The sequence below is a fragment of the Euprymna scolopes genome, chromosome 46 (genome assembly GCF_053919585.1).
Source record: "Euprymna scolopes isolate OS-2025 chromosome 46, ASM5391958v1, whole genome shotgun sequence".
In the NCBI taxonomy this organism is placed as follows: domain Eukaryota; kingdom Metazoa; phylum Mollusca; class Cephalopoda; order Sepiida; family Sepiolidae; genus Euprymna; species Euprymna scolopes.
The window spans coordinates 48,824,450-48,896,538 of record NC_136527.1 but is presented as its reverse complement, the minus strand read 5'-3'; the positions used below and the strand labels follow the sequence as shown (position 1 = coordinate 48,896,538).

Genomic DNA, 72,089 nt, shown 5'->3' with positions numbered 1-72,089 from the left:
ATAGAGTTCATGAAAATGTTCAAGCATAAAAAAACTGTCACTGAAATTCAGTCAACATCATATGTAGATGAGACCGTTGCAGAAGCGACAGGAATCCTGAAATATTTGAACGATGAAAATTTCATATTTTGGTTTGAGCTATTTCATAAAATTATGTCTCATGTTGAAATTATTTCTCGGGAAATTAGCATATATAAAGTCAATGAATACGTAACAAATTTCAAAACTGCTATTTTAGAGATAAGAAACACCAAATACTGTGAAAATTCTTCACAAACACTCAAGGGCGAAGCTAAAGAACTGTGTGACTATATATCTGTTGATATAACAGACAGATATTCTTCAACTAAACATTTAATACTTGCTAAATTGTTTTACAAGATAATCTTTGCTAGTTTTAAGAAAAAAAAACTACCTACAGAAGAGATATCCTTGACAACTGAAGCATATCCCATGATTGACAAAGAAAAGTTTGAAACTGAGCTAGAAATATTTTATAGTAGGTCAGATATCAATGAGTATTGCAAAGTAATTGATCTCCTGAAATTTATTTTGGAAAACAATTTAAACGATGTTCTTAGAGAAATCACAAAACCCATAAAAATTATCTTGACAATTCCCATGACTACATAAGAGATAGAACGTTGTTTTTCAACTCTGAAAAGAATAAAAACTTTTCTAAGGAACACCATGGGTTGCGAAAGACTAAATGCACTTGCAGTGCTTTCAATTGATAAAAAAGGTTCTTTAGCAGTCATTCAGAAGTTAAGGAGAAAATTATCAATCTTTTCTCACAAATTAAAACAAGAAGAATGGAGTTTACTTTCAAATGAATGTAATAAGTAAAATATTTAAAATATTTACATCTATTTAGGATTCTTTTAAGTTATTGTATTTTTATACGTGTGCATACGTATAAATTATGTATAATTTTATGTTTGTTTTATTTTTACACAATATTAAAAAAAAATAGGTGTTTTCTTTATAACAGCACCCCCACTAATCTTAGGCACGAGCCACCACTGCTCTTCTACCTACCTGGATAAGTTACATATTTTAATGCTTTTATTCGGTTCGATAAGTTACTCTTCTACCTACCTGAATAAGTTATGTATTTTAATGCTTTTATTTGAAACATGCGGAAAAGTATATTTTCAATAGCGTGAAAATTTTATTTTATCCATTATAAAGCCTCGATAGTTCGAACTGAGTTTTCTTCTCATTTATTAAATGTATAATAGATGTTCGGGTACTTGTACAGCACAATCAACATATTAAAAAAATGAAAATATAAAAAAAAAGTTTAAATTGTACGTATCCGTTATGGAATGAAATGAACATCCCCGAAAAAAAAATTCACTTAATTTCATGAAGTTTTTTTTTAAATTTTATTTATTTTTTTTACAGTGAAAAATGTAAACCAATTTGTTATGATACCGAGCAAAAGCTTCGATTTTCGGAAGAAAAGCTAGTATTAAAGATAGGGATGGAGTGTCGGCATTTTGAATTGAGTTATCTCCCCGATGTTCGTTTTCAGCACAACCGAAAACACCTAGAAAACAAGTTTTTAAAGGTTTTGTCTACCAGATCACAATTACCAAATACCTCCCTAAAAAATATTACCAGACCCACCCCCTTTCAAAAAATGGTGGCCATAAAGTGGGTGCTCATTGTACGTTATATGAATATAGAAAAATGATCAGCTATATTTTGAAACTATAATTTCTTCATACTTTAGAAACTATTTGTTTCCTGGAATTTAAAAATTATTTTGATTTTCAGTGCAACCAAAAACTTAAGTAAAAATTTAAATAATTTTTTTAGGGTGGAAGATACTGCACTTTTACCTCATTTCATTTTTTTATTTTTTCTCAGAGATTTATTATTGAAATAAAACCAAACAGCTTTATCCATTTTTATTTTGATGGATCTCCGAAACCAATAAATAGCGCTATCTTTGCTCCCCTCCAAGTGAAGATACAGAAAAAAAATAATTTAAAAAAATGGAAGAAGTTTATTTTTGTGGCAGCCTCTTGTGCTCAGGTCAGCAATTGGCATATAACCTTATCGAAACTGTTGGTCGTGATCGTCTATCTTCAGGAATGTCTTCACATAATTTCTAATCATCTCAGGTTTCGTGGCGATTTTTCTGAAAAGCAAAAGCAAAGCTTTCATGTACGTCGAGAAAGAAGAGAGACATTCAGAGTTTTCTAGCTATGAAAAGTGAATTTCACAAAAGTTACAGGTTGATTTTACATATTAATTTATTTTTATTTCAGACTATTATTCTTATCTTTATTAGTTGTTGTTTTCATCTTTATTGGTTGTTGTTTTTCAGGTGGTAACCGCGACGGATAGGAACTTTGAATCTCCTAACTGCATTCTCAGCAATCACTCCCATCCGTAGTTGTTGTCGTCTCACCACGTTTTGGCCAAGTAAACCTCTGCCACGCTTTGGATAGGAAACCACTATCTTCAGACAATGTCCATCTGGAACCATAGAGATTCAACGTCTCTATCAACTGTGCCATGGGTCCCGAAGGGCGATCAAGGTTGGATTTTTTATCTTATAAATCCACGTTTATTTATTATCTGATCTTCTATAGTCCGTGATTTTACATGTGTACATCACTAGGTGTGTCAGAAACTGATCATAAGAATGTGTGAAAGAATATTGAATAATTTGACCTCTCATTTTTCCAAGCTTATAACTATTTGAAAAATATACTTCAAACTCTAATTTTTTCAATTAAAGGAGCAGAGCCACAATTTAAAAAGAAAATAACAGGTTTAATAGCAAATTATGCAATATTTGTTTTTTTTAATGTTTTCTTTGAAAAAGATTTGAATAAAATCAACGAAATTTTACTTACGTCGATTATAAAAAATCGATACAAATTAAAAAAAAATCACTTACCTATAAAAATTACTAATCAATGTGTAGTTCCATTCTTCATTGTTAAGAATTTAACCATATTTATATTTTAAATTCCATTTATTTTTAAATAAAATAATTTTGTAAATGTTTATTTGAAAAAGGGGCCATGATGCAAACATTTTACGTTGTTATAAAAAAAAACGAAAGTAGTTTTTTTATTGTTGTGAACTACGGATCGACAGAAGGCAGTAAAAACTATACGTTTGCGTTAGTCGTCTAGCCTTGTCCGTGAAGAAATGTGTTCCCATAGTTTAAAACTAGGCAAATTTTACTCATAAGATTTTGCCTTTAAAAAAAGATAATCGAAGAATCTTTTCTTTTCTCAAAGAAATACATAAATATTTGATTTAATATATTTTAGTTTATCGAGTGATTTTTTTTAAATATCTACAAAAGAAAACATTGAATGAAATAGAAAAAATTGTCGTCAGCATCCAATACTTACTCTACAATATAAGCAGAACATAGGCTTCCAATTTAAAAAAAAATCAACGTGGTTTTTTAAAAGAAATGTTTTACACTTTCGACTTTACAGGTAAATTTCCAAAAAACACTTCTTTTTTTTGTTTTAATTTACAATATATTATTTATTGATCTTTTCTCTTCAATTTGTGATATACAAAAAATTTGGTGAGTAAATTAATCATTAAAAATTTGATAGACATTTCAAAATCCTTTGTCTAAAATATTATATTCGATTCATTGAAAAAACATAAAATTTCACTTTTCACTGAAAATATCGTAAAAATTTAAGCAATAGAAAAATGTTGATAGATTTTTAAAGTTTAAAAATTGAAAAAAAAAATAACTCGTAAAATTCAATTGATTTCATTACGTAAAATATGGCTGCATCAAAGCGCGCTGTCACTTTGTAAACACTGTTGTTTTTTTTTTTTAATAAAAAAGTAATATTTCTATTATTTTTATACAACTTTAATAGTTTATTTCGAAGTATATTCCATAAAGAAAAAAAACAACCCACTTTTAGAAGAGAAATTACGAGTTTTTTTTTAATATTTTATTCGCAGTTGCGTGTTAGAGGTGTCAAAAATTCCCCCAACATGCTGATACACCTAATACATCGCCAAAACATTTTAAGTCTCACAAATCTTTTTTTCAGTTTTTTCGCGATCGACTTATTTTCTCAAATGTGTATCACGCATGGTTTTTTTCTACCGTCCTTGAATTTTTTTCTTTATCTTTTTCTCTGTCTGTCTCTCTCTATTATTAAATTTTTTTCTGTGTTCGTCGTTGTACATTTTCTATGGCAAATCGATCACAGCCTCAGGGTCACTATCCTGGAATCACGGATACCCAATGTGGCAAGCTCCCGTGTTCAGGTCAGCAATTGGCCTCTGACCTCATCGAAACTGTTTGGTCGTGATCGTTAGGGTAAATGGAGGGGGGATCTCGGCCGTTCTGGGAGCGTGTTTTTTTTCTCGAGAATTCAGCTTCAATCTGCTGCCAACCGTCTGGGCGCTTTTTTAAATATTTAAATATTCAGTGACGAGGTGGGTATGGCAATTTGCCAGACCAACCAAAATCCAACACGTTATGAGCGGACCCCCCCCCAGCCATTTTGTGTGTGTGCAATTCAGCAAACCGCCTGCAGTTCTGAAAATCTGAGACCAAAATTGAAATCTTTTCACACGACTCTAAGGGGTCAAATGCTGCCATCCAGAAAGTTATAATCTAAACAGCTGTTCTCCAGGCCAACAAGTACAAATCTCTTTAAACAATAAACTTTATGTCTGTTTTTCTCAAGTGCAAGTTCATCACTTTTGACAGGTCACCCGCCGCTGTCCAGGATTAAATTAACGTTCAACAGACAATCTCAGCATATTTACCGGCCTCCCTCAGGGTGTAGGGGGTCTCAACCTCCCCAATGGTGAACAACATCGCTCCCTTAAGACGGTGACGTCACATTTTCGTTTACAAAGAAACTTGTCAGTATTACCTGATACAAAATACTCTTGAAAAATAAATACTAGTTTTCTGTGACTATTTCAGAGATTATTAGTAAAAAAGGGTAATATTGCAAGGTTTCTTATTTATAGTTTGTCTCTAAGTTGCATCAAGAAACGGAACTTCATGTAAGAACGAAAACATGAAAGCATATCCCACAGAAACGAAACAAATATTTTTTTTAAATTACTGCAATTAGTTTTAGGTAGGCAGAAGAGTAACTTATCTTGCTTTGTCACTTTTTTGTTGACTTCTCTTAACAGAACTCTCCAAAACGGTGAATTTTTATTTTTTTAGTTATTTTGATGTTTTTTACAAAGGGGTCACAACTTATCAAGGCCCATAGGTTACTCGAGGGTAAGGGTTAATGAGAGCACAGTGATCAAGAACATGTCTAGGTGTGTCAGAATTTTGGAGGAATTTTTGACTCCCTTAACACAAAACAAAATATAGATATAAAATATACAAAATTCGTAATCTTTTTTTTTAAGTGGGCTGTTTAATTTCTTTATAGAATATACTTCCAAAATAAACTATTAAAGTTTTTTAAAAAATAATATTTCTATTATTTTTTATTAAAAAAAGTATTAACAAAGTGCATGCACGCGTTCAGGCAGCCATTTTTTCTACGTAATAAAATGAATTGATTTTTACGATTTAAATCTTTTTCAATTAAAAAATCTATCAGAATTTTTCTAATTGGTTCAATTTTTTTAGATATTTTCAGGTTCAATGTGAAATTTGATGCTCTTTCCAATAAACTGAATATAATATTCTAGACAAACGTTTTTTAATCCCCCTGCCAACATTTTGAAATGTCTATTAAAAAGTAAATTACTAATTTTCTCATTTAAGGTTTATTTATATATCACAAATTAAATATAAAAGATCAATAAATAAAATACTCTAATTTAAAACAAAAGAATAGTTATGTGCAAATTTACCTGTAAACTCAAAAGTTTAAAACCTTAAAAAACACATTGATATTTTTTTAGGTTAAACCTCACATTCTGAAATAATCATCCTGCAAATATTGGACAGCTACATTAATTTTTTCTATTTCATTCAATGTTGTTGTTTTTTTTAGATTAAAAAAATCATTGCATAAAAAAGAAAAATATATTTTAAATGAAAACTCATATAATTCTTAAAGAGAATTTTAAAAAATGGGAAAATTTTCCGCGTTTTTTTTAAATAAAATTTGATGAGTGAAATGTGATCATTTTTCAATTACGATTTACTAATTTGATTGTGGACAGTAACCACATGTAAGAAATTCAAAGGGGAGATAAGACAGATATCATCACTATAAATGTTTGTTTCTTTATATAGTTACTACCGGGAAATATATTTGGTCTAATGTGTTGTTGTTTTTTTTTCGTTCTTGAAATAATTAATTATGGCGCTTTTCAGCCTCCGTATTTGTTAAGTGGAAGAAAGGGAAATATATTTGGTCTAATGTGTTGTTTTTTTTTTTCGTTTTTGAAATAAATAATTATGGCGCTTTTCAGCCTCCGTATTTGTTAAGTGGAAGAAAGGGAAATATATTTGGTCTAATGTGTTGTTTTTTCGTTTTTGAAATAATTAATTATGGCGCTTTTCAGCCTCCGTATTTGTTAAGTGGAAGAAAGGGAGGCAACTCCACTCTGTGACCACATGTTAATATATTTGAAAATCGCGTTCTTTCCGAATTGTTGTTTAAAAAATGTTCTTTTTATTTAAAACATACATGGAATATAAAACAAAAATATGGACAAATTCTTATAAACGAAGAATGAAAAAAAACCCATTGATTAGTATTTTTATAGGTAAGTTAGTTTTTTTGCAATTTATATATATTTATGAAGAGCTCAATTCTGAAAATGAATTAATCATGTGTCTAACTTATGCCGTAGAAAGCTTATGAAAAATCAGACTTTTTCAATAGTATTTCAATGCAGTGTTTGTTCTGTCCCAGAAGGATCTGATGGAGGTAAAACCTCTTGCTTTCACAGGGCGAATGTGTGTTTCTTCTATCACAGTAGTTGTTCCGTTTTTAGAAAACTCGATTCCGATTATTAATAACTTAGCATAGTACCTACGTATATGTACAAATGTAGATTTTAGAATAGAATTTAATTATTGTATGTTGTTTGTTCAGAAGGTTTTTACTATATATTAGCTATATACGATAACGCAAATTCCACTACAAAATTATTAGCAAGAAATTTCTTCAGCTAATTAAATTTCTTTTGTGTGTATGAATGGATGTGCTATATTTAAGGATTGCAAAATAAACTTAGTATAGTACCTACGTATACTTTGTATATATTTAAGGATTGCAAAATAAACTTAGTATAGTACCTACGTATACTTTGTATATATTTAAGGGTTGCAAAATAAAGTTAGTATAGTACCTACGTATACTTTGTATATATTTAAGGATTGCAAAATAAACTTAGTATAGTACCTACGTATACTTTGTATATATTTAAGGATTGCAAAATAAACTTAGTATAGTACCTACGTATACTTTGTATATATTTAAGGATTGCAAAATAAACTTAGTATAGTACCTACGTATATTTTTTAGTGGTGATTAATTCCAAAACAAGTAGGTTCTCACAAGATCATGTTGTCTCAAAATATTTCGACCATTAAATAATTGTATTAAACTGGGGAAAATAACATTCTTAATGCTATATATGGGGACCGTCCGCCTATGACAATTTTGGCAATTCATATGAATTTGGGCAGGGGTTAGAGTATTACATTTAAGGATAACTTGTCGGCAAATTGAAATATACTGTGCTGCAGGTGGCGCAAGTGTCACATGATATGGCAAAGAAGGAAGTTAGAATTGAGAAGCATTACATGCAAGATGCAAGAAGCATGACATGCAAGATGTTAAAATAAATTCAAGTCCAATGTTAACAAATTCCTAATGAACCGCCCCCTTAAGTAAACACTTCATCAAATCTCCACACTAACGTAATGTACTTGCAATAACCCTTATCCCTGAGTGGCTTCCGGGCCTTGATAAGTGGTGATCACTGTGTAAAAAAAGGCGGCAAAGAGGCAAAAAGGAATCTTTAATAACTCACATACATGCCTTCATGTAATGCAGATATTCTTATACATTAGGGGAGTCTGGAGACCAGAAATTAATTGCTACACACAGCTATAGAAAAACAGAACAAGGTAAACTAACACACATACACAGTATCATTCACGCATATTTAAAAAAAAACTTTTTAAATCAATTTTCCTCCCAAACAAGGCACAGTTCCTCTTTGGCGATTCGTATGAATTTTGGCGAGGATTGGAGTATTACATCTAAGGATAACGTGTCGGCAAGTGTCACATGATATGGCAAAGAAAGAAGTTTAAATTGATGCGAGATGCGTGTGAAAATGTAGAGAAAATCTAAGCCACTGTGACGTATATGTCTGTCCAGCTGCATCTCTCCATTCCCATCGTTAAGAAAAACTGATTAGTTAATTAGATAAAGGTCTTTCCTCCCATAAACAATTTTTCATTAAATAAAAATTTGAATCCTCATTATTTTTTACTACATCTGTAATTCTTTTTCGTTAAAGTTTATTAAAGTGTATGGGCTTTTGTTGAACATTAAAATGTTACATTAAGTCAAATTAACAAATCCTGTATAACTAATGCCTTAGGTAATAAAATCAGATTTCTTTATCTAATGCAGATATTCTTATACATTAGGGGAGCCTGGGGAACAGAAATTAATTGCTACACACAGCTATAGACACAGTAAACAGAACAAGGTAAACCAACACACATACACAGTAGCATGCACGCATATTTAAAACAAAACTTTTTTTAAATCAATTTTCATCCCAAACAAGGCACAGTTCCTTTCAAGTAGGGGGTTACCTATGAATTTCGGTGACATAGGTTGCAGGGGCATAATGAAGGGAGATAAGTAGCAACATGTTTGTTCACATTACTCTTGAACTTCTGCATGTCGTTACATATACATATTTTACTTACATGTGCATATTATTCACACTATGAATATATTGACACACACATCTACAAAGCTTTGTGCTTACTTACTTTGCTTTCAGTACCAAACACGACTTTTGATAAAGAACCTTAATGATTGACATTAACTATTATATCCTTATAAAATTGTAAATATAAACATGTTTTCTTATAAAATTTCGTTTTCCTCAATCTTTTATTCAAAAAATTATACTCAACTAATCCAGCAATAGTCCATGGAAATCGATATCCTGATGCTGCAACAGTAAATGATAATCGGATGTTGTTCAACACTCTTGCTTTATTGTATGATTTGGAAGGAGAAAATGTCACTAAAATGTTCGTTAATAAATATAAAATTGTTGACAGGCGTTCAGTACGTAATGCCTTGGTCTAATTTTTCATATAAGTAGAACAACGAAAATTGTCATAGTTATTAGTTTGTTTTCTAGATAAGAACATCATAGAGTTACACATTTCTCGCATCTTTTAAATCAGAATTCAAGCTGCATCATCTGGCAAAGGCGTTCATTTCAAAAACAATTTTAAGGATTCAAAATGTGAAAATCAGATGGTGCAAGGCGAGGCAAAGTGTATGGCAGAGGATTTCATAGACATCTGCACTTCTGATCTCGAACAATGTGTTGTGGATTGGAGTCATATCTTGCAGGGGGGATATTTCGTGAGCTGGCGCTGATTCTGGATTTTGATAACTTTAATATATTTTCTTAACATTGAAGCGTAATATGTTCCTGTAAATTGTGGATACCAGTTTAAGACACCTTAATACTTCTTCAGTAGAGTATGGTAATTAATGCGGTTTTGCTTTTGGAAAATTATCAGAAACCTATGAATCCATCATAAGCTTTTTAGCGATCTGACAGATAGTCAAGCATGGATCTTAAAAAAAAGGTTCACAATAGCTAACAGTTGTCTCATTAATGACAGATGAAAGGCAATAAGACCAAGGTGATGCTGTTACAGATTTTCATATTGGAAATCACAATTTCAACGTTTTACAAGAATATGATGTGATATCGTTTCTTTTAATTTCATAAAGTTTTCTATAGTGTGTTCTGTGGTGTGCTTGATTGCAAAGAGTACTGATCACTGCATGACACTTGACATGCTCCATTTTACACTTAACTAATTTCAAACACTTCTAAATCAGGAGAAACTAGTTCAGAATTGTAGTTTGCCATATGTGACAAAGTACAACTCTGAACAGAGATATAAATCATTGCATATGCAACATTTCTATTAGATCAGAGAAACGGAAGTGGGTCAGGCTCATTACTTATTGAATGTGAATCGTATTTTAAAAAAATTTCACAATAAAGATTTTTATGAAAATAACAATGATAAAAGTTTAAAACATGAATTAGATATTTATACATGAAAACTTGATATAAAATAGACGTTTTATTGAAATATATTAAATTTAAAAATAAAAGTAAAAAACTGTTCAGACATGACCTCAGTTCTTTTGGGTGGTTTTAAAGATGTACATGAGAATAAAACTTTGTTTTTAAAAGAAAATTATTAACAAAATCAAAGTATCATATTTGTTTCTCATGTTTTTTTGCGTGAGAGAATAACACGTTTTTTAACACAAGAATACAAACACACATAACAAGAATATGGTTGTTAGTTTTTTTCAACATTTTACATTTTAGTTCTCGCTGTGGATGAACGTGTAAGAAGAAGGCATGCTACATACGTAGTCGTGTGCAACTTAACTTGAAAGAGTGTTGAGTTTATAAGTTTGAAGTTTGGAAACAAGTATCGAGTTTTGGAATTGGAAATTTTGGCAACAAAGTGTCGAATTCTCCTGATAAATAGTTAGTATACCCATACATGTTAGTTAGTGTGAAGAGATCCTCCTGTAACTTACACATAATTTAATTAGAATATATAGATATTTATAGACAGTTATTTATAGTTATATATGTTATCGCTTCATTGCAAACGTTTGCTTTTCTACAAATACTGTGTAAATATTCCTTAGGATTTTTCATTAAACCAGTGTGTGTATTTCATACACTGTTTTCTTTTGTTTCAATTTTCATCAGTCAAAGTATGGGTCTCACATTTAACTCTATATGAAATGCATAGATATTGAATGTTCTATTAAAATTCTTTTGTCTTCCATATGTTTTTGCATATAACACAACAAATGTTCCTTCTATGCAAAGAACCACATACGTCAAAGGAATGTGGTTTGTCTCTTTTTTAATTTAATTATTTTGTTTAAGCTGGTGATGGCGCATTCTACCGGATGCTAGGCAGTCACCTTTATCCCATATATTTCCACCGAAAAATCATTTTAAGAGTCTAATGTCTCTTTTTGATCAATTATTTGAATCTCTCTTGCACTTGGTTACTGAAATATAGATTGTTGAAAAATTCCACTGTGTTTAATGTCGTACATAAACCTGGTATTTTTTTTAATTTTTACTCTGACTCTTTTAACCCAGTGTTATTGAAGACATTAACTTCTAAGGTTGTGACTTCTTGTCTCATCTAATTATGTGAGGTTTAACAGCTCCGTTTCAAGGCATGTAGCTTTAGGAATTATAGTCATAGCGGATTGTGTATAACATGTCCAACTGCTGTTCCCATGACTTTCTGTAGCATTCAATATCCAACATGTTATAGATCGTCATGTGGATATATTTACACATTCCATTAAATTCCACTGTATATTCCTCTTGAAGAACCTAACAGCTCAATATCAACTGGCTCATGATCGCTATTTCTGTGTATTTCAAACTTATATAGTCCTTAAACCTGTATAGTCCTGGGTTAATGCATCCAGAAAATACTTGTCACAATATTGTTTGACCCATTTTCCCAATTTTGTGGAATGGAGTATTTTTAACAACTTTTCCTTTGGATGATTTTAATAGGAAACTTGTTTTCTAATTCTCTCATATTTGTAAAACAATCTTCATTAAAATGGTTGGCCACTTGTTTGATAGAGGTTGTTCTGCTGATTCATTTCATGAGGTTGGAATACAATGTTGATATATGGATATTGGAAGATCATCAGATACTGTTTCTTGTGTGTTTTCATATAATGCATCAAATCTCACATCTGTGCAAAAATTTGTTAATTTTCTTATCTTTTTAGCATCCAGGCTATACATTTTACCTCCCTTCAAAAGAAGAACCATATATTTAACAAGAATGTGTTTTTTCTGTTTTAATTTTCTTATCACTTTGCTTTTGATGGGGATGGAGCATTCTACTGGATGCCAAACATTCTCCTATTAATTAAGTTGCTCCATGCGACACATCTTTTTTAAGATTTTAACCTCCCTTCAAGTGCTATTGTTTGTATTTATTTTGCACGTGGTTCACTGAGTATATTCGTCAGATATTTTTTGAAAATTTTTCATTAGCCTGGGGGATTTTATAATGAGAGGTATTACTGCCACATTCGTAAGATTCCAGTTTCTTTTTATTTCGTACATAAGTTTGTGGTATTTTGTTATTTTCTACCTCTCTTCTGTGTAAAGGCCAACATCATTAGGAATGTTGACTTCAACTAGGCTTGCCACATTCTCCTTCTTGTCCCATATGACTATGTCAGGCTTACTAGCTACATTTTCTAGGTATGTAGCTGTAGGAAATTCATAGTAATAGTGTTCTTTCTGGTACGGGTACACAAGATTTGCTACTACATTGGATATGAAGGATTTTACAGTTTTTAAAGTGGAGATATTTTTGTCCCATATGTGTATTCATATGATTCAACAAAATGTGTTTTCACATGACGCAACAAAGCTGACTTCCATGCAAAAGAAGAACCACATACTTCACAAGAATGTGGTTTCTCTCCTGTATGTGTTTTCATATGACTCAACAAATATGACTTCTGTACAAAAAAGAACCACATACTTCACAAGAGTGTGGTTTCTCTCCAGTATGTATTTTCATATGGTTCAACAAAGTTGACCTCTGTGCAAATGTAGAACCACATACTTCACAAGAATGTGGTTTCTCTCCTGTATGTCTTTTTATATGACGCAACAAAGCTGACTCCCATGCAAAACAAGAACCACATACTTCACAAGAATATGGTTTCTCTCCTGTATGTGTTTTCATATGACTCAACAAATATGACTTCTGTGCAAAACAAGAACCACATACTTCACAATAATGTTGTTTCTCTCCTGTATGTGTTTTCATATGACTCAACAAAGTTGACTTCTTTGCAAAAGAGGAACCACATACTTCACAAGAATGTGGTTTCTCTCCCGTATGTCTTGTCATATGACTTAACAAATATGACCTCTGTGCAAAAGAAGAACCACATAGTTCACAAGAATGTGGTTTCTCTCCCGTATGTGTTTTCATATGACTCAACAAATTTGACTTCCATGCAAATGTAGACCCACATAATTCACAAGAATGTGGTTTCTTTCCTGTATGTGTTTTCAGATGATACAACAAATATGACTTCCGTGCAAAAGTAGAATAACATACTTCACAAGAATGTGGTTTTAATCCTGTATGTGTTGTCATATGATTCAACAAAGTTGACTTCTGTGCAAAAGAAGAACCACATACTTCACATGAATGTGGTTTCTCTCCCGTATGTGTTTTCATATGATTCAACAAAGTTGACTTCTGTGCAAAAGAGGAACCACATACTTCACAAGAATGTGGTTTGTCAGCCATGTTAGATATATTCCACAATATATATAATGTAGTGTATGGTTATAACCAGGCTAGTATATCTTAACTTTAGAAAATTTATGTAAAGAAATGTATAATTATTTTAAACCTTTTTAAATCACCAATGAAGATCGCTCTTTCTTATCAATCAATCAATTTCTTTTCATTGTTGAAAATTCTGAAAATATAAAATAAATTTTAAAAATTATATTTCATTTGAAGTTCTCAAGTTTATTCTTATTATTTTCACAACGTTTGTATCTTACTTCCGATCTTACTTAGGTGTATTTTGTCATACCTGGGAACCTTTCTTTTGAACTAAGAAATATGTACAGAATTCTCAACAGAACCCTTTATGTAGTACATGAGTGTAGCCTGCTCGAGTCTTGGACTTCTGTTTCGTTGACATTCATGGCTCTTGTGGGCTTCGACGTTGTTTGGCTGTGGAATTTATATATATATATATATATATATATATATATATATATATATATATATATGCATAAAATAGTTTGCGCTTATTTTTTCAAATGCTGCAAATTTAAGCTACATTGAATGTAACAGTTGAAAAAATCAATACCTCATTTGAGTAATCTTTTATTCCTCTATAATTTTACCTGTTCATATTTGACTTTTAATATCCTATTGTTCATATTAATTTACCAAATTGACTTCAAATTGAGAAGGCATAAAGAAACTCTGCACTATGGAAAATTTTATTTTAATATAATTTTTGAACATTACTGTAACACAAATACAACATGAACACAATGAACTAATTAATATTTAGTAGTATAACACTTCTGCAATTTGACAACGTGCAATATTTTGGGCATTCCTTGAATTAGTTTTTTGGGCTTCAGCAGAAACTCTGGTTAAAGGGCATCACATTTCACTTTCATTTTTGTCCAAAATTCTTCACGATTTGAAATTTTGTCATTGTGTAACTGTAGCTTGATGTAATGTCATATGTTTTTGATAAAATTGAGGCCTGGAGATTGTGCAGGCCAATTCAAACATGGAATATAATGCCCTTCAAGTAACCTCTTGATGCTGTCAGGTGCGTGAATGGAAGCATTATCCCACATAAAGATTGGATTATCATCCAAATTTCGGCCAAAGCACGGTAGAAAATAATCAGTCAACAATTAATGTAATTGGTTGAATGAATTTGACTTTGCAAGCGAACTATAGGCACTAATACTGAACCGCAACCATTCTTCGTCCTCCCTTCGACTGACGTAGTGCCTGCAATTAGTGCCTTGGATATTGGATTTTCGTTCATTGCTAAAAATCACTATCGAGTGATATGAAGTGTCATGATCTTCAATGCATCTGACAGAAGCCAACGGCACTTTCTGTTCTTTACAGTAATTATTTCTTTCTGTTTGGTTTAAAGAGCATTTGTTTCCTTAAGACATTAATTACTTTTCACTGTTCTTTGCAATCTATAATTATTTACGTCATCCTATATGGGTTAATGGTTTCAAACAAACTATTATATTGTTTACATTATATAGATTGTGAGAATTGACTGGCTACATATTTAAAGATATTAAGAAATATGTGGATGTTATAAAAGTCTTTTAATGATGTTAACCACACATGGCATCACATGACTTGGAAATTAAAAAAAAACTAATTCCCTGATATAGCGTGAAGATGCACACATGAAACGCACGCATTACAGTGGAGGGTGAGCACAAAAGCAGGTCGTTTGTATAGCCAATGACAGCGGAACATACATTTCATTTGCTGCAGTTTTTGACCAGTTATTGTAACAAATTTAAGGGAGCCTGGACGAATTGTAAACATACGACAAAGAAGAAAACAATAAATAAGACAATTCCATTTGTTAACCCTCCTCTATCTGCTCGAAAACAACATATATTAAAAAATATACATATATGTGATGCACATAAGATAAAAAAAACAATACCAACCAGTCACTTTGACAACAGGTTCCCAAATAGCTAAGTGTAGAGTGGCTTGTAACATTACTGTGATTATTATGCTTGATTAACAAAAGAATTAAATCCCCAAGACGGTAGACACTCGGGTTAAGAATGAAGCACACAGATATAGTTATACTGGCTTATCCCAATCCTAAGAAAGACAATGGACTGTACACAGATCAGATGGCGCATAGAGGTTGAAAAAACAATTTACTTCTTATCCCTTAAACTTAGTGAAATGCAGACAAGATGATCGACTATAGAAAAAGATACACTTAATGATTACACGATACACTATGCTCTTAATAAGGTGAATGAATATTTCCATAGTATGAAGGTCACCATTAATAAAAATCACATACCTCTAGAATATTTAATGTATATTAATATTAAACTCGTCTATTCAATAGAGTTGTGTCATATAAGAAGGTTAAAGGCTCATCAGTATCACACAAATATCTATGTTATTAATAATAAACTTGCTTATTCAGAATAATAATATCTCTTGTAATGCACAGTGGATTCCCCTGATAGAAATAGACGGTAGGAATTACTCAGTAGGTGCGATAAACTCAGATCATTTTGCTTCAATAGAGTTTGTGTCATATAAAAGGTAAAATGCTCATCAGTATCGCACGAACATCCTACATTATTATTGGGTTTTGATATTATTAGACAAGGAAGTTTTTAGATTTAAAGATGCAGATGAAGAACGGTAAATCGTATAAAATGGAACCAAAACGTTCATAGTGATGGACGAGATAGTGTATTATTGCAATCTGGTGATGCACATTTGTGAATGTTATATGTACCGCAGCATATGGCCACAATATATATATATATATATATATATATATATGTATATATATATATATATATATATATATATAGAGAGAGAGAGAGAGAGAGAGAGAGAGAGAGAGAGTAGTGGCTTCCTTCGGCCTTGACGGCTCTCCTGAGTCGACATTGTTAAATACCAGTGGCAAGTGGAGGTTCAGGATGACTGAAAACAATGCAGAGATGAGTGGAAAGCACATACGGCGTCTAGAAATCTCAAATACTCACCCCTCTGGTACTAGCCAGGCTCAATGTTGCTTAACTTCAGTGAGCTAATGAGAACCGTTGCATCAACATGATAATGCCGTATATATAACTTGATTTCATGATGATTATTTTTTAATTTAGTCAAAGTTATTTGTAAGGTTTGTTGAATGCATTTTTGAAAAAGCTTAAAAATACAACACAAAATGTTTCTTTAATTATCAGCATTCTTTAAACAAACGAACAGAAAATTTGATAATTGCATTTCCAAATCAATTAACAGAAAACTCTTTGGTATACTTATGTGTGTACATACATTGATCCCTCATATTAAACCAATCGTGTGTAAACAGTTTCTAATACATCGATCCCTAATAAACGATGAGAATTCAAAGATTTAATTAATTAATTAATTAATTAAATAAAGGGGAAAACAATTAAATATCATAAAAGTAAAAAAATTAAGCTAAATTCTCAAAATTGGCTGAAAAAGTAAATTTACTAGAACTTTGTAGTATAAACTATCAAATATATTGAAATTTTTTTGATTTCAAATTCTTTTTTTTCATTGTAAACTATAAAGAAGTTGTAGTGTTCAATGTCTAGAATCTTTCAACCTCCCCCTCCTACAAAACACTTTCTTTACGGTTACTACTTTACAAGTTTCGGGGGTGCTGAAAACGAATATGCTTTAACAGTGGCGCAGAGAAATAGTTTCCATGATATGAATTATAAATGTAACGTAAAATGAGCATACACTTTATGGCAACCTAGTGAGTGAGGCTAAAAGCAAAGGTTTTTTTTTTCAATTTCATCTTTCAATAAAACCCGAGGACATTAAAGAACAGAAAAAAGAGAAAAATCTTTATACAGATACATGTCATTCCTAATGTTATTAGTGATGGCCATTTCTATATGTGCAAGCATACGCATATTTTTGCCGCAAAGTACTTTTCTGATTATTAAGCAGTGTAAGTCCTTATGTTATCAGTGGTGGCCAATTTTTACACTGTGTAATATTTGGAAAATGACTTGTTTGCGACAAAGTTTAATGGGATATTCGTTTACAGCATACAAAAATCTATAGAAATCGTCATGTTAAAGGTGATTGTTAAGTTCGAAAGTAAGTAACCAAACGGTTTTCAGGCAGCATCCCATCCAAAAAATTATCATCGTGTAGCCTGAAAGTGGGTGCTCATTTGGTGCTGGTGCACTTATTGATCCACGCTATTTTTTAAATAGTTTTTTCAAGTTTAATGATATCTGCTTTTATTAAATTATAAGGTGAAAGCAAAGAATAGGTACAAAACACCCTCCTCTTTCCATTGAAAGAGTAGTTTTCTAAAAATAACATTATTATTTCAGCATGGATCAATAAGTGCACTAGTACCGCTCATTTTACATTAAATTTATATAAAAAACTGATTCCTACTTTTGGAAAAAATAATTTCCTCATATCATGAAATCTAATTTCTTGCGCCACATTTGAAGTATATATTCGTTTTCAGCACACCCGAAAAACTATAAAAGTTTTCATTGTACAGATGTTTTTTTTTTTACTTTACGTCAAATTCTAGACATTGATCGTTGTTTTTTATGTGTAAGTATTGAAAATAAAATAATAAATTAATGATAATAATCCACTTAAAAAATTGAAAAAGATGAAAACATTAAACAATGAAAAACATTTAAGATTTATAGTTTTTTGTTTTTTTTTGTTTTTTTGTTTGTTTTTTTTACAAAAAAACATTAGTTAAAAAAATGAAAAAAATTATAAAATTAGTTTTTCCTTTGGTAAGCGATAACGAAGTATTTTGTTATGAAGTAATTTTTTATGTGAAAGTCAATATTGAAAACTAAACACAATCAACATTGAAAATTTTCAAACAATAAATCAACATTTTCATTAGGATTATTCACTTAGTAAATGTAGTTATCTCCCTTGCATTTTTAACTTATTCTGCAAATACGCAAAAATCGATACTAAATTCATGTAGTAATACTTACGTTTTTGTTTTATAATCTGCTTTCGATTAACTTTATCTGTTTTTATAAAGGAAACGATTTTTCAAATGTGACTGACTTTACAAACTCAAGTTAATATTCAAGATGACGAACGGAAGAGCAAGTTCGCAGAAAACAAAATTGAAAAGGAAAAATAAAAAATAAATTATTTCGAAATAGAGCCGATCTATTTGGTGAATATCACGGATAAAATTAGTATTAATTAATTCATCATTTTAATATTTATATGAGAGAGAACAGCTTACAAGTTTCATCTTTATTAATTCTCTAATTCGTTGCACGTACAATTTAATGGCGGAAACTGATAGTTTATAAAGCCGCCTTTTCGTATTTTAATTAATTAATTTATTTATTTTAGATTCCTGATTATTTTTTTATTCATTTGTTTGTTTGTTTCCTGATTATTTATCCATTGTTTGGTTTGTTTCCTGATTAATTTTGATTGTGTTTGAAAGATGAAAGCCTAAAATTAATCTGGTGCTTGAGCAGTTTACCAAACACATTTAGGAGCAAGTTCGCAGAAAACAAAATTGAAGAGAAAAATAAAAAATAAATCATTTCGAAATAGAGCCAATCTATTTAGTGAATATATCGGATAAAATTAGTAATATCTTATTTAACATGTTAATATTTACATGAGAGAGAACAGTTTACAAGTTTCATCTTTATTAATTCTCTAATTAGTTGCGGGTTTGTATTACTGTACACATAGATTCGAAAAAGTGGTCAAAAAATAAAATATACAACAAAGAAATATTAACAGCAGCTATAAAAGTTACTTTGCAACCTACCTGAATCATTTATTAGTGTTTTTAAGTAGTTTTAAATGCTCTTTATTTCATACCAAATATTAACTTTTTACGAGTCATAAGAATTCAAGATGGCCAAAATTACTACCCCCCTTCTTCTTCGAAGAGAGAAGCCTCGTTTTCAAATTATAGTTCGCGCATATTTTTGGGGGAGGAGCTTGCCTCGTTTTCAGCACGTGTCTCTGCGGACATATGTCTCTGCGGACATTTTGCGTTTACATGTCTCTGCGGACATTTTGTGTTTCCATTTTTTTTGTTTACATTTTTTAGAAGTTCCGTCCTCATAATGAAAGTATTTGTAAACATTACATTTAATTTAGATATTTATTGCGCACAAATACTTTTTAGTTTTTTTCTTGGGGGGGGGGGATAACATATAAAGTGGTCAAAACGGTAAATATTTTTTTAAGTTTACATTTTTAAGAAGTTTTGGTACTAGTGCAGAGAGTGACCTGGACGTAAATAATAACGTTATTATTTAAAAAGCCATTCTTAACATGGGGAGGGGAGGGTGTTTTGTACCTATTCTATGCTTTAACCTTACAATTGAATAAAAAAACCACACCATAAAACTTTAATTAAACTTGGAAATACGATTTGACACGGTAAGTTTGGGAAAAGGAATTATAAATAAAAAACTAGACAAAATACGGTTAAAAACTCGCTCAATATATGTTTCCGTGACATAGGTTGACATGTATTCAGTGGGTTTTTAACAGTATTTTGCATATTTTTTTATTTTCAACTCCTTTTCCCAAACTTACCGTGTTAAAGAGAGAGTAGGTCGCCATTCTTAATTTTCCAATACATCGATAAACATTGTATGTTTTTCGAGCTGAATAAACATGTTACATTAAATAAAAACACTAAAAACATATCCAGTTAGGTAGAAAAGTAACTTATCTTGGCTTTGATAACATTTATTTAAAAACAATTTGCGCTTGAGCCATTTTTTTTTTTTTTTAAATTTCAGCACATCAGGGATTTTCGGGTGTGCTGAAAACGAATATCACATTTTCACGATATTGCAAACATACTTTTCTGCATGTTTCATCCAGTAATATACGCTTTTCGGAAACTTAAATTTTAAATCATACACTTTTCGGAAACTTAAATTTATATCATACACTTTTCCGAAACTTCTTCTAAATTTATATCCATCGATTCCTGAAACTGTATTTTTCTGAAACCTAACGACTTCCAATTTCTGAGAAAAAAAAAAATGGCTCAAGCGCAAATTGTTTTTAAATAAATGTTATCAAAGCCAAGATAAGTTACTTTTCTACCTAACTGGATATGTTTTTCGTGTTTTTATTTAATGTAACATGTTTATTCAGCTCGAAAAACATACAATGTTTATCGATGTATTGGAAAATTAAGAATGGCGACCTACTCTCTCTTTAACACGGTAAGTTTGGGAAAAGGAGTTGAAAATAAAAAAAATATGCAAAATACTGTTAAAAACCCACTGAATACATGTCAACCTATGTCACGGAAACATATATTGAGCGAGTTTTTAACCGTATTTTGTCTAGTTTTTTATTTATAATTCCTTTTCCCAAACTTACCGTGTCAAATCGTATTTCCAAGTTTAATTAAAGTTTTATGGTGTGGTTTTTTTATTCAATTGTAAGGTTAAAGCATAGAATAGGTACAAAACACCCTCCCCTCCCCATGTTAAGAATGGCTTTTTAAATAATAACGTTATTATTTACGTCCAGGTCACTCTCTGCACTAGTACCAAAACTTCTTAAAAATGTAAACTTAAAAAAATATTTACCGTTTTGACCACTTTATATGTTATCCCCCCCCCCCCAAGAAAAAACTAAAAAGTATTTGTGCGCAATAAATATCTAAATTAAATGTAATGTTTACAAATACTTTCATTATGAGGACGGAACTTCTAAAAAATGTAAACAAAAAAAAATGGAAACGCAAAATGTCCGCAGAGACATGTAAACGCAAAATGTCCGCAGAGACATATGTCCGCAGAGACACGTGCTGAAAACGAGGCAAGCTCCTCCCCCAAAAATATGCGCGAACTATAATTTGAAAACGAGGCTTCTCTCTTCGAAGAAGAAGGAGGGTAGTAATTTTGGCCATCTTGAATTCTTACGACTCGTAAAAAGTTAATATTTGGTATGAAATAAAGAGCATTTAAAACTACTTAAAAACACTAATAAATGATTCAGGTAGGTTGCAAAGTAACTTTTATAGCTGCTGTTAATATTTCTTTGTTGTATATTTTATTTTTTGACCACTTTTTCGAATCTATGTGTACAGTAATACAAACCCTTAGTTGCATTTAATGGGGGGGGGGATTGTTTTTAAAGCTGCCTTTTCGTATTTTTATTCATTTATTGATTTAAGAGTCCTGGTTATTTTTTATTATTGTGTTTGAAAGATTAAAGCCTAAAGTTAATCTGGTGCTTGTGCAGTTTACCTGACACATTAAAAATAAAGATATTGAAAAAGAATGACGTGACTAAATTTAATATCTATACGGAAAAAATACACGTGAAAAATAAATTTATTCTGAAAAACTGACAAATTAAATTCAGGTAAATTTAGAATTTTAATAAATTCCATGTGAAAATCCATTGAAAGATAAATATTAGTTTTCTGGGAATATTTCAAAGATAATTAGTAAAGTCTTAAGATATTGAATTAAAAAATACACCTTGTTTGTACAAAAAAAAAAATTAGGCCCCCTCTCCGAGTTTAGTACAGTCTAACAACGCATCCGTATTTATCTAAATTAACAATTTCCAAAAATAAATTAATCATTATTAAAAATAATACCATTTTTCCAGTAATTTTTCTTAGTGATTCTAGATTTAAATTATATATATAATAAAAATTACAATTACATTTACCAAAATGATCCAAGATGGTAAAATTAAAGTATATTATAAATATTAAAGAATTAATATTTATAAAATTATCTCAACCAGATTTAAAAGCTCGATAAAACCAAATAGGAAATAGAGCTTATAATATGAGCAAACAGTTAATAAAATATGTTAAAAAACACTTTGAAATGAGTTAAAAACACATTTAATCTGAAAAGGAAACACTAGATAAATGGCAAGTCCTTAATCCGCGGAGTTTCGAAGAAATACTTTTTTCTCATCAGAGGGTAGGAATTAGCAAAATGCGGGATCAGATTTTGCATGCAGAAATAAATCCGATCACCACTAAAATACTTGTAGAAAAGGCAGAGGGGTGCAACATTTCGTCGATGGGACAGAGGCTGAAGCTTAGATGCCAGTTTAGGGCCTATCAGGTTTGCGACTCTCTTTTGAACCTTGTCAAGAAGCGAGAAACTAGTAGCAGATGCACCAGCCCAGATGTGACAGCAATACTCCATACATGGGCGAATGGTGGCCTTATAGAGGTACAGGATACTTTCGAGTGTTAGTAGTTGTCTAGCACGGTAAACAGAGCCCACCTTTCTTGCAGCGGCCCTGGCAATGCCTTCAATGTAATTGTTCCAACTCATGTTTCCTGTGAACGTTAGGCTAAGGAGTTTGAAAGATGTACTCTGAGCTAAAGAGTCGTTGGCCATTGCTATAGGTGGTAGAGAGAGTTTCTTGTAATTATTGAAGGAAACAAGTTTAGTCTTGGCAGCATTGAACGTGACCAACCACTTTTGTCCCCATTCCATCACAGATTGGAGGTCTTCCTCTAGTGTTTCGGCCATTTCTTTAGAAATGTGTTCATTCGTCTTCCTGTCGTGCCTGCTATAGAGTGTAGTGTCATCAGCATATATACCCATCTCAGAGGCAGTTTTGTCGGGGAGGTCATTTATGAATATCAGGAACAATAGAGGTCCAAGAATAGAACCCTGGGGCACCCCCGCATTTATATCATATTGTTTAGATGTACGACCGTCGAGGACAACCTGGATTTTTCTCTTATCTAAGAAGGATTTAATTATGTTGAGTATTCTACCAGTGATACCGTATGATCTAATTTTCCTGAGGAGACCCTCATGCCATACCCTGTCAAAAGCCTTAGATATATCTAGAGCTACCACTCTGCCCTCCCCCGCTTTGTCCAGTGAATGGTATATACATTCAGAGATTACAGTTAGGATGTCTGCTGTGAAACGGGTTTGTCTAAATCCATATTGTTTTTCAGTCAGAAGTTTAGCATCTGTAAGGTGATGGACTAGAGCATGGTTAATTAAGGTCTCAAATATTTTGACAAAAAGTGGGAGGAGGCTAATGGGACGATAATTTGATGGGTCAGTCCTTTCGCCAGAATTCTTGAATATTGGTACAACAGAAGCAGTTTTCTAACAGCCCGGAAAGCACGCTTCATTAAGGCATTTGTTGTAGAGTTTGGAGAGAACTGAAGCTACTTCGGCTGAGCACTTTTTTAATAGCACAGCTGGGATAAGATCAGGTCCACATGCTTTTGAAGTGTCAAGGTTTTTTATGATAGCATGCACCTGAGCAGGGGTGGTTTTCAGATCGTCTAGCGTGGCGTCTGTCCGCATAGGAAAGTCAGGTAGGGAGTGGTTGGAAGGGTCCAGTGTGGAGTTTGAGGCAAACCGATTGGCAAGCATGTTAGCCTTGTCGGTTGCTGAGGAGACAACCTCGTGATTGTTGGTTAGTGGGGGAATTGTTGATTGCCCATTATTTACTACACTGATGCAGATTTTCCAGAAGTCTCGAGTTCCTAGTTTTTGTGCTTCGATAGCTGTGTCGTTCATTTTCTTACGAATACGCCTCCCCATTCAGCCTTTTATAACTTTTCGATTCTTATCTTTTCTCTTTGTGTTATCAACAATGTTTTTTTTTTGTTTTTGTTTCTCTCATTTTTTTTTACCGTATCTACTCTCAATTTTATTTTGCTAAAATATGCGTGTGTTAATTAAAAGGATTAAAAATAGAAACAAATCGAACTTAGGGAGATAATAGCTTTCAGTTGTTTACCGTATCTACTCTCATTTAACTTAATATGAAAATGGATAATAAACTTTAAAATGTCAATTATTGAATGGATTTTATTATTTCCTTTTCTTTAAAAACTCAGTTTTATGTTTATGGATACATGTGTCCAGTGACACCGATATGATGACTAAAATCGCAAATTATTGTCTTTTTAAATTAAAAAATAATGCATGAATTTCTGCTTACTTTTTTATATAAATATATAAACATTGTAGATGTTAACAATTAAAAATATTTTTAATATATCAGGAACATTACGATAAGCAGTATTCATTCAATATTTTCACAAAAAATAATATTAAATATTTAATGTTGTTTTAATGATAAAAATTATTACAAATATTCGATTACATGGCTTAATGACCGTTTTTCTCTCAGAAAATATTCACATTCATTGCAAGTCACGTGTGACACTCTGTTCATAAAAATCAGTAATCTTAAACTTCATGTTATTCTCACGAGATCCTCATTTAGCTAAGCCTGCATAACGGACACTCGTTACAAGAAATAATTTACATTTTAACGATTTGAAATAATATTGATATTATTTTTATTTTATTGTTACAAATTACGATGCTTTATTTATATAAAAAAAGAAAAATTAAAGTCTTGCGTTTTTTTTTTATTTACTACTGAAAATGATAACTTTAGTAAAGGTATTTTTTGTTTAAACAAAATAATTAGTTACACTACGATTTAAATCAAACTAATTCCTTCATTATATTCCGCGATCATCATTTGATAAATACTGAAAATTTCATTAAAATTTGTTAATTTCCTGATTTTTTGGTGATTTTTTAAGTAAATGGAGATGTCAAAATGTTTATACATTTTGAGCATTGACATTCATTTTGCCCGTACCTATATTATATCCCTTAGTTTAGTCCCTTCAACAGTTATCTCCTTGGGCCGGACATTTTTCATATTTGTTTTTTTTTTACTCGACACCGGCAGGTGACCGGTGTTTTATTCTGTAATTGTAGTCAGCAGCCTTTCTAGTCTCACGTGCCTCTGTCTTTTATCTTCTGTTGTCCTTCGTTGTTTTAAACCATCTCCGGTAAGAAACATTATATATCTCCTTCTTAAAGACACTTTTTAATAATTTTTAACATTATTTTTTAAAAATATTATTTCATCTTAACTACGAACTTTGTTTATTTTCTTTACCCACATGTCCGACCCCCTTACTTTTAACTGTGTTGTTCATTTCCTTACGCATACGACTTACCATTCAACCATTTATAACGTCTTGATTTTTATCTTTTCTATTTGCGTTCTCAACAATGTTTTTTTGTTTGTTTGTTTGTTTGTTTGTTTTGTTTCTTTCAACGTCCTAATGTATGGGCAAAATGAATGTCAATGCTGAAAATGTATAAACATGTTGACCCCCTCCCTTTACTTAAAAAATCATCAAAACTCAGGAAATTAACCAATTTTAAAGAAATTTTCAGTATTTATCAAATAATGATCGCGGAATATAATAAACTAATGGGTTTTATTAAATTCTGAGTGAAAATTTATTATTTTTTTTAAACAAAAACTACCTTTACTAAAGTTATGGTTTTCAGTAGTAAATATAAAACGCAAGAATTTATTTTTGCTTCTTTTATATATAAATAAAGCATCGTAATTCGGAACAATAAAATAAAATATTTTTTTACAGGAAACCTAGGAAAAAGCCCCTAAAGTCCGTATTAATTAATTTGATAAAAATTAAATGAAAAAATATAATAGCAAGAATATGTCTACTTTTTTTTAATTACAGATATCCCATAATGTTTATGAGCAAGATTTTAATAATTTCCTTGCTCGAAAAAATGTGAAACTTTCGGCGTAACATAATTTTTATATAATGTCGAACAATAATAAAACAAAAAATTAATTTAAAAACAGGAACATAAAAATAATTGAATTAAAAATGATAAAAATTGATACAAACGTTCAGAATAGGACTGTATGGATGCACGTCTGGGGGGGGGGAAATCTGACATTCGTACCTTCTTTTACTATCATGACTTCATTCTAGGCACCGCCAAAAATGGCCGCAAAATCAAGTTGTTGTTGTTTTTTAAAACGAAATTACGTTTATTAAAATCCATTATTTCTGAGTAACTTTTTTTTTCCAGAAAGATAAAACCCTGAATTTTATCATATAGAAAACAGAATAATGTAAAACTTTTTCTACTATTTTTAATTCAATTTTAAATGTTAAATTTTCCCAAAAAGTTAACAATTGACATTTTTTGTCTTGCACAAAAAACGTACTTAAATATTTAAAAAAAAAAGGGTTTTTGAAATAATTAATTTATTTATTTATTGTCTAACTAAGATTTAGGATGATTTTCTAAGAGAATATGCAAAAATATTATAATATAAGTACCTGAATTTCAAATAATTCCACTTATTCATATAGGTAACCAGATATTCGCGTTGACGTAGAGTTCAGATCGACTCTGTTTACGTTTTCGTCTGATAAAAAGCAAACTATGGAAGACCAAACAGGCCAAAAAAAACTTATTTTTCAGTGACGAAAATTTCAATGTATTATTAAGCTGAGGCTGGCCAGTACCAGATGGGTGACCATTTGTATGCGTTTGGTTTTTAATGTGTATGTGTGTGGGGGCCAGACTCCCCAAAATGGGGGGGGGCAATTTAAAGCAGAATAAAAAAAAAATTATTTCAGCGCGTTTGGTCCACCATAGTCAAAGGCGGCAAACGTTTTCAAACGGGATCGAAAAAAAAGATGCTATTTTTAACACAAAGGGCACAATATTTATCGATTTTTTTTTTTTGGGTATCGATTATTCAAAGCATGCCCTGTTTAATAATGGTCATGCATTATTCGGCTCGCTAAAAAAAAATTGTTAATTTATTTATCAAAAATTTTAAAATAGCTTTTTTCGTATAAATATGAAAAAAATTTTTTTTTTGTTTTGCTTAACTTAAATTAATTATTTTACTTAACATATTCACCGAATTTCACACTTCAAAACTCAAAAGCGGGATAATTAAACACAATCGAAGTTCTGATATTCAGACGTCAAAATAAGGTATGCAAACAATTTTTTTTTTTTTGAATCTATAATTCTGTCACTTACAACACAATATGTTGATTTCAGCCTCAGATGATTATTTTAAGCATATTTGTTCCCACTTCAAAACAAGGGGGGGTTTTGTAAGCAAAAAAATATATATATATAAATATCGTTTATGAAAAATAAGTACACTGTTATAAAGTTCATTCTTCTCCTAATAATCGCTGAAAATTTCGTATTGATTGGATAATTACCTGATTTTTGGTAGATTTTTAAAAAGACGGTCCGTCAAAAAGTACTGACCTGCCCCCCCCCCCCCAGTTTTGGCGGTGCCTACTTCATTCTGAAACAGCGTTTCGATTGGCTGAAATTTTGGGCCTCTTATAATCATGTTTACAAAGTTTTAGTTGCGTTTTTGGTGACCAATAAATTACTTGCTTTTTTAGGGCTAATTAAGTTATTTTTTAGGAAACAAGGTGTTTTTTGTATTTAATTGATTATCTTCGGACTCTACTTTATTAATTATCTTGTAAAAACTAACTAATATTTATCTTTTAAAGGATTTTTACAATGAATATATTTAACTTCAAAATTTAGCTGAATTGATTAGATCGCCGTGAAAACATTTTCATAACTTTTTTTTCACGTGTACAACTATTTTCTTTCTTTAAGAAATTAACTTTAATCTCTAATCTTTCAAATACAATTAAAAAAAAGTAGTCGGAAACCTACAAAAAATTATGATCAGCCTTTTATAACTTTTCGATTCTTATTTTTTTCTCTTTTTGCGTTCTCAACAATGTTTTTTGTTTGTTTCTTTCTTTCTTTGTTTTTATCAGTTTTGTGTGTTTCTGTTTTTTTTCTTTCATTCTTTTTTTTTTTACCATATCTCAATATGCATATGTTAATTAAAAGAGTTAAAATATAAACAAATGTAATTATTAAAGGAGATAATAACTTCCGGTATTATTTTCCGAAGTTATTTCTATATTTTTATTTTACTGAGGATGTGCCTTGATCGAAACCTTATATTAATCGGTAGGTGTATCAGAATTTTTGTAGGAATTTTTGACACCCCTAACACGAAACTGCGAATAAAATATAAAAATCTCGTAATTTCTCTGTTAAAAGTGGGTTGTTTATTTTCTTTATGGATTATACTTCCAAAATAAACTATTAAAGTTGTTTTAAAAGTAATAGAAATATATTTTTTAACAACAGTAATGAATTTTCCGAACTCAATATTTTTCAATTTTTAAACTTTAAAAATCTATCAAAATTTTTCTATTGATTCTATTTTTACGATATTTTCAGGGTCAATGTGAAATTTTATGTTCTTTCCAATAAACTGAATATAATATTTTAGACAAACTTTTTTTTTTAAATTCACGCTCCACCCATTTTCAAGTGTCTATTAAAAAGTAAATAATTAATTTACTCACCGAAAAGTAAATAATTAATTTACTCACAAATTGAAGAGAAAAAATCAATAAATAATATATTCAAATTTAAAACAAAAAAAACGTAGTGTTTTTTAGAATTTTACCTGTAAAGTTTGAAGTTTAAAACTTTTTTTAACCACGTTATTTGTTTTTTTCTTTTTTTTAAATGGAATCTTGGTCCTTTCTCCTTTAATTGAAAAAAAAATTAGGGCTTGAATTACATTTTTCGAGGAGTTATAAGCTTGGAAAGATGGGGTGGAATTATTAACTATTTTCACGAAATTTCTGACACACCTAATTAATCGGTGGCACTTCCATGAGTTCTATAGGGTCAGAATTAACAAAAAATTGTTATGCATTTTGTAAATTCATCTTTATTTTTAATCAGTTCATATGCATGTTACGTTTGTACAGTGGTAACGTCACCAGCTTTGAATGTTACAGTTTTGATTTTGGTTTCGATTCTAGCTGATGACACCCAAATACGTTTTTTTTTTTACTTTTGACATTATAACTCTATAATCATATATACGAAATCTGGACAAATTTAAAATATTATATTTAAGCATGTTTAACAACTGGCCAAATCCAACCGCCCCCCCCCTCCTCAGCTAGGTATAAAATAACATCAACTTTCTTACATTTTGGGGCTTCTGTAGAAATTATGCGTGATGCATTGTCTCTTGTTTTGATTGTGTGAAGCTAGATCTGTTACTAAACTCTCGCTTTGGGGGGGGGCTAATAAAGGTATATTTTTTTTAAAATTCAGTATCTTAAGACTTTATGTAGAAAATGTGTAAGGAAAGTCATTTAAAAATTACTGCGCCCTCTGTAGATGTATGATGTTGCAGCAACATAGAGCAATTCAATAACCAGTAAACACCGGTTTTGCACGGAATCCAGCTAGCAAGGTGCCTAGACGGACACGAACGGTTACTCAGAACAGCCCAACAACAGTAAGATATGCTCACACGGCACGAGAAGCAACAGCAACACGATTCCTGACCAAGTCAATCATCGCTCTCCCAACGTCTTTCAATCACCCGCTTTTATGGCCGTTGTAGGCCGGCTAAATTTGCATATTGCAAGAATTCATGTGACTTTGCGAGATATCATGCTTTACAAAAGATGGCGGCCACCATCTTGATCTTTCTTTATCTATTTTCGGTCGGCGACGCCGAGCCCGTCCCGAGGTAAGTCTTTCCTTTTCGTCCGTCTTTCTTACACACCCATACAACACACAAACACACGGGCGCTTATCTCCTGGATGCACATTACATTCCCCCTGATCTGATAATCACATAGAGAGCATTGTGGGGGTGGCCTTTTAGTGCGTGTGCTTCTGCGAAGAGGTACATTCACTGTTTCAGATTCGGGCTCTGGATCTGGTTCCGCCTCATCAGATGAAGTATCACTATCAGTCTCTGGAGGGGGCTCACTGAATCCGTGTATCGGCAGCTCATCACTAGACGCTTCACTGCTTTCTTCTGTAGTTGTGTGACGCACCTTGATAGCTGGGCGAAGATCTCGCACATGTCGTGGGGTTCCATCGACCAAAACAGACTGCTGGCTAATCACTCCAGATAAACTTAAACTTGTCAGTGCACCGATTTCCTGGGGGCCGCACCCACATTGGATCTCCCACTTCATATCTATTACATGTTCCCTTGTAGGCTGGCTGCGTAGTGTTGATTCCCTTCACTCCGACTCGGTACGTGTAAATAGCATTCGCATGTGCGGTTGAAGGAGGCGTCCCGTCCTTTGGCGTAATGTTGTACCAATTTGTGGCTTCCGTAATAGTACATCGCTTCCTGGCAGCAATTCTCTTGATGCTGCGATGGCTTCTTTCAGCAATGCCATTTCCTGACGGCACATGCGCACATCGCAACTGTAGTCGGACGCCCCACTCATCTAACAACTGCCAGACTTGCTGGCTACAAAACGCTGCATCATTGTCAGTCAGGAGCTCTTCCGGCGCACCTCACTCAGAAAAAATGGATGATAGGTGGCGAACAACATTTGCTGAATCCTGTCTGGTCATCTGCCGCCACACCGCAAATCTCGAAGGTCCGCAATCAATGAGAGTTAGAAAGGGCTTGCCACTCTAATGGGTAATATCCATGGCCAGCCGCTGCCACACACTCTCAACTTCCAATCGACCCTTCCGCCATCGCTCTGGTGCAGGATCAATAGACATGCAAGCCTCACAATTTCTGATGATCTGTCTGACATCCATCTTGGTCACTGCTGGGTATGCATGCCTCACAAAATAAAGGGTCCTCTTGATACCTGGATGTCCGCTCTGTGCATGAAATTTTGTATTTGACATAGGTCGATTGCAACTGCACAAGATCGAGCAGTAATCTCCATTCCCATCTTCGCGGCTTCATACCATTTGTGAGGTACTCGGGTCAGTTGGTCAGCACGATTACAATGTGATGGCACCAGAGTGACGCTCAGTGATAGCCCATAATCAGATACCAGGTTTTTTAGCGTGTCTAGCATTCTCCGTATTAAAATTTCGCTTGCTGCCTTGGTACGGATTCGTGTCCATCCTGAAAGTGTGTCAGACACCCAGTGGTAGACACAGAGAGAATCTGTGTACAAGGTCAACTTCTTAGACTGTCACTGCAGGGCCAGATTTATCCCCTTTACAACAGCGTCCAGCTCTGCCAGGTTTATATGCTGAGAATCTGTTACGGGCCGCAGCCAACATGCATCCTCGAACATGTTTCCTCCTTGCTCCAACAATACCCCGAACGCCAAAAAACTGGCATCAACCCACACACCTACGTTGTCTCCGTTAACACACCACCGCCCACAGGCAGGGTCCTTCTTGTTCACTCTCTCGAGTGTCTCTTTAATCATCAAAGTTAGTAGGACATCATCGGATATGTCATCCCAACCCGTGGTTGTTAAATTTGCTCTGCGTTTAATTACACCAACAGCTGCGCAGAGCCAGCCACAGACCGGTAAGTGACCAACAAGTTTTCCACACCAAGAAAAAACGGTCCGCCTTGTAACGATGTTGGGGATGCTTGGAATTTCACTGCCACACCTCCATTGTAGGGTGCCATCTTCTTCATAAACATCCAATCCCAATACATGTGCTCCTTCCCTCAAACGTTCGGGATTCTTGCATTCCAGACTAAACTGAGCCAACCTTTCTTTGACACACGACGCAGACTGTACATCTTCATTGACATATACATCATCAATGTAAGCTGACGTTGAGTCCCTCATGGGCTTTTCTTGGGACAATACTGTGTTGACAATAGTCTTCATGATCTGTGGTGCCACATTTAGGCCAAAGCCGAGGCGTGTAAGGCAGTATCTCTGCCGCTGGAACCAAACTGTCTGGAACGGTCACAATGTCTCATCAACTCGCACCTGTAAATAGGCTTTTCGCAAATCCAATATCGAGACATTCCCTCAACTTGCTGGCACATACGTCAGCATCGGCAGTGTAGGCTTCAATATGCTTGTTAAGCTCCCTATAGTCCAGCACCAGCCGTACTTTCGACTTGTTATGCTGGACTACTGCCAGCCATCAAGGGTATTAGACCCTTGGGAGGCCCAAGCTTGTCCTCAGGGTAGGGGATTAACCAGCCATCTTGGATCCACGCCTTTAGTTCTTTTTCGTATTCTGCTCGGGCCTCACTGGGTATAGGGTACTCTGCAACCCCATTCTTGAGTTTAGTCGGTGCCATTCCCTTGGTCCACTTCCAAGATGCAAACCAGGCCCTCTTGTGAGAGTCGTAGTCCACTGTAAAATCCGGCCAATCGATGTGGAGCGTTGCACACACTGGGGCCTCCAAGAATCGCACTTTTCCATCCCGATGAATTGAGACTCCCGCCAGCACCTTGATGGCATCGTATCCAAGCAACAGGTCAAACCCCAGGAAATTTCCTTGGGTCACGAGCACATTGATCTTAGTGGCTGCACCAGTGTCCGTGTAGATCTCGACAGTTCCAGCTCCATAGCATGTCTGGGTCTCGCCTCCTATCGTGGTGACTTTGATCTTTCTCTTTGTCCAACTTGGAGACAGCCTGGCGCTCACTATAGTATGTGAACAGCCTGAGTCGAGAAGTGCTGAGCAGGGTATCCTGTTTACGTAGACGGTCATCACTGGTTGCGCCTTGTTCAAATTTTGCTCGGGGAGCAGGGCGGCGCTGACGTCCTCTCCCCTGATACATTTCCCGCACAGTTTTGGGCTAGATGCCCCAAACTGCCACAATTAAAACAGCGCATACGCCCCCTGTTGGTGCAATTCCTTTCAAAATGTCTGCATCGGCCGCAGCGAAAACATTTCCCATTGCTTGCAGGGTTCTGATTCGGAATCTCCTGAGCACCAATCTGGCCTGTCTGTGTCGCCATCACAACTGGTTCCCCCAGGTCCTCCTCATCTTTGATGATGGCTCGAGCACGTTCCATCAAGTGTTCCATGGTCGTTGTTGAAACGCTGGTTGAGGCTCTCAATAGCTGCTTCACCCGAGTGGGAAGGCCCGCCACAAACGCGTACACGAGCATCCGCTCTGACACTCCTCCACCGAATAGGACTGTGAGTTTCTTTAACTCCACGAAGAAAACATCCACGCTTTCCTCCGGTAGAAGTTTTCGGGAAGCAAATTTTTCATAGGCCATACAAGAATCCATGGCGAATGCCTTGTACAGCGCAGCTTTAATTGCGGTGGCATCTCCTTTTTCGGCAGCACTGAGTTGCTGATATACACTCAAGGCACCCCCAGCCAATCTCAGGGGAATCACAGTGTGTACCCTTTTTACCTCACAAAGGTCACACACCAGCTCGACCCTTTCAACCCAGTCGACAATGGACGTGGACCGGTCAAACTCGGGTATGAGCTTTAAGTCGAATTTCGACTCGGTCATAGTCCTAGAGGCCAAATCACTGAGATAGCTTGTAGAAAATGTGTAAGGAAAGTCCTTTAAAAAGAATTACTGCGCCCTCTGTAGATGTATGATGTTGCAGCAACGTAAAGCAATTCAATAACCAGTAAACACCGGTTCTGCATGGAATCCAACTAGCAAGGTGCCTAGACGGACGCAAATGGTTACTCTGAACGGCCCAACAACGGTAAGATATGCTCACACGGCACGAGAAGCAACAGCAACACGATTCCCGACCAAGTCAATCATCGCTCTCCCAACGTCTTTCAGTCACCCGCTTTTATGGCCATTGCAGGCCAGCTAAATTTGCATATTGCGAGAATTCATGTGACTTTGCGAGATATCATCCTTTACAAAAGACGGCGGCCGCCATCTTGATCTTTCTTTATCTATTTTCGGTCGGCGACGCCGAGCCAGTCCCGAGGTAAGTCTTTCCTTTTCGTCCATCTCTCTTACGCACTCACACAACACACAAACACACGGGCGCTTGTCTCCTGGATGCACATTACACTTTACTAATTATCTTAGAAGCCGACGTGAAAACATTTTTCATTATGAACTTTTTTTTATGTGTAATTTTTTCCAATATAGATATTAACTTTAGACAATAATCTTTCAAACACAATCAAGAAATAATGGGGAATACATAAAAAATATATGATAAAATGACTTTCTAAACTATGTTCACCTATCAGTTTCACCATTAAATTGCACGTGCAACGAATTAGAGAATTAATAAAGATGAAACTTGTAATCTGTTCTCTCTCATGTAAATATAAACATGTTAAAATTTTATCCGTGATATTCACGAAATAGATCGACTTTATTTCGAAATGATTTCTTTTTTATTTTTCCTCTTCAATTTTGTTTTCTGCAAACTTGCTCTTCCGTTCGTCATCTTGAATGTTAACTTGAGTTTATAAAGTCAATCACATTTGAAAAATCGTTTCCTTTATAAAAGCAGATAAAGTTAATAGAAAGCAGATTATAAAGCAAAAACGTAAGTATTACTACATGAATTTAGTATCGATTTTTGCGCATTTGCGGAGTAAGTTAAAAATGTAAGGAAGATAACTCCATTAACTAAGCAAATAATCCTAATGAATTAATTGATTTGTTGGTGAAAACGTTTTCGCTGTCAATGTTTTTGTTTTTCAATACTGACTTAAACATAAAAATAACTTCTTTATCATTTACCAAGGAAAAAATAATTTTATAAATTTTAAACGTTTTTAACTGTTTCAAAAGTTTAAAGTAAAAAAAAAAATTCTTTTGCTTTCTCATTTTTTTCTCTGGATTATTTTATAGTTCGTCGGGTGTGCTAAAAACAAATATATACTTCAAAAGTAGCACAGAGAATTATTTTTCATGATATGAGTAAATTACTTTTTCAAAAAGTGGGGATCAGTTTTCTATATAAATTTAATGTAAAATAAGCACCCACTTTCTGGCCACATGGTGATAATTTTTTTATTTGTTTTGTTGGGCTGCCTGAAAGCCGTTTTGGTAAATTGTTATTTACTTTCCTCCTTAACAATCGTCTTTAACCTTACAACTTCGGTAGGTTTTCTGGTATGCTGAAAACAAATATCGCATTTAAATTTGCTGCAAACAAGTAAGTAACGCACCGACATTTACCGATAAGAACACCATTTAACATTTTTCGGATATTTTACTGTTTATATTGGCGAAGGAGGCAGGGTACGAGGTGGTGTTGGGGCGCAAAAGCAGTAAAAGTTAAAAATGTTATTTTTCTTTTCTAGATGCAAGTGCATTTATTTATTTCAGTTTTTAATCTTTATTTCATTGTTTTATTTATTGTATAAATGGTTTTCTCGTGAAAAAAATGTTCCGATTCTATCTGGCAAATTCATTTGAAATAGAGCATAAATAGATCTGAAAATGCTGTTCTCTTACGTTACTACTTATAAAAGAACATGCTTGTCCAAGTTGCAAGCTATATCACGTGATGATCGTTTTCTTTTCAAAAAAATACAACAGCAATAATAATATATAATACCTTTAAATATGTAATCAGTATCAAAATTCCTTCTCTTCTCTACTGCATAGGTAAAATTCTTAATCGAGTTACGTACTTAATATCCTGGTAGCTGCATGATTGGTCCTAGTGATGAGGTTTTGGATTGAATCTATATATGAAACGTGCTAGAGGAGGAAAATTTTGCTTCCTTTCAATTTCATTTTGCAGGGTCATTTACCTTTAACAGCACCAATTCTGACAACTTGACACATAGGGTTAACATCATTAAAACATTCTCATGAAAACATTCTCAGAAAAGTTGATCTTTAACCAGTGACAATACCAATTTTGATAACCTGACCCCATCGTTCAGTGCATTTGCTACCAGCTGTCATGCGTGTGTATACCTTCAACATGTGACACAAAGCAATTAAACTCTTGTTGCTTTTACTTTCCAAGTCATGTGATGCCACATAGGGTTAACATCATTAAAAGACTCTCATAACACAACAATAATAATATATAATATCTTTAAATATGTAACCAGTATCAAACTTTCAATTCTCACAAAGTATATCATGCAAAGAAATTAACAATCTGTTTCCTATAACACTGAACAAAAGCAATATGTACTAATAATAATACATATCATAAATCGCTCCTGAATGTTGCTGTCATGTTATGTGGATAACAGTTTGTACACCATACATGAAGGACTTGTCAGAAAAAAATGAAAGAGTCTGTAAAACGTCAAGATAGTATTCAAGAGTGATTCGACTCTCCAGAACATGCTGTGCATGTAAAGCCACTTATGGTAAAATTCATGACAAAGAGATTCCATATAAATGTGGAAAATTATACAAATGTGAACCATGTCATTCACTACCAGTAAACTTAAAAAAACATTGAAAAGCTGTAATATGTGGTGAGATTGAAAAATCAGTTATGGCAGAATATTTATGGAAAGAAAAGGGAAACCATCTACCTTTATGGGATAAAGTAACAATTATAGATGGAGAACAGTGAAAACTAAGCTGGCTTTAGAAAACAGCGCATATGTATATGTAGTTATAAATAGTGATAACATCCTAAAATAAATAAATTCCTAAAATTCCTCCTGCGATTGTCTGCGAGAATCTGTGGTTTGAGTACTTGGTAAAATTCAGTTGTAAGTTATATACTCCTGAACTGAACGTTGAAGTTTCAATCCTTTGTGAGATTGAAAATAGAATTTCAATGTATGTAGGACTTTTGAATGGAACCCTTTGTTTAGTACATGAGAATATCATGCTCTTATGTTGTTAGTGATGACTGGACCAAGTGCCAAAGCAACAAGCTCTTCCCAATCTATACTTAAAAACTACTAAATCCTAGAAAATCATGCAAAGAAGAAGTAGTCTTATTACGTATTCGGATAGAACACACATACATAACTCACTCCTACATACTAAAAAGTGAAGAACATCTCAAATGTATACCATGTCACAAACCTTATACAGTGAAAAACCTTTTACTTGACTGTTATGACCTCATACAAATCCGTCAACACTACTACAAGGCCAGAAACTGTAAAGAACTCTTCGAAAAAGAAAACTCTAAAACTACTCTTAATTTCCTACAAAGAGCAAACGTTTACTATAAAAATAAATGCTATCAAATAAACTGTTCCAAAACATCCGAGTGAAAAATCTGAATATACCCAAATCGACTCAGAAAGTATAAAAATTTTTTAATCCTTACATACAGCATTAAATGATCCAAAGAATGTCGATATGTTGGCTACAGTATCAAGCAAGCATCAAAATTTTGTATAGATTTCTATGTTCAATAGAAAGATTCCAAGTTTGACAAAATACACCTGAATAAGATCGAGGGTAACATAGAAACGTTGTGAAAATAACACCTAAGATGAGAACAGTATTTTGAAGAATCCAAATAATATGAATAATCAATTCTCATCTCTACCATGAATGAATATAAATATTTTAGTTAAATATTTGAAAACAGAAACAAATTAATTTGTAAACAAAGAAGTATTGATTAAATCTATAATAATTTTATTTTATATTTAATTAATAATAAATTTGTAAACAAATAAGTATTGATTAAATCTATAATAATTTTATTTTTTTATATTTAATTAATAATAAATTTATATAATTCAATTTTGCTAATGTATTCTTTTCAAATTTATTTTATATTTAATTAATAATAAATTTATATAATTCAATTTTACTAATGTATTCTTTTCAAATTTATTTTATATTTAATTAATAATAAATTTATATAATTCAATTTAACTAATGTATTCTTTTCAATTTTATTTTATATTTAATTAATAATAAATTTATATAATTCAATTTTACTAATGTATTCTTTTCAAATTTATTTTATATTTAATTAATAATAAATTTATATAATTCAATTTTGCTAATGTATTCTTTTCAAATTTATTTTATATTTAATTAATAATAAATTTATATAATTCAATTTTACTAATGTATTCTTTTCAAATTTATTTTATATTTCCAGAATTTGCAACAAGGAAAAGAACTCTGTTAATGCATCAGAAGGACCTTTCGTCATTTCTTATTTCAATAAGTTTATAACAATTAAATTTCTTCATATAAATTTTATAAAGTCAAAATTTATTAGCATATTTCATCATACTATCCATAGTGTATAATTTTTGTGGAATTAGATTTGGGCAAATATGGGAGACAAACCTCATTCTTGTGAAGTATGCGGTTATTCATTCCCATGGAAATCACATTTGTTGAGTCATATGAAAACACATATGGGAGACAAACCCCATTCTTCCTTTGCACAAAAGTCAACTTTGTTGCGTCATATGAGAACACATACGGGAGAGAAACCATATTCTTGTGAAGTATGTGGTTCGTCTTTTGCAGAGAAGTCAACTTTGTTGTGTCATATGAAAACACATACAGGAGAAAAACCACATTCCTGTGAAGTATGTGGTTCTTCCTTTGCACGAAAGTCAAATTTGTTTAGTCATATGAAAACACATACGGGAGAGACACCACATCTTTGTGAAGTATGTGGGTCTTCTTTTGCACGAAAGTCAACTTTGTTGAGTCATATGAAAACACATACGGGAGAGAAACCATATTCTTGTGAAGTATGTGGTTCTTCTTTTGCATGGAAATCAAATTTGTTGTCTCATATGAAAACACATACGGGAGACAAGCCACATTCTTGTGAAGTATGTGGTTCTTCTTTTGTATGGAAATCAAATTTGTTGTCTCATATGAAAACACATACGGGAGACAAACCACATTCTTGTGAAGTATGTGGTTCTTCTTTTGCACGAAAGTCAACTTTGTTGCGTCATATGAAAACACATACGGGAGAGAAACCACATCTCTGTGAACTATGTGGTTCTTCTTTTGCACATAAGTCAAATTTTTTAAGTCATGTGAAAACACATTCGACAGCCTGACATAGTGTTATGGGGCAAGAATGAGAATATGGAAACCCTAGTTGAAGTAAGCGTCCATTATAGAAACACCCGGGCTAATGAAGAAGAATCTCAAAAACTATCTTGGGAATATACCTGATGAACCAAGTGCAAAAGAAATATAAATAATAGCACTTAAAGGAACGGTTAGAATCTTAAAAGATATCTCTCAGTTGGAGTAATTTAACAAATGGGAGAATGTTTGGCATCCGCTAGAATGCGCCATCTCCAGGAAAAACAGTAATACGAAAACTGAAAACAAAAAGCGACAAACCTTATTCTTTTGAAGTACGTGGTTCCTTTGGACAGAAGTCAGATTTATATTCTAACACATATCGGAAACAATATCTGATGATCTTCCAAAATCCATACCTCAAAGTTGTATACCAACATCATGAAGCAAGAGCCAGTAGGACAACCTCTATCACATAGTCAACTATTTTGCACAAGACTGTTTTACAAATATGTCAGAATCAGAAAACAAGTCTACTATAGAAATCACCAAAACAAATCTTTGAAAATACTTGAGAACTTTCATGAGAGAACATTGGACACATGAGCCAAACAGTAACATGACAAATATTTTCTCGGCTTATTCACCCAAGAATTTTTAAATAAGGAAGGTTTTATAGACTGGCTTAAAAGAGGGTAGCGCCACTATTATCAGGACATAATTATAATGGCTGCTCACGATCAAAATTGTTCCAAATGCTTCTAATAAGATGAAGGATCTCAGCATGACAAGTGTAGTTTGTGCAACAGAGAAGTTAGTTTGAGTCATTTGACATTTGCTAGAGGATGGCTGCTATACAATGAAATACAATGGATTGTGTAAATATATCCACATCATCTATAAAATGCTGAATATTGAATGCTGTTGGAAGTCCTGGGAACAACAGTTGGACATATTATACACCATCGACTATGACTCTACGATTTCTACAGATACGTGATTATTAAATGGAGCTATTAAAGCTCACATAATAAAATGTGACAAGTAAGAGAAAGAATCAACCTTAGAAGTTTATGTCCCCAATATTATTTGGTTAAACATAGTGACAAAAAATACAACGAAATACCAGGTTTTAATGTACGACATAGAAAAGAAACTAATTCTTTGAAAATCTGTATTCCACTAAGATTTGTTGAGAAGGAACATTTGTTGTGTCATATGCAAAAATATACTGAATACAAAAGAACTTTAATAGAACGTACAAATATCTATGTATCTCATATAGAGTTTTAGTCTGACCCCAGATAAGGAGCCCTCTGATTTCTGAGAACTTCGAATTATCAGATTAATTCGATATTTTAAAAACTTCCAATTCCAAAATTCAACATTCTGCTGTTACAACCTGCAACTCAAAAACTTACACTTTGTTTTCAAAACGTCCAAATTCACAAGACAGCCTGTTGTGAAACCTATTACCTCCAAAACCCAACATTGTGTTGTCAAAACTATTAACTTTACAACTCGACATTCTGTTGTCAAAACGTCCAACTCCAAAACTCGACACTTTTCAAGTTCACTTACACATGCCTAAATACGTAGCACATTTTCTTTTAATTCGTCCTCTATTCTGTACAAGTCTTTTTGATTCACCTGTTTCTTTTGCATAGAAATGGCGACATTCTGCATCAGTGTCATGACCGTTACCCATAAAACCAATTGGCTTTAACCATTTTAAACTTTCAATTTTTGTAACACGATCAACTCATTAAACACATAAGTAAGTTTCGATCTTGCCTTCAAAGTAAATAAAAACTAAAAAGCCATATTATTGTAATGTATGTTGGTTTTCTCTGATGAGAGAAATAATATATTCTTTTGATTATGTTAATAATTCTATTTAAATATTTTTTTTATTTAATAAATCTAAATAAAATTTAATACATTTCAATAAAATTTAATGAATCTAAATAAAATGTAATACATTTCAATAAAATATAATAAATCTAAATAAAATTTAATACATTTCAATAAAATATAATAAATCTAAATAAAATTTAATGCATTTCAATAAAATTTAGAAAAAAACTCAATAAAATTTGGAAAAAACTCAATAAAATTTGGAAAAAAACTCAATTAAATTTGATAAATCTCAATGAAATTTGATACATCTCAATAAAATTTAATACATCTCAATAAAATTTGATACATCTCAATAAAATTTGATACATCTCAATAAAAGTTGATACATCTCAATAAAATTTGATACATCTCCATAAAATTTGCTACATCTACATAAAATTTAATACATCTCAATAAAATTTGATACATCTCAATAAAATGTAATACATCTCAATAAAATTTAATACATCTAAATAAAAGTTGATACATCTCAATAAAATTTGATACATCTCAATAAAATTTGATACATCTCAATGAAATTTTATACATCTAAATAAAAGTTGATACATCTCAATAAAATTTGATACATCTTAATAAAAGTTGATACATCTCAATAAAATTTAATACATCTAAATAAAAGTTGATACATCTCAATAAAATTTGATATATCTCAATAAAATTTGATACATCTTAATAAAATTTAATACATCTCAATAAAAGTTGGTACATCTCAATAAAATTTAATACATCTCAATGAAATTTGATACATCTCAATGAAATTTGATACATCTCAATAAAATTTAATACATCTCAATAAAATTTAATACATCTCAATAAAATTTAATACATCTCAATAAAATTTTATACATCTTAATAAGATTTGGTACATCTCAATAAAATTTAATACATGTCAATAAAATTTAATACATCTCAATAAAAGTTGATACATCTCAATAAAATTTAATACATCTCAATAAAATTTGATACATCTCAATAAAATTTAATACATCTCAATAAAATTTAATACATCTCAATAAAATTTAATACATCTCAATGAAATTTAATACATCTCAATGAAATTTGATACATCTCAATAAAATTTAATACATCTCAATAAAATTTAATACATCTCAATAAAAGTTGATACATCTCAATAAAATGTGATACATCTCAATAAAATTTAATACATCTCAATAAAAGTTGATACATCTCAATAAAATTTAATACATCTCAATAAAAGTTGATACATCTCAATAAAATTTAATACATCTCAATAAAATTTAATACATCTCAATGAAATTCAATACATCTCAATAAAAGTTAATACATCTCAATGAAATTTTATACATCTCAATAAAATTTAATACATCCCAATGAAATTTGATACATCTCAATAAAATTTAATACATCTCAATAAAAGTAGATACATCTCAATAAAATTTGATACATCTCAATGAAATTTAATACATCTCAATAAAATTTAATACATCTCAATAAAATTTAATACATCTCAATAAAATTTTATATATCTCAATAAAATTTTATAAATCTCAATAAAATTTTATACATATCCATTAAATTTTATATATGTCAATAAAATTTTAATACATCTCAATTAAATATGATACATATCTAAAATTTATACATCTCAATAAAATTTAATACATCTCAATAAAATTTAATACATCTCAATAAAAGTTGATACATTTCAAGAAAATTTAATACATCTCAATAAAAGTTGATACATCTCAATAAAATTTAATACATCTCAATAAAATTTAATACATCTCAATAAAAGTTGATACATCTCAATAAAATTTAATACATCTCAATAAAATTTGATACATCTCAATAAAATTTAATACATCTCAATAAAATTTAATACATCTCAATGAAATTTAATACATCTCAATGAAATTTGATACATCTCAATAAAATTTAATATATCTCAATGAAATTTAATACATCTCAATAAAATTTAATACATCTAAATAAAAGTTGATACATCTCAATAAAAGTTAATACATCTCAATGAAATTTGATACATCTCAATAAAATTTAATACATCTCAATAAAAGTGGATACATCTCAATGAAATTTAATACATCTCAATAAAATTTAATACATCTAAATAAAAGTTGATACATCTAAATAAAAGTTGATACATCTCAATAAAATTTAATACATCTCAATGAAATTTGATACATCTCAATAAAATTTAATACATCTCAATAAAAGTTGATACATCTCAATAAAATTTGATACATCTCCATAAAATTGAATACATCTCAATAAAATTTAATACATCTCAATAAAAGTTGATACATCTCAATAAAATTTGCTACATCTCAATAAAATTTAATACATCTCAATAAAATTTGATACATCTCAATAAAATTGAATACATCTCAATAAAATTGAATACATCCCAATAAAATTGAATACATCTCAATAAAATTTTATATATCTCAATAAAATTTTATACATATCCATTAAATTTTATATATGTCAATAAAATTTTAATACATCTCAATTAAAAAACCTAGATTCCAGTAAAGCAACTGGCCCTGATGGCATCCCAATTATAGTGTTAAAAAAGCTTCAACCAGAACTTGCTTCCATACTTACGAAACTATTTAAGCGCTGCCTTAAGGAGAAGTGCTTTCCGACCCCCTGGAAGACCTCATCAGTTTGCCCTGTATTTAAGAATTCAGGTGATAAGTCATCTCCCTCTCAATACAGACCAATAAGTCTTCTCTGTGTTATGAGTAAGTTACTGGAATCAATATTAAATAGAGAAATAGTCAACCACCTCAGCAGAAACAACCTTCTTAGTGACACACAATATGGTTTCCGCTCTGCAAGATCTACCGCAGATGTGCTGACGGTTATATCCCACAGGATTAGTGAATCTCTTGACAAAGGCTTCCTTTCTAGGGCAATTGCTCTTGACATATCAAAGGCCTTTGACAAAGTATGGCATAAGGGTCTACTTCACAAGATTTCCAGCTACGGTATAACTGGAAATGTTTTCTCAATCATTAAATCATTTCTCTCCGATAGGCTCATAAGAGTAGTGGTAGATGGACAAAAATCGGAGGCCTGCAATATAAATGCTGGAGTCCCTCAGGGGTCAATCCTCGGCCCAACTCTCTTCCTGATCTACATCAATGACCTCCCTAAACACATACTTAAATCATTCGTTGACATCTATGCTGATGACACGACCATCTACGGCAACACATCAAAGGCTGTAAATGACGAAGTTCTCTCGGATTCTCTCTCCTCTGATCTCGAGCGCGTGGTTCAGTGGGGGAAGATGTGGCTAGTTACCTTTAATGCATCTAAAACCAAACTCCTATCCTTACATCATCAACGCTCTGATCCCCAGCTGGCATCAATTGTGATGGATGGCTCTCGTCTGGGTGAGGCCCCGTGTTTTGACAAGCTTCTGGGTTTGACCTTTACTCCTGATCTGAAATGGAACACGTACATCAAGTCTGTTGCCAAGGTCGCAGGAAAGATGGTGGGATCCTTCTACCGCTCCAGAAGATATCTCACTACTGATTCAATTCTCTATCTATATAAAAGCCAAGTACGGCCAAGGATGGAATACTGTTGCCATATCTGGGCAGGAGCTGCCAAAAACAGCCTATCATGCCTTGACAGAGTACAAAATAGACTTCGTGGTTTAGTGGGGGATGCCCTTTTCTCTACCCTGCAACCCCTCTCCCACAGAAGAGACGTTGCGAGCCTATCCTTGTTTTATCGTTATTTTCATGGAAGGTGCTCGTCTGAACTCCAATCCCTGGTCCCCCCTCGCCAAACTTTCACGAAAATCACCCGTCTAGCTGAATCCACTGTGAAAAATTTCCCCCACTCTATATCTGTGCCTAAATCAAAACGCGGATTTCATGAACAAAGCTTCTTTCTTAGAACTGCACGCCTGTGGAACTCTGTTCCGTCTGCCTGCTTCCCTCCGGACTACAACTTGGATGTCTTCAAGTCTAATGTTAACAAATTCCTAATGAACCGCCCCCTAATTAAACACTTCATAAAATCTCCTCACTAACGTGATGTACTTGCAATAACCCTTATCCCTGAGTGGCTTCCGGGCCTTGATAAGTGGTAATCACTGTGTAAAAAAAAAATAAATATGATACATATCTAAAATTTAATACATCTCAATAAAATTTAATACATTTCAATAAAATGTTATACATATCCATTAAATTTTATATATGTCAATAAAATTTAATATATCTCAATGAAATTTAATACATCTCAATAAAATTTTATGCATCTCAATAAAATTTTATAAATCTCAATAAAATTTAATGCATGTCAATAAAATTTAATACATCTCAATAAAATTTGATACATCTCAATAAAAGTTAATATGCTTGCTAGTCGGTTTGCCTCAAAATCCACACTGGACCCTTCCAACCACCTCCTGCCTGACTTTGCTTTGCAGCTGGACGATCTACAAATCACCTCTGCTCAGGTGCATGCTAACATAAAAAACCTTGTCACTTCAAAAGCATGTGGACCCGATCTCATACAGCTGCGCTATTAAAAAGTGCTCGGCCGAAGTAGCTCCATTTCTCTCCAAACTCTACAACAAATGCCTTAATAAATCTTGCTTTCTGGGCTGTTAGAAAACTGCTTCTATGGTACCAGTATTCAAGAATTCTGGCGAAAGAACTGATCCATCAAATTACCGCCCCATTAGCCTCTTCCCCCTTTTCGCCAAAATATTTGAGACCATAATTAACTATGCTCTAGTCCATCACCTTATAGATGCTAAACTTCTGACTGATAAACAATATGGATTTAGATAAGCCCGTTCCACAGCAGACATCCTAACTGTAATCTCTGAACGTATATACCATTCACTGGACAAAGCGGAGGAGGGCATAGCGGTATCTCTAGATATATCTAAGGCTTTTGGACAGGGTATGGCATAAGGGTCTCCTCAGGAGAATTAGATCATACGGTATCACTGGTAGAATACTTGTACTAATTAAATTCTTAGATAAGAGGTTGTCCTCGACAGTCGTACATCTAAACAATATGATATAAATGCGGGAGTGCATCAGGGGGCTATCCTTGGATCTCCATTGTTCCTAATATTCATTAATGGCCTCCTAGACAAAATTGCATTTGAGATGGGTATATATGCTGATGACACCACACTCTATAACAGGCATGCCAGGAAAACAAATGAACATATAGCTAAAGAAATGGCAAAAACATTAGAGGATGAGCTCCCATCTGTAGTGGAATGGGGACAAAAATGGATGGCCACATTCAATGCTGCCAAGAATAAAGTGGTTTCCTTCAATAATTACAAGAAACCTTCTCTGCCACCAATAGCAATGGCCAGTGACTTTCTATCTGAGAGTACATCTTTCAAACTGCTTGGCCTAACGTTCACAGGAAACAGAAGTTGGAACAATTACATTGAAAGCGTTGCCAAGGCCGCTGCGAAGAAGGTAGACTCTCTCTACCGTGCTAGAAAACTACTAACACCCGAAAGTATCCTGTACCTCTATAAGGCCACCATTCGCCCATGTATGGAGTATTGCTGTCACATTTGAGCTGGTATATCTGCCCCTAGTCTCTCGTTCCTAGACAAGGTTCAAAAGAGAGTCGCCAATCTGATAGGCCCTGAACTGGCATCTAAGCTTCAGCCTTTTTCACATCGACGAAATGTTGCATCCCTCTGCCTGTTCTACAAGTATTTTAATGGTGAATGCTCTGGTGAACTGCAGACACTTGTGCCCCCCCCACGACGTAGACACCCTCGACAAACCCAACAGGCAGCTAAATCTGACCCACACACAGTAGAGATCCCTAGATGTAAAATATCTTTCTACTCCAGTAGTTTCTTCCCCAGAACCGCTAAACTCTAGAATTCCATTCCAGGCTCCTGCTTCCTCAACTGTACTGACATGCAGAAGTTCAACTGTAACGTGAACCGACATCTTGCTGCCCAAATCCCAACATAGTACCCCAGTAGTTGTTGCCCCTGATAGTAGCCCCCTACAGCAAAGTGGCAATGTGCCTTGTTTTGGGTAAAAATATAATTTTAAAAAAAATACAATAATGAAATAATGTCCAACAATCAAAATCGGTATAAAAAGCATATTACGAGTCAACAGTTTCTTTATTTATTATATATTTTTATATGTTGTCAAATCAATAAAACAACAAAAAACAAATACAATAATGAAATAATGTCCAACAATCAAAATCGGTATAAAAAGCATATTACGAGTCCACAGTCCCTTTGTTTATTATATATTTTTATATGTTTATCATATATAGATATATTTTTAAAATTAACAAAACACAATTATAACACAAAATAAACATTGTACAACATTAAAAATCAGTAGAAGAATGCAGTTTTATTATTAATAATTTTTCTTTCCAAGAATTTTTTGTTTTGTTAAATAGCAACATCCAATGACTGTTCATTGACCTTTTCCACTATAACATCATGAAATCTTTCTACTTTCCCATTACTTTGGGGATGATAAAATGATGTGGTAGCATGATGTATGTTGACGTCTTCCAATGCGTTGTTCATCACTTTGTTAATATTTTTAGGTTCGTTGTCTGTTTAAAACTGGAATCTATGGTAATTTTCATCCAACAATAGATGTACTACCGTTGTTGCTTTCTTATTAGGACAGCAAAAGCTTCTAGCCAACCACTATACATATCGATGAACGTCACTATCTACTGGTTACGGAAATGTGTAGGCTAGGGCCCAGAAATATCCAATACCAGTTTAGTAAACGAAAAAAGAGGGAGATCGAACTCCTGCATTTGAGGTTGTTGCTTCCTCAGGTTTCTAGTTTGGTACAGAATACATTTGCTTGTGTATTCATTCACCTCCTTAAATAAACATGGCCAGAAATAGTTTTGCTTAATTGCATGACGTTTGTCTTTTCCCTGCCCATGTGACCTTTATTGTTATGGTACTGTACTAACACTCTTTTTAATATGCGACAGTACATATAATCTTATCAACAGTTTGCCGTCGGGTTGGGACAAATAATACACTATCTGTTCTCTACCTATTCCTTTTGTTTGGGAGAATTTACCATTCTTCATTCGCATCTTTGAATCTAAAATTTTCTTATCTACCTCTTGTTCCCTAATTAAGTCTAAACCCGATATATGATTTGTGACAGACATGCCCCAATTAGATGATTGTAGGCATCTGTGTACAGTCTGTAGTCTTTCTCAGGATTTGGGTGAGCCTTTATTAAAATATCTGCGAGCTTCATTTTTAGGCTATCAAAAGCAGAATGACATGTGTCATCCCATCGGAACCTCACATATTTCCTCATCACGCAGACTAATGGCTCGGCGATATCAGACATTTTTTTTATAAATCGCCAATAATATGACATTATACTGATAAAAGCTCTGAGTTGTCTCACAGTAGTTTGAGTTTAAATCGAATTTATAGATCTGACTTTGTCCATGTCCGGCTATATAATTTGAACCGCAGATACTGTACTCCTCTCCTAAAAAACTTCATAGCATTCAACCAGCATACTTTGTCCTGACTTTATTTAAAATCTACACAAAATCATTTAGTACTGTCCTTCTTTCCTATTAAAATTATCAGAAAAATCCATGGGCGAATCAATCAATTGCCCTCATCATTTCCTATATTGCTGAGTCTAGCTAAATCTGTGATAGGGTAATTTTAGTTTTTTCCAGGAATTTAAACTGCATTTCTTATATATTTTTTACTCAAAGCATCTTTAGACTTTATATACTCATACATATATAATGTAATAAATAGTGATAGTTCCTTACATTAATACTAGGATTGTCTTCTACGATCTCTGGTACTATTGTTAGAGTACTTGGTAAAATACAATTGTAAGTTACATACTCCTGGAAGGTGAGGTTTCAATCCTCAGTGACATTGTAAATAGAATTTCAAATTACAAGGTAATTTGTTAACTAATAATTATTTAAAGAATTATACTCATTTTAAATTTCATTAATAATCAATGTTTTAAATATTTTTAATAAAAATCAACATAATGCAATTTTACCAAATGTAATGTATTTTTTCAAATTTATTTTATTTCCATATTTTACGAAAATAAGAAGAAACTCATTAATGGATAAAAAGGACCTCCCTTCATTGATGATTTAAAAAGGTTCAAAATAATTATCAATGTTTTTCATATAAATTTTTCCAAAGTTAAAAATTATCAGTGTGTGTATCATTATACACGTAATTGCATAAACTTTTTGTGAAATTAGATGCAAGCAAACATGGGAGACAAACAACATTCTTGTGAAGTATGTGGTTCTTTTTTTGCAAAGACTTCAAATTTGTTGCATCATATGAAAAAACATAACGGAAAAAAACCACATTCTTGTGAAATATGTGGTTCTTCTTTTGCAATAAGGTCAAGTTTGTTGAGTCATATAAAAACACATACGGGAGACAAACCACATTTTTGTGAAGTATGTGGTTATACTTTTGCAGAGAAGTCAAATTTGGTGCGGCATATGCTAACACACACAGGAGAGAAACCACATTGTTGTGAAGTATGTGGTTCTGCCTTTGCACGAAAGTCAACTTTGTCAGATCATATGAAAACACATACGGGAGAAAAACCATATTCTTGTGACTTATGTGGTGCTTCTTTTGCTTGGAAGCCAAATTTGTTGACTCATAGGAAAACGCACACAAGAGACAAACCGCATACATGTGAAGTATGTGGTTCTTCTTTTGTATGGAAGTGTCATTTCCTGCGTCATATGAAAACACATACGGGAAAGAAACCACATTGTTGTGAAGTATGTGGTTCTACTTTTGCATTGAAGTCAAATTTATTGAGTCATATGAAAAAACACACGGGAGACAAACCACATTCCTGTGAAATATGTGGGTCTTCTTTTGCATGGAAGTCACATTTGTTGAGTCATATCAAAACACATACGGGAGAGAAACCATATTCTTGTGAAGTATGTGGTTCTTTTTTTGCATGGAAGTCAAATTTGTTGAGTCATATGAAAACTCACACGGGAATCAAACCACATTCTTGTAAAGTTTGTGGTTCTTCTTTTTCATGGAAGTCAAATTTGTTGAATCATATGAAAACACATACAGCAGAGATGAGAGATAAAGAAATTTAAGGGAGCATTCGAATATCTATGTATCTCAATCAGATTTTCGTGGAAGTAAAATTATTGAGTTATGAAAACACATACAGGAGAGAAACCATATGGTTCTTCTTTTGCAGATAAATCAACTTTGTTGAGTCATATAAAAACACATTCGTGAGAGTAACTACATTTTTGGGAAATATGTGGTTTTTCTTTTGCACAGAAGGTAATTTTGTTACCTCCTATGAAAAAAATTTGGGAGACAAACCACATTCATGTTAATAAGTTCGGAAGTATGTGGTTCTGCTTTTGCAAAGAAATCAACACATACAGGAAACAATATCTGATGATCTTAAATGCAAAACCACAAAATGCTATACTATTCATGCTCGACTATTCACCAAATCGGTCATGATTAGTGCAGAGTCTGTTAAAATTATCTGATGGATTCCTAGGTTGCTTACAACTTTCCAGAAACAAAAACATGCCAAGAAAAAATGTAATATCTTGTAAAATTTTGGATTTGTTTCAATATTTTATAACATCTGCCGCAGATCTGGTTGCTTCCCATCTGACATTCATGAAGCAACTGCCAAATCGCTTAAGTAAAATTTTCAGGAGTTGTTGGCAACGTAATGTTCACATTCTTCTATGAACAGAATGGACATGAGACATTTCCTGGCAAACGTTATAAAGGAAATAAGTTTACTATTAATGTATATTCATTATAAAGGGAATAAGTTTACTATTAATGTATCTTCATTATAAAGGAAATAAGTTTACTATTAATTCATATTCATTATAAAGGAAATATTAATTATTATTCCTTATAAAGGAAATTATTAATTATAATTTATTATAAAGGAAATTCATTTACTATTAATGTATATTCATTATAAAGGAAATAAATCTACTATTAATGTATATTCATTATAAAGAAAAAAGAAGTTAACTATTAATGTATATTCATTATAAAGAAAATGAGTTTACGATTAATTATTATTCATTATAAAGGAAATGAATTTACTATTAATGTATATTTATTATAAATAAAATAAATTACTAATAATGTATATACATTATAAAGGAAATAAATTTACTATTATTATAAAGGAAATACATTTACTATTAATTCATATTCATTATAAAAGAAATGAATATACTATAAATGTATATTCATTAAAAAGAAAAAAAACTTTACCATTAATTCATATTCATTATAAAGGAAATAAGTTTACTATTAATGTATATTCATTATAAAGGAAAAAAAATTACTATTAATTATTATTCATAATAAAGGAAATAAATTTACTATTAATTTATATTCATTATAAAGGAAAAAAATTTACTATTAATTATTATTCATTATACAGGAAATAAATTTACTATTAATTTATATTCATTATAAAGGAAATAAGTTTACTATTAATGTATATTAATTTCAGAGAAAAGAAGTTTACTATTAATGTATACTCATTATAAAGGAAATAAATTTACTATTAATGTATACTCATTATAAAGGAAATAAGTTTACTATGAATGTATATGCATTATAAAGGAAATAAATTTACTATTATTATTCATTATAAAGGAAATAAATTTACTATTAATTCATATTCATTATAAAGGAAATAAATTTACTATTAATTTATATTCATCAAAAAGAAAATAACTTTACCATTAATTCATATTCATTATAAAAGAAAATAACTTTACCATTACTGTATATTCATTATAAACGAAATAAATTTACTATTAATTCATATTCATTATAAAGGAAATGAATTTACAATAAATCATTATTCAATACAAAGGAAAGAAGTTTACTATTAATGTATATTAATTATAAAGGCAATAAGTTTACTATTAATGTATATTAATTATAAAGGAAATAAGTTTACTATTAATGTATATTCATTATAAAGGAAATGAGTTTACTATTAATTATTCATTTTAAAGGAAAAAAATTTACTATTAATGTATATTCATTATAAAGGAAATAAATTTACTATTAATTATTATTCATTAAAAAGGAAATAAATTTAGTATTAATTTATATTCATCAAAAAGAAAATAACTTTACCATTAATTCATATGAAAGAAATAAGTTTACTATTAATGTATATTCATTATAAATGAAATTTATTTACTATTATTATTCATTATATAGGAAATAAATTTACTATTAATTTATATTCATTATAAAGGATAAAAAATTACTATTAATGCATATTCATTATAAAGGAGCAAGCTAAGTATTAATTATTATTCATTATACAGGAAATAAATTTACTATTAATTCATATTCATTATAAAGGAAATAAATTTACTATTAATGTATATTTATTATAAAGGAAATAAATTTACTATGAATGTATATTGATTATAAAAGAAATAAGTTTACTATTAATGTATATTCATTATAAAGGAAAAAAATTTACTGTTAATTCATATTCATTATAAAGGAAATAAATTTACTATTAATTCATATTCATTATAAAGGAAATAAATTTACTATTAATGTATATTTATTATAAAGGAAATAAATTTACTATGAATGTATATTGATTATAAAAGAAATAAGTTTACTATTAATGTATATTCATTATAAAGGAAATAAATTTACTATTAATTCATATTTATTATAAAGGAAATAAGTTTACTATTAATGTATATTATAAAGGAAATAAATTTACTATTAATGTATATTTATTATAAAGGAAATAAGTTTACTATTAATGTATATTCATTATAAAGGAAATAAATTTACTATTAATTATTATTCATTATAAAGTAAACAAATTAACTATTAATGTATATTCATTATAAAGGAAATAAATTTACTATTAATGTATATTCATTACAAAGAAAATAAATTTACTATTAATTCATATTTATTATAAAGGAAATAAGTTTACTATGAATGTATATTCATTATAAAGAAAATAAATTTACTATTAATGTATATTCATTGTAAAGGAAAGACGTTTACTATTAATGTATATTCATTATAAAGGAAATAAACTTACTATTAATTATTATTCATTATAAATCAAATACATTTACTATTAATTATTATTCATTATGAATGAAATACATTTACTATTAATTATTATTCATTATAAATGAAATAAATGTACTATTAATTCATATTCATTATAAAGGAAATAAATTTACTATTAATGTATATTCCTTATAAAGGAAATAAGTTTACTATTAATGTATATTTATTATACAGGAAAAGAATTAAATATTAATAATTATTCATTATAAAGGAAATTAGTTTACTATTAATGTATATTAATTATAAACAAAATAAATTTAATATTAATTCATATTCATTATAAAAGAAAACAATTTTCTATAAATTTATATTCATTATAAAGGAAAAAAATTTACTATTAATGTATATTCATTATGAAGGAAATAAATTTACTATTAATTATTATTTATTATAAAGGAAATGAATTTACTATTAATTTATATTCATTATAAAGGAAAGAAATTTACTATTAATTTATATTAATTAAAAAGAAAATAACTTTACCATTAATTCATATTCATTATAAAGAAAATAAGTTTACTAGTAATGTATATTCATTATAAAGGAAATAAGTTTACTATTAATGTATATTCATTATTAAGGAAATAAATTTACTATTAATGTATATTCATTATAAAGGAAATAAATTTACTATTAATGCATATTCATTATAAAGGAAATAAGTTTACTATTGATGTATATTCATTAGAAAGGATATAAGTTTACTATTAATTCAAAGTCATGATACAGGAAGTAAGTTTACGATTAATGCATATTCATTATAAAGGAAAAAGTTTACTATTAACTCATATTCATTAAAAAGGAAATAAGTTTACTATAAATATATATTCTATTATATAGGAAAAATGTTTACTATTAATGTATATTCATCATAAAGGAAATAAGTTTACTATTAATGTATATTCATTATAGAGGAAATAATTTTACTATTAATGTATATTTATTATCAAGGAAATAAGGTTACTATTAATGTATATTTATTATCAAGGAAATAAGTTTACTATTAATGTATATTCATTATAAAGGAAATAAGTTTATTAATAACTCATATTCATTATAAATGAAATAAAGTTACTATTAATTCATATTTATTATAAAGGAAATAAGTTAACTATTAATGTATATTCATTATAAACGAAATAAGTTTACTATCAATTCATATTCATTATAAAAGAAATAAATTCATTATTTCTTCTTAATCTTTATAAAGGAAATTATTAATTCATATTCATTATTAACGAAATAAATTTACAATTAATTCATATTCATTATAAAGGAAATAAGTTTACTATTAATGCATATTCATTATAAAGGAAATAAGTTTACTATTAATGCATATTAATTATAAAGGAAATAAGTTTACTAATTATAACTATTCATTATAAAAGAAATAAGTTTACTAATTATACCTAATTATTAGAAAGGAAATAAGGTAATATTAATGTATATTGATTATAAAGGATATTAGTTTACTATTAATGCAAAGTCATTATACAGGAAATAAGTTTACTATTAATGTATATTCATTATAAAGGAAATACGTTTATTATAAATTCATATTCATTATGAAGGAAATAAGTTTACTATAAATGCATATTCATTATAAAGGAAATAAGTTTACTATTAATTCATATTCATTTTAAAGGAAATGAGTTTACTATTAATGTATATTCATTATAAAGGAAATAAGTTTACTATTAATGCATATTCATTTTAAAGGAAATGAGTTTACTATTAATGTATATTGATTATAAAGGAAATTAATTTACTATTAATTCATATTCATTATAAAGGAAATAAGTTTAATATAAATGTATATTCATTACAAAGGAAATAAGTTTACTCTTAATGTATATTCATTTTAAAGGAAATGAGTTTACTATTAATGTATATTCATTATAAAGGAAATAAGTTTACTATTAATGCATATTCATTTTAAAGGAAATTAGTTTACTATAAATGTATATTCATTATAAAAGAAATAAGTTTCCTATTATTGCATATTCATTTTAAAGGAAATGAGTTTACTATAAATGTATATTCATTGTAAAGGAAGTAAGTTTACTATTAATGTATATGCATTTTAAAGGAAATAAGTTTAATATAAATGCATATTGATTATAAACTAAATAAGTTTACTATTAATTCATATTCATTTTAAAGGAAATGAGTTTACTATTAATGTATATTCATTATAAAGGAAATAAGTTTACTATGAATTCATATTCATTTTAAAGGAAATGAGTTTACTATTAATGTATATTCATTATAAAGGAAATAAGTTTACTATTAATGCATATTCATTATAAGGGAAATTAGTTTGCTATTAATGCATATTCATTATAAAGGAAATAACTTTACTAGTAATGTATATTTATTATAAAGGAAATTAGTTTATTAGTAAGGTATATTCATTAATAAGGAAAAAATTCACTATTTATGCATATTTATTATAAGGGACATACATTTACTAATTAAGTATATTCATTATAAAGGAAATAAGTTTTCTATTAATCTATACTCATTATAAAGGAAATAAGTTTACTATTAATGTATATTCATTATAAAGTACATAAATTTACTACTAATGTATATTTATTATAAAGGAAATAAGGTAACTAATAATTCATATTACTTATATAGTAAATAAATTTACTATTAATGTATATTCATTATAAAGGAAATAAGTTTACTATTAATGTATATTCATCATAAAGGAAAAAGTTTACTATTAATGTGTATTCATTATAAAGGAAATAAGTTTACTATTAATGTATGTTCATTATAAAGGAAACAAGTTTACTATTAATGTATATTCATCATAATGGAAAAAGTTTACTATTAATGTATAATCATTATAAAGGGAATAAGTTTACTATTAATGCATATTCATTATACAGGAAATAAGTTTACTATTAATGTATATTCATTATAAATGAAATATGTTTACTATTATAAAGGAAATGAGTTTACTATTAATGTATATTAATAATAAATAAATAAGTTTACTATTAATATATATTCATTATAAAGGAAAAAAATTTACTATAATGTATAAAAAGTTTACTATTAATTCATATTCATTATAAAGGAAATAAGTTTACTATTAATGTATATTAATTATAAAGGAAATAGGTGTACTATATATGTCTTTATTATAAATTAAATAAGTTGACTATTAATATATATTCATTTTTAAGGAGATAAGTGTACTATTAATTCATATTTATTATAAATTAAATAAGTCTACTATTAATGCATATTAATTATAAAGGGAAAAAAATTTACTATTAAGGCATATTCATTTTAAAGGAAACATGTTTACTATTAATGCATATTCATTATAAAGTAAATAAATTTACTATTAATGTAAATTTATTAAAAGGAAATAAGTTTATTAATTCATATTCATCATAAAGGAAATAAATTTGCTTTTAATGTATATTCATTATTAAGGAAATAAGTTTACTATCAATATATATTCATTATAAAGGAAATTTACTATTAATGTGTATTCATTATAAAGGAAATAAGTTAACTAATAATTTATATTCATTATAAAGTTAACAATTGTATTAGTAATTTATATTTGTTACAAAAGAAATAAATTTACTAGTAATGTATATTCATTATAGAGGAAATAAATTTACTATTAATTTATATTCATTATAAAGGAAATAAGTTTACTATGAATGTATATTCATTATAAAGGAAATAAGTTTACTAATAATGTATATTCATTATAAATGAAATAAAGTTACTATTAATTCATATTCATTATAAAGGAAATAAATTTACTATTAATGTATATTCATTATAAAGGGAATAATTTTAATATCAATATATTTTCATTATAAAGGAAATATACTATTAATGTTTATTCATTATAAAGGAAATAAGTTAACTAATAAGTCATATTCATTATAAAGTAAATAAATTTACTATTAATGTATATTCTTTATAAAGGAAATATGTTTACTATTAATGTATATTCTTTATAAAGGAAATAAATTTACTATTAATGTATATTCATTATAAAGGAAATAAGTTTACTATTAATGTATATTCATTATAAAGGAAATAAGTTTACTATTAATTCATATTCATTATAAAGGAAATAAATTTACTATCAATGTATATTCATTATAAAGGAAATAAGTTTACTATTAATTCACATTCATTATAAAGGAAATAAGTTTACAATTAATGTATAGTCATTATAAAGGAAAGAAGTTTACTATTAATGCATATCTTCTATATATCTATAAAAAGAGAGATGTGTGTGCCACAGACGATTTCTGATTGGTTAATCCAATAATCACATTTCCTAAAAACTATGGTTCTTACGCTCTTAAATTTACCATAAAATATTATGAATTTATTTATTGTCAATCTTGGAAGGGTTTATTTTTTTTCTAACTTGCCATTTACAAAATACAAAATTTCGCAACTTCCAACCTCCGACACCACCTCTGCCATTCTGGCGCTAGCTGCACACACGTACACACAACAGGAAAACAAACGCTGTCGCACACACGCACACACGTTGACTACCGTCCTCTTAAAAACATAGAACATGTTTTAAGAGATGATTGTTTTAAGCTGTTGACACACATGTTATGAAAATCTAGCAAAAATTTCTTTTCCTGAAATTTTTCAATATTTAAAAATAAATTATGCCGGCTGATAAAATTGTAAAACTTTCTTCTTTTAAAGCTAGAAAGATAAAATTTAAAAATACTTATTTATATATATATATATATATATATATATATATATATATATATATATATATATATATATATATATATACACGAAACTAAACTACACGAAAACAAACGCTCCTACAAAATTATTAGTACCACTAGCCAGCACACACGCACACACACACGTTCACTACCGTCACGTTGTTATGGCAAACAAACCTGCTGACTTACATACACAGTAAATGTTATTTTCTTCATTTTCTCATTTTATTTTTTGGTATGTTCCCTTTTATCCATTTATTTGCTTATACTTTCTTTTACTACATTTTATGACAAGACTCCCGAATACTTTTGTGAATTATAGTTTGCGACTGTTATAAAACCTACCGGTATTCCAATAAATTAATTTTTCTTGTGTTTATATATTATTCATCTACCCATTATCGTCTGCAAAATATTTCTTCATTTTCCTTTCTGCCATTTCTATTCATTGTTTTTCGTTCTAATCTACATACAACTTATTTCATTCAATTTTAATCTACAAAAAAATATCAATTATTGCCTACTTTATAAAACTTTATTTTCACCTTTATTTTTACACTATTTCCTTTCTGCCAATTTATTTTTACATATCACATACTTACAACGTATTGTCTGCACATTTACTTTATTTTACCATTATCTACACAATATTTTCTTTCCATCAAAAATTTTTTTAACTATCACTTATTTACATCTTATAGTCTGCCTTTCTATCCAAAATTTTTTTAACTATCACTTATTTACATCTTATAGTCTGCCTTTCTATCAAAAAAATTTAACTATCACTTACTTACATCTTATAGTCTGCACATTTTTTTTTATTATAACATATTGATAATATTTTTATTTCCGTTAACACTTTCATTCATTATTTCTGTTTAACCTGCGTTTAATCAAACACTTTACAATTACCGTTTAGTCAATAACAACCTATTTTATTTTTCTTATCTTACACCTGATTACATCCATCATTCCCCTCCCCCTTTACTTTTTTTTCACGGTTTCTTATTTCTATTAATTTCCTGGATAACCACTGATTGGGTAATAATTAACTATTTCATGTAGAATGCGCCCTGCAAATTTTGGCTACAACTGGTGTTCTTTTTTATGTTTTTTTTGCGTTGTTCTGTTTGGTTGGCTGCTTTCGTTGTTATATATATATATATATTTCTTTTCTGGATCACCAATATGACAACACCAAATGCAAGTGTTTTTTTGTGTTTGTTTTTTTTTTGCGTTGTTCTGCTCGGTTGACTACTTTAGATGTTATTATATATTTTTTTTGCTTTGGATAAATAACATAACAACAAAACCAAATTAAATTTTCAAATAGTGATTTCTTCATATCATGAATACAATTTCTTCGCGATGGAAACTGTAAATCTACCACCAACAATATATATATATATTTCTATACGTTTCCATACGGGCGTTACAGTAAACTAATACCGAAATTTCAGCGGCTGCGGCGGCGGGGGGGGGTTAATACCCACAAGTTCCAAACATTTAAAAACAATTCGAAATTTAATTTGGTTTTGTTGTCATATTATTTATCCACAAAAAAAACCAAAAAAATCAGTTCTAGCCAACATGTGGCCCTATAAGCAGGGCGCATTCTACATGATAGCCGGCAGTTGGCATGCAGGGGCCTCTTTTGTATATGTTCGCCAAAAAAAGTTATATCTAATAAGTAACAAAAAAAAACTCACCTTTTAGAAAAACAACATTGTATAAAAACCACAATATGTTTATTGGTTACAAAACGGGGGATCGATTTGGTATGACGTTGTAACTAAAAAATTTATCAACCCTTAACAATTGTCGCAATAATAAAACAGACAAATCTTATTTTAGAGTTCACATGAATTGTACCTAAACCCCCGAAATAAAATGAATTTTCCCTTTCTTTCTTTCATTTTACAGACTCAACACAATCTTGCAAATTAAGCAAGGTATTACCAGTTTTTTAAAAAATTACTGGCCATACTTTTGTTAATTTTTATGTTAAAATATTTTCTACTTACAACTTTCTATTACTGACTGCTTGCTTACATTATTTACAGATTTTAAAAAAATATTAATCTTGATTTTGAAATTCTCTTCTTTTTGAACGAATTTAACCAAACGATTGATTTGAATACTTTCGTCAGTCCATTTTGCATTACTTTCATTACACTTATATTACTGCTGTTAATTTGGAGAACATTACTATCAATTATGCCAAAAAAGGGAAAGTCATCGATAAATGCATCGAGGCATCAACTAATGAAAAGACGTCGCATGGCGCAACAATCAACAGTTAATGTGTCCTACGACATTGCCGAACACCCAGGGAATGCTAGGGACGTATTTGTTGAAAATGGTCGTTTGGGTCATTCGGCTGGGGGTGCTTCTTCCTTCTTTGCAGCTTCGACGGCAATTGATGATGATTTAAATTTGCCTGGGCCTTCGACAAGTACTTTCTTAATCGCAACATTAGACGGTTCACTGCACGCCAATCTCCCTATTTACCTAAATGAAAGGAGTAACATTCACGCTATTTCTCAAGCTTCAATGGATGAAGACCAAAGAGAAATTTATTTGGACAGAAATTCTTCAAGCTCGGCTGAAGAGCAACAAAACTCATCTTAAAAGAAAGGCTGCATCTACATGCTTCCGAAACCGACAAACAACGAGACAAACGTTTAAGGATAAATGCTTCGGCCTTGTCCACTGCACGCGCTTCAGAAAATGCAGAGCAACGAGACAGACGTACAAAGGGTCATATAGAATATAGAGCCAATTTGGAAGGACATTCAAGAGCAACAAAGTCACGCTGGTCTTTAAAAGCATTCAACTATATTCCCTCTTCTAATTATGCTGAATACGCTGACATAAAAATAGGCTCTATGTATAAGAAATGCTCCCATTGTCTCGCGAAAAGATGGCCAAGTGAGCCAGCGGGAATATGCTGTTCAAATGGCAAGGTGAAACTCCCACTTCTTGAAGAACCTCCACAACCGCTACTACGCTTGCTCACGGGTTCAAATCCTGAATCAAGAACCTTCTTGAAAGAAATAAGGCAATACAATTGCGCCTTTCAAATGACGTCTTTCGGATCCAGTTACCAATATGAAGGGGGGTTTATGCCAACATTCAAAGTACAGGGTCAGGTGTACCATCTGAGTGGATCTCTTCAGCCAACTGAAAATGAGGCACCTCAATTTCTTCAAGTTTACTTCATGTCAGACTATCTGAAACAAGCTCAAAGAAGGAATTCATTTACATTTGCCTGCAACAATGACACAATCACTTCCAACAATCGACTAAAATTGATTTGGGACCTTCAAAGTATGCTTCATGAATACAACAACTATGTACGAAGCTTCAAATATGCTCTAGAATTAAATCCTGCTGATAATTTTAGCATTGTCATCGATGCAGATAACCGACCATCCACTGAATATGCAGGTCGGTTTAATGCTCCTTCTTTTAATGAAATCGTAATACTTCTTAGTTGTGACCAACACCATTCTCGAGATATTGTCATCAGACAACGGGATGCTGGTCTCCAGCGCATAAACGAAACTCACAGATCATACGATGCGCTTCAATATCCTTTAATGTTTGTTCGTGGAGAAGATGGTTACCACTTTGGAATTCCTCAATTTGACCCATCTACTTTGGAATATAATTTTTCCAAAACAGTTTCTTGTAAGGATTTCTATGCTTACAGATTTATGATTCGGGACCAAAAGGATAACAGTGACCAGAATAATGATACTGGTGATTATAATACTACTACTACTAATAATGATAATAACAACAATAGAAATATTTATTTCAATCATTTACATCGGTTTCAAGACCTTTACAATCAGTATGCTACTGACGTGTGCTAAAATGGAATCAGAACGCCTATGCTACATCAGAAATAATCAGGCAAAATTGCGTTGCAACAGCTACATACATTTGAGGGATGGTCTTAACAGAGATGCAGATCCAAACAATCTAGGCAAGCTTTGTATTCTGCCCTCCACATTTACTGGTGGGCCCTGCTATATGCACGAAAGGACTCAGGATGCGATGACAATTGTGAGGCACTACGGTAGGCCTGCTTTGTTTGTAACCTTCACATGTAACCCAAATTGGAAGGAAGCCCAGGTTGAACTTTTCAATGGCCAATCAACAGCAAACCGTCATGATATCTTAGCAAGAGTATTTCACTTGAAACTTAAAAAATTGATGGATTTGATAAACCTAGGTGAGATTTTTGGACCTGTCCTAGGAAACAGGTATACAATCGAATGGCAGAAAAGAGGTCTTCCTCATGCTCATATTCTAATTTGGCTCGTGGATAATATATGTTCGAATGACATTGATAAAATCATCTCTGCAGAACTACCAGATCCGTCTGTTGACAGGGATTTATATAACATGATAAAGGTGCATATGATTCATGGACCATGCGGCCCTGGTTTTAGAAGAGACTTACCATGTGTTAAAGACAACAGGATATGCACAAAAAGGTATCCTCGCCAGTTTATTAGTGAGACACAGACTGATACTGATGGATACATTGTACAGACGATGAAGACCCGAAGATGGTGGCTTCACTGCGACCGTAAGAAATTACGAGATCGACAACAGATGGGTCATACCATACTGCCCAATTCTTATCAGCACCTTTGATGCCCACATAAACTTCTGTTCATTGTATCAAATATGTTTGTAAGTACATCAATAAGGGTTCTGATGCCGCCTCCTTTGGTCTCCATAACGACAATACAAGAGATGAAGTCCTACAATATCAGGTAGGGCGTTACATTAGCAGTAGTGAGGCATTTTGGCGAATATTTGGATTCCCTATCCATGATAGGCATCCACCAATTCAACGTCTGGACATTCACCTTGAAAATGGACAGCGAGTGTACTACACCCCGACAACCGCACAAAATATAGTACAAGCACCTAGACAGACAACTTTGACTGCTTTTTTCAGGCTGTGTGAAAGTGATGACTTTGCCAAAACTTTAATCTATTCTGAAATTCCTTCATACTACACATGGAATAAAAAGCGTTGGATTCGCAGAACTATCGGGAGACGAGTTGAAGGTGCTGAAGGTATTAGATGGAATGATTGCCTTGGACGTGTCTATACTGTACCTCCAAATCAACACGAATGTTTCTATCTCCGAATTCTGCTTCATGAAGTTCAAGGGCCAACAAGCTTTGAAGATCTTCGTAAATTCGGTAACCGAGTTTGGCCTACCTACAGGGAAGCCTGTATGGCTCGAGGTTTACTTGAGGATGACACTCGCTGGGAAGCCACCTTAGCTGAAATTGCTGCCTCATATTCAGCTCGGCGACTTCGAAAAATATTTAAGATATTACATTTCTGCAGTGTTGGAAACGCATTTAACCTGTGGTTGAAATTCAGAAATAGCCTTTCCGAAGATTTTTTTTGCATCAGGCTCAAGTGCGCCTTCCAGAAATTCAACTTGATTATTGTGATTAGTTTTACAATAGGGCATTAATAGATATAGAGGACAGACTTATTTTTATAGGTGGAAAATATTTGCAATCATATGGTCTGCCACAAACTGAACGTACCAACAAATTCCAACTCTAATACTTCAGGAAACATCCTATGATGTCGATTCTTTAACAAGCTACATCAATGAAATGATGCCTAAGCTACTTCCTGAGCAGCTGCTCGCTTTCAACACAGTTACCACCACCGTTTTCAGACGTGCTGGTGGAATTTTCTTCCTTGATGCCCTGGAGGCACCGGAAAAACATTTGTTACCAAATTAATTTTGGCCAAAGTTAGGCAAACTAATACTATTGCCATTGCCGTCGCGTCTTCTGGCATCGCTGCTACTCTTCTTCCTGGTGGCAAAACAGCACACTCTATGCTTAAAATACCACTTGACTTAATTTCAGCTCAAACGGCAGTTTGCGATATCACCAAAGATAGTCCCAGAGCACAGCTACTTCGACAAACAGAAATTATTGTGTGGGATGAGTGCACCACTGCACCAGTGCACCATAGCTCATAAAGGGGCTTTTGAGGCTTTAGATAGAACTCTTCGGGATATAAGAGATGACCAACGATCCATGGGTGGTGTTACCCTTCTACTTTCAGGTGACTTTCGCCAAACACTACCTGTGGTCCCAAAGGGAACCAGAGCTGATCAGGTACGTGCCTGCCTAAAATCATATTTTAAGGGGTCAACATTAGAGTCAAAGTTCAAAAATATTTTACCTTTGTGGTCTCTACGAAACTACTTGGTGTAAACACTTGAACTTTGACATAAAGCATAGTTATAATGAGTTTAATCTTTTTTATTCGTTCTGGACCGAAAGTTTCGCTGCCATGGAGTCAAAGTTAACATATTTGACCTTTATGGTCTCTACTAAACTACTCTGCTAATGTTGGGCCTAAAATATTGAAATCTAACTTGCAGTGTATTCAGACATTGGTCTCGCAATCTAAATAGATTTTGGGTGGAAATTTCGCAGCCGAGCGGTCCAAGTTCAAATATTTGACCTTTTTGAATTATACCACACTCCTTTACCAATTTTGGGTCTAAACACTTGAGATTTTACATGTAGGTTACTTGGACCTGGGTCAAACTTTTTCATTTGCTTCGAGCGCAAAAACATAACTGCTAAGAGACAAAAATTGCGGTCAAATTGATACATATTACATTTATACGTTTTCTACCAAATTACTATGTCAATTTGGAGTCTAAACACTCAAAATTTGAGATACAGGGTAATCGGATGTGATGAAAATTTTTTTATTGGCTTTGACAAACTGGATATATTTTTCGTGTTTTTTTTTTCAATGTAACATATTTATTCAGCTCGAAAAACGGGTCTGTATTACTGTACACATAGATTCGAAAAAGTTGTCAAAAAACAAATATATAACAAATAAATATTATCAAAGGCAAGATAAGTTACTTTTCTACCATACTGGATATATTTTTCGTGTTTTTATTCAATGTAACATGTTTATTCAGCTCTAAAACAATACAGAGTTTACCGATGTATTGGAAAATTCAAGATGGCGCCTCACTCCCTCTTTAACACGGTAAGTATGGAAAAGGTGTTATAAATAAAAAACTATACAAAATACTATTAAAAACCCGCCGAATATGTCAAGCTATGTCACGGTAACATATATTGAGCGAGTTTTTTTACAGTATTTTATCCAGTTTTTTATTTATAACACCTTTTCCCAAACTTACCGTGTTAAAGAGGGAGTCAGACGCCATCTTGAATTTTTCAATAAATCGGTAAACACTGTATGGTTCTCAAGCTGAATAAACATGTTACATTGAATAATGTTACGACCCGGTTAATGGATGACCGAATTGATTGGCAGTCAGATCGCGACATAAGAATTTATTTTATTTTATATCCAACATCTCATAATTATCTTCCGTTAATCGTCAGATGTTGGATTAACCAGCGAAACATATCAATAAGGAGAACGGAACAACAGAGCAAAAATGACGAAACGAACACTCAATAAAAGTTTAGAATTCAAGAAAGATTTTTATATACAAAGGAAGAAGAAAAAGTTCCGATAAAAAGAATGAGTGAGACAGACGTATTTCTGGGGATGTTTGTCAGATGTATGCGACATGGAAAATACAGTACAATATGTATAAAAGTTTGCGGAAAGGAAAAGATATTGGCATGAGATAGGCCAAACTTATCTGTTTTTATCCGTTAGGGTAAACACGGATTAAAAGTTCGCAAACACAATATCCAAGAAAAAAAGTTGAGATGGTGAAAGTTTTTCTCTTCCTCGAATCTTAGTTCCAAAGAAGAATTCAATCGACAATACGATTGTATTTGGAATGATAATCCGCAATTTAATTAATTCAAATCTCAGCCAGATTAAATGTTGAGGTTAATCGACAATACGATTGTATTTGACTAATAATCCGCAGTTTAACTGATCCAAATCTCAATCTTCGTTGAGGTCCGATTCTCAGAGCGACTGTTTGATATACCGGGCTGTCTCGCTTCTTTTCGCCAACTGTTTATTTCTTATTTCCCGCCACGAATGTTCAATGTCTGGTTGCCATGACGACGTATTTCCGCTCGCTAGCGCGATATTCACACCCAACCTCTGTCCCATTTCCCTCAGCCAAGTGTCTGCCATGCCACATCATTCACAGAGAGAGGGGGTTATCTGGTTCGTTAGATTTTTAAGAAAGAGAGAGATAGCGAGATATATATGGAGAGTAAGTAGAGAGATTGACTGTTCGCTTTGCTCTGACGTCACAATAAAAATACGAAAAATATATCCAGTTTGGTAGAAAAGTAACTTATCTTGCCTTTTATAACATTTATTTGTTATATATTTGTTTTTTGACAACTTTTTCGAATATATGTGTACAGTAATACAAACCCACATTCATTTTGATTTAAAAAAAAATTCATTTTGATTAAAAAAATAGTTTAATTTTAATATTTGTTTATTGTCTTAACTCATATCAAATGTTTTGCTTGTGTTCTGCTTCAAATATTCATAATCTTACATGCATAATTTTTATTTAATTATATTAAATAAACTTCAAGTTTACTACAAATCAAATCGTGTTCCTTCACTTTTTTAACATGTAATTTATAAGTAATTAAAGAACGCATTCTAATCTTTAAAATCTATAATACAACGAAATATTCAATTGCTTATAATACTTAAACAAACAACTTTTTTTTTCTATTATTAATATTAGATGAGTTTCAGTATAAATCATCGTGTTCTTTATTTCAATCCAATTTTGAAGTTTTGTAACGCTGTCTGTAAAAATTACTGTTGATTATTGACAGTCTAAGAGTTCCACATATCTTGCTTGTTGGGACTTCGGCGATGACGTCATTTTTTCAGCTGGCCGGCCATCTTTATAACGAAGGCAACGCCACCATCCCACCCCCAAAAGGGGAAGCCTGGCATTTTCTCAAACGAAAGGGGGGAGCTTGGCAGTTCCTCCCCCCAAAGGAGGGAGCCGGTGTCCCCCCCAAGGGTGGTGGAGGCAAAGAGGCCAGGAGGAGGTGACTTTTTTCTTTGGGGGGGAAGCCTCCAGGCACCCTCCTCCCTGAAGGTGGGGTTGGGGATTATCTCTCCCTAGAGTGGGGGAAACCGGCACCAAGTATGTAAATCTAGAGGGGTGACTTTTTTGTCACCCCTCGGAGTGGGAAGGGGGCCAATCACCCAGGCAACGCTGAGTAACCCCTGATAGTTCATTATGAAGGAAATAAGTTTACTATTAATGTATATTCCTTATAAAAGAAATAAGTTTACTATTAATGTATATTCATTATAAAGGAAATAAATTTACGATTAATGCATATTCATTATAAAGGAAATAAGTTTACTATTAATGTATATTTATTATAAAGGAAATAAGTTTACTATTAATGTATATTTATTATATAGGAAATACATTTACTATTAATGTATATTCATTATAAAGGAAATAAGTTTACTATTAATGTATATTCATTATAAAAGAAATAAATGTACTATTGATGCATATTCATTATAAAGGAAATAAGTTTACTATTAGAGTATATTCATTATAAAGGAAATAATTTTACTATTAAGGCATATTCATTATAAAGGAAATAAGTTTACTATTAATGTATATTCATTATAAAGGAAATAAATTTAATATTAATGTATATTCATTATGAAGGAAATAAGTTTACTATTAATGTATATTCATTATAAAGGAAATAAGTTTACTCTTAATGTATATTAATTTTAAAGGAAATAAGTTTACTATTAACGTATATTCATTATAAAGGAAATAAATTTACTATTAATGTATATTAATTAATAAGGAAAAAAATTCACTATTAATGTATATTCATTATAAAGGAAATAAATTCACTATTAATGCATATTCATTATAAAGGAAATAAGTTTACCATTAATGTATATTCATTATAAAGGAAATACATTTACTATTGATGTACATTCATTATAGAGGAAATAAGTTTACTATTAATTTATATTCATTATAAAGATATGAGTTTGCTATTAATGTATATTCATTATAAAGGAAATAAGTTTACTATTAATTCATATTCGTGATAAAGGAAATAAGTTTACTAATAATTCATATTCAGTATAAAGGAAATAAGTTTACTATTAATGTATATTCATTATAAATGAAATAAGTTTATTATTAATTCATATTCATTATAAAGGAAATAAGTTTACTATTAATCTATATGCATTGTAAAGGAAAAAATTACTATTAATGTATATTAATTATAAATGAATAAGTTTACTATTAATGTATATCCATCATAAAGGAAATAAGTTTACACCTTATGTATGTTCATTAGAAAGGTAATAAGGTTACTAATAAATCATATTCATTATAAAAAAAAAATTACTATTAATGTATATTCGTTATAAAGGAAAAAAGTTTACTATAAAAATATATTCATTATAAAGAAAATTTATTATTAATGTGTATTCATTATAAAGGAAATAAGTTAACTAATAATTCATATTCATTATAAAGAAATAAACTTACTATTTATGCATATTCATTACAAAGGAAATGAGTTCACTATTAATGCATATTATATTATAAAGAAAATAAGTTTACTATTAATGTATATTTATTATAAAGGAAATAAATTTACTATTAATTCATATCTATTATAAAAGAAAATAGGTTTACTATTAATGTATATTAATTATAAAGGAAATAAATTTACTAATAATGTATATTCATTAAGAAGGAAAAAAGTTTACTGTTAATGTATATTCATTTAAAGGAAATATGTTTACTATTAATGTATATTCATTATAGAGGAAATAAGTTTACTATTAATTTATATTCATTATAAAGATGTGAGTTTACTATTAATGTATATTCATTATAAAGGAAATAAGTTTACTGTTAATGTATATTCATTATAAAGGAAATAAGTTTACTATTAATGTATATTCATTATAAAGGAAATAAGTTTACTATTAATGTGTATTCATTATAAAGGAAATAAGTTTACTATTAATTTATATTCATTATAAAGATGTGAGTTTACTATTAATGTATATTCATTATAAAGGAAATAAGTTTACTATTAATGTGTATTCATTATAAAGGAAATAAGTTTACTATTAATGTATATTCATTATCAAGGAAATAAGTTTACTATTAATGTATATTCATTATAAAGGAAATAAGTTCACTATTAATGTATATTCATTATAAAGGAAACAAGTTTACTATTAATGTATATTCATTATAAAGGAAATAAGTTTACTATTAATGTATATTCATTATAAAGGAAATAAGTTTACTGTTAATATATATTCATTATAAAGGAAATAAGTTTACTATTAATGTATATTCATTATAAAGGAAATAAGTTTACTATTAATGTATATTCATTATAAAGGAAATAAGTTTACTATTAATATATATTCATTATAAAGGAAATAAGTTTACTATTAATGTATATTCATTATAAAGGAAATAAGTTTACTATTAATGTATATTCATTATAAAGGAAATATGTTTACTATTAATATATATTCATTATAAAGGAAATAAGTTTACTATTAATGTATATTCATTATAAAGGAAATATGTTTACTATTAATGTATATTCATTATAATGGAAATAAGTTTACTATTAATGTATATTCATTATAAAGGAAATATGTTTACTATTAATGTATATTCATTATAAAGGAAATAAGTTTACTATTAATGTATATTCATTATAAAGAAATAAGTTTACTATTAATGTATATTCATTATAAAGGAAATATGTTTACTATTAATGTATATTCATTATAATGGAAATAAGTTTACTATTAATTCATATTCATTATAAAGGAAATATGTTTACTAATAATGTATATTCATTATAAAGGAAATAAGTTTACTATAAATGTATATTCATTATAAAGGAAATATGTTTACTATTAATGTATATTCATTATAAAGGAAATAAGTTAACTATTAATGTATATTCGTTATAAAGGGAATAACTTTACTATCAAAATATATTCATTATCAAGAAAATTTACTATTAATGTGTAATCATTATGAAGGAAATAAGTTAACTAATAATTCATATTCATTATAAAGAAATAAATTTACTATTTATGCATATTCATTACAAAGGAAATAAGTTTACTATTAATGCATATTCATTATAAAGGAAATAAGTTTACTATTAATGTATATTTATTATAAAGGAAATAAATTTACTATTAATTCATATTGATTATAAAAGAAAATAGGTTTACTATTAATGTATATTCATTATAAAGGAAATACATTTACTAATAATATATATTCATTAAGAAGGAAATAAGTTTACCGTTAATGTATATTCATTATAAAGGAAATATGTTTACTATTAATGTATATTCATAATAAAGGAAATAAGTTTACTATTAATGTATATTTATTATAAAGGAAATACATTTACTATTGATTTATATTCCTTATGAAGGAAATAAATTAACTATTAATGTATATTCATTAAGAAGGAAATAAGTTTACTATTAATGTATATTCATTATAAAGGAAATAAGTTTACTATTAATGTATATTCATTATAAAGATATGAGTTTATTAATTATGTATATTCATTATAAAGGAAATAAGTTAACTATTAATGTATATTCATTATAAAAGAAAATAAGTTTACTATTAATGTATATTCATTATAAAGGAAATAAGTTTACTATTAATGTATATTCATTATCAAGGAAATAAGTTTACTATTAATGTATAGTCATTATAAAGGAAATAAGTTTACTATTAATGTATATTCATTATAAAGGAACTAAGTTTACTATTAATGTATATTCATTATAAAGGAAATAAGTTTACTATTAATGTATATTCATTATAAAGGAAATACATTTACTATTAATGTATATTCATTTTAAAGGAAATAAGTTTACTATTAATGTATATTCATTATAAAGGAAATAAGTTTACTATTAATGTATATTCATTATAAAAGAAAATAAGTTTACTATTAATGTATATTCATTATAAAGGAAATAAGTTTACTATTAATGTATATTCATTATAAAGGAAATAAGTTTACTATTAATGTATATTCATTATAAAGGAAATAAGTTTACTATTAATGTATATTCATTATAAAGGAAATAAGTTTACTATTAATGTATATTCATTATAAAGGAAATAAGTTTACTATTAATGTATATTCATTATAAAAGAAAATAAGTTTACTGTTAATGTATATTCATTGTAAAGGAAATAAGTTTACTATTAATGTATATTCATTATAAAGGAAATAAGTTTACTATTAATGTATATTCATTATAAAGGAAATAAGTTTACTATTAATGTATATTCATTATAAAGGAAATAAGTTTACTATTAATGTATATTCATTATAAAGGAAATATGTTTACTATTAATGTATATTCATTATAAAGGAAATAAGTTTACTATTAATGTATATTTATTATAAAGGAAAGAAATTTACTATTGATGAATATTCATTATAAAGTAAAAAAGTTTACTATTAATGTATATTCATTATAAAGGAAATAAGTTTATTAATTATGTATATTCATTATAAAGGAAATAAGTTAACTATTAATGTATATTCATTATAAAAGAAAATAAGTTTACTATTAATGTATATTCATTATAAAGGAAATAAGTTTACTATTAATGTATAGTCATTATAAAGGAAATAAGTTTACTATTAATGTATATTCATTATAAAGGAAATAAGTTTACTATTAATGTATATTCATTATAAAGGAAATAAGTTTACTATTAATGTATATTCATTATAAAGGAAATAAGTTTACTATTAATGTATATTCATTATAAAGGAAATAAGTTTACTATTAATGTATATTCATTATAAAGGAAATAAGTTTACTATTAATGTATATTCATTATAAAGGAAATAAGTTTACTATTAATGCATATTCATTATAAAGGAAATAAGTTTACTATTAATGTATATTCATTATAAAGGAAATACATTTACTATTAATGTATATTCATTATAAAGGA

At 30.5% G+C, this 72,089-nt stretch overlaps 1 long non-coding RNA gene across 1 annotated transcript; it reads left to right on the top strand.

Annotated features, from left to right (window-relative positions):
* Nucleotides 1–25,349: 25,349 nt before the first annotated feature.
* On the top strand, nt 25,350–40,957 carry LOC145270859 (uncharacterized). The gene is made up of 2 exons (XR_013865605.1): nt 25,350–25,427; nt 38,270–40,957. It is a non-coding gene; the product is annotated as an uncharacterized LOC145270859 (long non-coding RNA).
* Nucleotides 40,958–72,089: the final 31,132 nt, after the last annotated feature.